Here is a 72,089-nt window from a genome sequence, read left to right as displayed (position 1 = left end):
GAAATGTACTTTAGTATTAAATTAATTTTGTTAATTCTAAAAAATGATTTAAAACTTTAAAAATTAATATAAAATAAATCGTAGCTCGGATTGTCGGTGTACAAAAAGGGGGGGTACACTTTTTGTACCCCTATGACTGTGCACGGGCAGTCTGAGCCACTGGCGCCGCCACGCCGAGCCCGACAAAAGGAGGTGGAACCAAGGTAGGACCGAAGCCAAAGAGGAACAGGACGACGCCAAGACCACAAAGAGCAGGGGGAGCAAAGCAGACCCCCCCCGGCAAGATCCTTGCCGGGGGACGGCGCTAGTTAGCCCGGCAAGATCCTTGCCGTGGCCGCTCACCCCACACTAACGGAGCGGGGTCTCCTTTGAGTCCACTGCCCCCATGGGGCAAGGATTCGGGAGACATCCCCGTGGTGGCATGCAGATCTTTGTGAAGACATTCAAAACCAGATACCCACTTAAGAAGATGATGACCCTTGGCGGGATCCCAGCCAAGGAGGACCACAAGGCCCCCGGCAAGAGCCTTGCCGGGGATGACAGCTAGCGCCACAGCAAGACCCTTGCCGGGGCCCTGGCAAGGCCCTTGCCAAGGACACCCGCGGGGCCACTGCCGGGCCTGCACCCGTCATGCCTCCACCACCGTTCGCATGCAGCTGCTGACCCAACCAGCTGGGCAGGCACCTGCGTGGCGGCATGCGGATCCTCGTGGAGACCCACCGCTGCGCCACCTCAGCTGCCTGCCTGCCTACATGGTATCGCAGGCACCACTGGCCAGGGCGCGTGTCGACGCGGGAGGGAGCGGCGACGGACGAGACAGGGCTCTCCCCCGCCCCCAATAAAGCAAGGACACCTAAGCAAAGCGCATTAAAGGCACCTTGTCATGTAATGCGAGGGATAACCTCGCATCACTGTATCCTTTCCACCTCCTGTGTGCCACTGTGGCAACCCCTTTCCCTATAAAAGGAGGCCCCAGGCGACCAGGGAGAGGATTCGGCTTTTTGGAGCTCCTCACGCCCCATAGCTAGCTCAAGAACACAGACATATAATCCACCAAAGCAGGAGTAGGGTATTACGCATTTTCGCGACCCGAACCTGGATAAAGGAATCGTGTACTGCCTGCTCGATCCGCTCTTCTCACGACCCCCGCGCCCCGCAACCGCAGTAAGGGATTCCCGTGATCCCATAGGTGTTGTTTCCCACCGACATCTTTGGCGCGCCAGGTAGGGGCCGAACAGTTGTGAGAATCGGCTTTAGCAGTTAGTTCGACGCTTCTTCATCTTCATGGCGCCCAAGAAGAAGACGACGGTGGCGGTTGGCCCGTCGGACGCCGGGCATCCCGTCCCGACGCGGGCGAGCAGCGGACCGGTCGCCGAAAGGACCCGGGGCGCTGTTCGCGAACACCAACACCGTCCCAGCAGCCGGAGTTTGGGAGGCGGCGATGTTCGTGCGCCCGATGACGGGCCGCACGCTGCCAAATCCAAAGACGGAGCCGGGCCCTTCGCAGGTGGCGCGGGGCCTTCCAAGGTCGCTGCTGCCCCTCCCGCTGGCGGCGCGAGGGCCTCCAAGACTCCCACTCCGGCGCCGACGCCGTGCTCCTCTCAAGCGGCGCGCGACGAGCGGCGTGATCACCCCGAAGACCCCGGGCGTCGCTGCGGGAAAAGCCCCGAGCGCCACTCCCGGGATGTAGAAGACCTGCCCGCTCGCTGAGGCGCTGGTGAAGATGGCTTGCGACCGCGCGATCGTGATAGAGCTCCTTCTGACGTGGTCAAAAGTCGAAGCGCGTCACGATCTGTGCAGGTTTCGCTGCCACCAACGCCAGCGGAAGCTTTGGCGTGCGCGCAGTTGCTCCTCGATTTTCCTCCCACTACGGGGAAACTCGACGAATGGAGAGCCACCATCCGAAGCCTTGTTGCGGTGGCCAACAAAGATAAGCCGACCCTGGCGGAGCCCCCGGGTCGATGTTCCGACGGAGTCCCACGTACCAGTGGCAGGAAGGCCGGCGGCGCCGCGACCACGGTGCACTCGCCTCCTCCTCGTCCGGTGCCGCGGACACCAGCCTGTCGTGACGTTGCGGTCCGACCCGCGGACCCACCAGGACCAACGCCAGGTCCTTCGGGATCGGGAACATGAAGACGCTCGGACCACTATCGAGCGCCGGCACGGAGCGCGCCACTAGTCAGATAGGCGAGCAGGGCCTGCTGTGGACCACCCGACACCGGAGAGCCCTGGAGGCCTGCCTTACGAGGTAGGCTGTCCGGCTTTTACCCGTGAGCTGCGGTAGTTCCAGTGGCCCACTCACCGCACTTTCAAACCTGACGTGGGCGAGAAGTACGGCGGCAAGGCCCACCCATCCGAGTTCCTCAGCATCTACAACATCGCGATGCAGGCTGCCGGAGCTCGTGACGATAAGGTGCTTGCGAATGACTTCCCGTTGGCTCTTAAACCCAACGCCATGTCATGGTTGATGCACTTGCCGGTGGACTCCATTTCCTCCTGGTCGGATTTGTACCATGAGTTCGTGGGCGCCTTCACTGGCGGTCACCAAGCTCATGGCCAAGCGAGTGATCTCCACGTCATTCCCCAGAAGGGAGGCGAGAGTCTCCGCAAGTACATACAGAGGTTCAGCCGGGTACAGTACAATATCCCAGATGTTCACCCCGCTGCCATCATCAGTGCGTTCCATCAGAATGTTCGGAACCGCAAGATGCGCGAAGAGCTGGCGATGAACAAGGTGAAAGATGCCGTGGAGCTCTATGTTCTCGCCGACAAATGTGCCCGGGCTGAAGAGGGGAGGAAGTACCCCGGCCAAGATGCCGGCGTGGAAACCGACTCCTCTGAAGAGGACACCGCCGCCCCGGCGAAGAAAGGTCGGCACCGCAATAGGAAGCGCAAAGGGAAAGTTGTGCTTGCCGTTGAGGGGTCTGACGACACCGGCTCCACCAAGAAGACCAAGGCAGGTGACCCCGGCAAGGAAATTGCCGGATGTGTCGCCTGCCAGGCCTTGGCAGTTGCCGAGAAGCCAGGCAACTCCGACAAGCGATACTACAAGATCCATCGCACCAAAGGCCATGCTCTCCAAGACTGCCGGCAGGTTGAGCTCCTCGCTGAGAAGCAGAGGGCTGAATACAAGAGGCGGGACAAGGAGAAGGGCCAAGACGGTGCCGAGGGATCCGACAAGAAACGTGACAGCCAGGCGGGCCGTCGCGGCAAGGATAAACAACAAGAGAGACCCGCTCGGGGCCGTGACAAAAAGCCAGAAGATGACGATCATGAAGAGGACGACGAGTCCGGCGACCAAGGTTTTAGAAAGCTACAGAGGCCATGTGCGTTGACGGCGACGCTTCGCTGCATGCCTCTCGGCGCCGGCTTAAACAATGGGCGCGAGATATTACAGCAGCAGAGCCGTCGTTTGATGCCCAGAGGCTGCTGAAGTGGTCCGGCATTCCTATCATTTTTGACTCTGAGGATCACCCTGATCGCACTACTGCGGTCGGGTGCTTGCCGTTGTTGGTTTCACCGACAATACGCAACCTCAAGGTGACAAAAATGTTAGTTGATGGCGGGGCCGGTCTGAACTTGATCTCGCCTGCCGTGATCGAGAAGCTACAGATCCCTGATGGAGACCTCGAAGAAACGGGCACGTTTCAAGGGGTCAGCCCGGGGAGAAGCCAACCCAAGGGAAAGGTCATGTTGCCCGTAACTTTCGGAAGCGACCTGAATTTCAGGACAGAGAGGATTGTGTTTGATGTTGCCAAGATCCCCTTGCCCTACAACGGGATCCTTGGCCGCCCAGCGCTGGCCAAGTTCATGGCGGCGTCACACTACGCCTACAATACCCTGAAGATGCAAGGGCCCGTGACGATCATCACCATCCCTTTCGACAAGAAAGATGCACTGATCTGCGCTGATCAATTGTACCAGCAAGCAGTCGCAGCAGCCGCCGCTGCCAAGGCGTTTGCTCCTGCTGCCGGGACCCCGGGAGGGAAAAGGAAGAAGGAGGCCGGCGAGACCTCGAACACGCACTCCGGCAAGCGCACCTCTTCGGAGTGTAGCGCTGTCGTCGAGGACGTGCCAGGGAGCTCCGCCGGCGGAAGCAAGAAGACCAGGGCCATGCCGCCGGGAACCAAGAAGGTTTCCGTCAAGGAGGACGGCACGGGAGGAGCTTTCATCATAAGCTCCACCCTTGATGACAAATAGGAAGACGCGCTCGTCACCTTCCTGCGGGTGAATGTCGATGTGTTTGCATGGCAAGCTTCCGACATCCCCGGCGTTCCCAGGGAGGTGATTGAGCACCACCTTGCTGTCTGTCCTCATGCGCGGCCCGTCAAGCAGAAGGTCAGGAAGCAAGATTTGGAACGACAAGAGTTCATCACGGAAGAGATCCGGAAACTGGAAGCGGAGGGTCTGGTGAGAGGAGTGCTCCATCCAACATGGTTGGACAATCCGGTCGTGGTGCGCAAGGCAAATGGGAAATGGAGGCTGTGTATTGATTACACAGATATCAATAAGGCTTGTCCTAAAGACCCCTTCCCGTTACCGCGCATCGACCAGATTGTTGACTCCACAGCTGGATGTGATCTGTTGTCATTCCTCGATGCCTACTCCGGCTACCACCAGCTCTTCATGACAAAAGAAGACGAAGAGAAAACAGCATTCATCACCCCATGTGGTACATATTGTTTCATGCGGATGCCTTTCGGGTTGAAGAGTGCTGGTTCGACATTCGCGAGGGCGGTCCAGATTGGTTTTGAGCCCTAGCTCCATAGAAATATGGAGGCTTATATGGACGACATAGTGATCAAAACCAAGGACAGGGCCACCCTCATATCAGATTTGCGGGAGACATTTGCAAATCTGCGCAAGATCAACCTCAAGCTGAACCCTGAGAAGTGCGTCTTTGGCGTCCCGTCCGGCAAGCTTCTCGGGTCCTTTGTGTCGCAGCGGGGGATAGAGGCCAACCCGGACAAGATCAAAGCTATAAAGCAGATTGAAGCACCCAAGCGAGTCAAGGATGTGCGCCGGCTTGCTGGTTGCGTCGCTGCCCTGGGCAGGTTCATATCCAAGTCCGCCGAGCGCGCCCTTCCCTTTTTCAAGATCCTGAAAAAGGCGGGCCCGGTGGAGTGGACACCAGAAGCCGAAGCGGCACTTCAAGATTTGAAGAAGTACCTCTCCTCCGCACCAACGCTAGTTGCGCCCAGGCCCTAGGAGCCATTGCTGCTATACTTAGCGGCAACGAACCAGGTGGTCAGTGCCGCACTAGTGGCGCAGAGGGAGGTCGACGACGAGGTGATGGCAGCAACAGAGCCCGATGCCGCCGGTATGGAGGCAACACAGTTGGTCGAGGTGCCGCCAAAGAAGAAAGTGATGCAGCGCCCAGTCTACTTCGTTAGCTCCCTCTTGCAGGGGGCTAGGTCAAGGTACTCCGGTGTGCAGAAACTGCTCTTCGGCCTCCTCATGGCCTCGAGGAAGCTGCGTCACTACTTCCAGGCACACGAGATCACTGTCGTCACTCGCCTCCCTCTGCAGCGGATATTGCACAACCCAGATGCGACGGGGAGGATTGTGGAATGGGCACTGGAGATGTCCAGCTTTGGCCTCAAGTTTGAAAGTACTTCGACGATCCAGAGTCGAGTCCTGGCGGAGTTCATTGCAGAGTGGACCGCCACGCCTGACGAAGAAGCCCAAGAGACTGCTCTCCCCGGCAAGGAGGCAAGTTGCGATTGGATTATGTACTTTGATGGGGCTTTCTCCCTCCAGGGTGCCGGGGCTGGCGTACTGCTCGTCGCCCCCACCGGAGAGCACCTCAAGTACGTGATCCAGATGCACTTCCCCAGGGAGGTGTCAACAAATAACACGGCGGAGTACGAAGGGCTGCTTGCCGGTCTTAGGATCGCGGCGGACCTCGGAATCAAAAAGCTCATCGTCAGGGGCGACTCGCAGCTTGTCGTCAAGCAAGTCAATAAGGATTACCAGAGCCCGTTGATGAAGGCCTACGTCGATGAAGTGAGAAAGCTGGGAGAGCGTTTCAATGGTATACAAGCTGAATACGTTCCCCGAACGGAGAACGATATCGCCGATTACCTGTCAAAGCACGCCGCCCTCAAGTTACCTGTGGAACCAGGTACCTTTGTGCTTCAGCTAACTCAGCCATCCGTTGATCCATCAACAGAGCAGAACAAAAGAAGGAAGTCAGGACCCGGCAAGTACTTTCCCGCTGAGCTCCCCGGAGCCGCCGGCAAGGATGTTGCCGAGGACACTGAACCCGCCACGGGACGGCTAGCTCCGGCAGCACGACAAGCTCTTGCCGTCGAGACAGCCGCCCCTATGGCGGAGGAAATGCCTTTAGTCCTCGCTGTCGAGCCTCAGGCTCCAGCGTGGGCACAGCATACCGTCCGATTCCTCCAGACAGGGGAGCTTCCTGAGGAGCAGGAAGAAGCGGAAAAAGTAGCCCGTCGCTCTGCCATGTACCAGTTCGTCGATGACGTCCTGTACAGGAAGAGACCGAATGGTGTGAAATTGAAGTGCATCCCCCGAGAGGAAGGACTGGAGCTATTGGCAGAGATACACGGAGGCATATGTGGATCCCACATTGGGTCAAGAGCCCTTGCCGGCAAGGCATTCCGGCAGGGTTTCTTCTGGCCCACCGCCCTCCAGGATGCAATGACACTCGTCACCAGGTGTGAGGCGTGTCAATTCCACTCAAGAAATCTTCATCAACCAGCTCAAGCCCTTCAAACCATTCCTCTCTCCTGGCCCTTCTCAGTCTGGGGGCTCAACATACTGGGCCCCTTCCTCCGCGCTGTCAGGGGCTTTGAGTACTTGTACGTAGCCATCGACAAGTTCACAAAGTGGCCAGAAGTGGAGGCAGTGAGGAAGGTCACAACTCAGTCAGCCGTCAAGTTCTTCAAGGGGCTAGTGTGCCATTACGGTGTACCCAACCGGATCATCACCGACAATGGTACGCAGTTCACAAGCCGCACCTTCATGCAATACACTCAGGACCTCGGCAGCAAGGTCTGTTTCGCTTCCGTGGCTCACCCACGGAGCAACGGACAAGCCGAGAGGGCAAATGCTGAAGTATTGCGAGGCTTAAGGACCAAGACCTTTGACCGGCTGCACAAGAGCGGGAGGCGCTGGATTGATGAATTGCCGACGGTTCTTTGGTCAATCAGGACGACACCAAATCGAGCCACCGGCCAAACACCCTTTGCCCTGGTATATGGGGCAGAAGCAGTTATCCCCACTGAACTCATATACGGGTCACCTCGAGTGCTCGCTTATGATGAGCTTGAGCAAGAGCAACTGCGGCAAGACGATGCATTACTCCTTGAGGAAGATCGTCTTCGGGCGGCTGTGAGAGCAGCACGCTACCAGCAAGCCTTGCGCCGCTACTATAGCCGCAAGGTTCATGCCCGGAGCCTTGAGGAAGGCGACCTTGTTATTCAGCGCGTTTAATCGGCCAAGAATTCCAACAAGTTGACGCCAAAGTGGGAAGGCCCTTACCGGGTAATACGAGTCACCAGGCCCGGCGCAGTCCGCCTGGAGACCGAGGATGCCGTTCCGGTGAGTAACTCCTGGAACATTGAGCATCTTCGCAAGTTTTACCCGTAAGGCGCGGCTTGTTGGGCCTCCCAGCAAGCCACCTTTTGTACAAGCATTGCCGATGATGCATGTAACCCTTCGTACAAAGCCAGGCGCAGACCCTGAGCATAAATAAATGAAGCGCTGGCGCCCTAAGTTATAGCATGCATGCTAGGTCAAGTCTCGTCCTCGGTTAGGGTTGATAGTGCTTAGCAGCGGCTAACCCCTAGCTTAGAGGTCGAGTGTACGTCTCTTTGCCGTTCTTTTGTCTCCTTTGGTTCGCAGGGCTCCGATATCCTTGTCGGATCACTTGAGGATGAAAAAAAGAGAAGAGGGACGGACCAGCATCTAGACCCCGGCAAGCCAGTGTTGCCGGGGGCTGCAAGTACAAAGATTCACCCACGGCAAACCAGAGTTGCCGGGGGCTGCTGTTTCAGATAAGTTCTTCATCCCTTATCATGCATTCCTTTACGAACTGCGGTATGTGAAACCTCGTTTCTTCTTAAAGCTACCGTGCTCCCTTAACTCTAGGCCCTAGGGTTCGTTCCCAGGGCCAGGTTTGGTCATAGTCACGACAGCGAAAGGACGAAACGAGGAGCCTAAACCCACCTCCTCCCTGCCTCCGCCAAAAGCATGAGAAAGGTCGAGCGGCGTGGGAAGACGGCAAGGCCTGCTGCCGGGCAAGGAAATGTTTATCTTAAAGATATCAAGGATTTACTCCTTGACGTGGGTTCTACCCGCAAAACAAATGGCCCGGCAAGCATCCCTTTTTCATTAAAAACATTCCACCCAGGTACAGTTCATGGAGAATGAAAAACATGAATAATGGGATTACAAGCTTTAAATTCAGCTAAGGCCCGAAGGCTTACAAACTAAAAAGAGATAAGGTGCCCGTAATCCCTTCCTTGTCCCTCTCTTCAGGAGGCAGGTCAAGGAGGCGAAAAGAGCAAAAGGGGCGCCTAGACGAGCTACGGGTGGCAGAAGACACCAAGAGAACATCTCGGTGGTCGTCCAAAGGCTGGATGGTGATGGCGGCGCCGGAGGCAGAGCTCGAAGACGAGGCGGCAGGACGTCAGCACGCGTCGAAGGCATCGTGCCCACGTACTCCGAGTTGACAGCCTTGCCGCCCGCCCTCTTCCTCTTCCGCAGCCTCCCAACGCCAGCCGCCCAAGGAGACGACCCCGAGAAGTTCAAGGAGCCGGCGACACGGATGATGGGGTCGCCGGTGCCGCACGGAGCGGCGCCCGACACCTGGTCGGACCCGTCATCCTGTCGCCTGCTACCCTCGTTGTCGCTGTCGTTGTCCTCCTAGTCACTCTCGCTCGAGGAGGAGTCTTCGCTATCAGAAGAGCTCTCCACGCAGCACCTTGCCCGAGTCCCAAAGCACCCGAAGACCTTGACGGAGAGGAGGCCGCCCTCCATCAGCTTGAAATGGAGGGTGAGCCCCGCCGTCAGGTGGTGGATGCGGGCGAACATCTTCCACCCTCGACCGAGATACATCATATTAGGGGCTGGGAAGTCGACGCGGACTCGCGTACCGCTGATCCCATAGCCCCTCATGTGCAGCCTCAGTGTCTCAGGCGGGTCCAGCTCCATCTCGCTCGCAAATGGGGTTGGGAGACGAAGGCGACGGCGAGGCGGCCGGCGCAGCCTGACGAAGAACTCGCAAGGATCATCCCCGGCGTGGCCCTCCATGGGAGGAGGAGCTGCTGGCGGAGGCGAGACCGACGCGTCGCCCCGTCCTCCTCTACCACGAGCGCCTCGGCCTCGCCCACGGCCCCGCCCGCGGCCTCGCCCCCTTCCCCTTCCCCTCACGGTTGGCTCCGCCACCGCAGGGGCAGGAGAAGGAGGAACACGTTGTCGAGCGGTGACCCTCGTCGCCACCGTCGAAGGACCAGGGTTCCCTCTCTCCATGGCAAATGAGAGGTAGGGGAGCAGAAGCTAAAGAAGAAGTGAGATGGAGGAATGCAGGGCACCGACCCCCCCCCCCCGCTCTTTATAAAGAGGCGGGGTGGGGGCTCGACCGCCCCGTTCCGCCAATAAAGACGTGGATGGCACAAGGGACCGGGACCGATCCGCCGCCCCAGCCCGCGACGGCCCGGTTTCCCGCCTCCACCAACTGCCACCCCAGGCGCATGAGCGCCGCGTGGCGAACGTGCAGGACCGAGGCGACGGGTGAGGTGACTTCTCCCTGCCCCGTTATAAAGGAAGTGGGCACCTTAAAAGACCACGCCTCGGCCCCATCCAGTAAATGGGCCGCGCCTCCATGCCTCCCTCCGTTTATGGGGAGGACGTGAGCCGCCCCCTTTTACTACGACGTGACACATGCGCACAGAGATCAGCCTTACGCATGCCGCCCACGTCATGCCCGCCTCCCCACGCCGCGCCACGCGCGGGAAGCGTGGGAGGTGCCGCGCGCGAAGAAACCTACCGCGGCAAAAACCGCCCTGCCTGCCCGCGCACCGTTCTTGGGCCTGGCCCAACAACGCATAGCGCTTATGTGTGGCCCAGGCCCAGGGGCTCCTGTCGGTGTACAAAAAGGGGGGGTACACTTTTTGTACCCCTATGACTGTGCACGGGCAGTCTGAGCCACTGGCGCCGCCACGCCGAGCCCGGCAAAAGGAGGTGGAACCAAGGTAGGACCGAAGCCAAAGAGGAACAGGACGACGCCTAGACCACAGAGAGCAGGGGGAGCAAAGCAGACCCCCCCCGGCAAGATCCTTGCCGGGGGACGGCGCTAGTCAGCCCGGCAAGATCCTTGCCGTGGCCACTCACCCCACACTAACGGAGCGGGGTCTCCTTTGAGTCCACTGCCCCCATGGGGCAAGGATTCGGGAGACATCCCCGTGGTGGCATGCAGATCTTTGTGAAGACATTCAAAACCAGATACCCACTTAAGAAGATGATGACCCTTGGCGGGATCCCAGCCAAGGAGGACCACAAGGCCCCCGGCAAGAGCCTTGCCGGGGATGACAGCTAGCGCCACGGCAAGACCCTTGCCGGGGCCCCGGCAAGGCCCTTGCCAAGGACACCCGCGGGGCCACTGCCGGGCCCGCACCCGTGCGCCTCCACCACCGTTCGCATGCAGCTGCCGACCCAACCAGCTGGGCAGGCACCTGCGTGGCGGCATGCGGATCCTCGTGGAGACCCACCGCTGTGCCACCTCAGCTGCCTGCCTGCCTACATGGCATCGCAGGCACCACTGGCCAGGGCGCGTGTCGATGTGGGAGGGAGCGGCGACGGACGAGACAGGGCTCTCCCCCGCCCCCGATAAAGCAAGGACACCTAAGCAAAGCACATTAAAGGCACCTTGTCATGTAATGCGAGGGATAACCTCGCATCACTGTATCCTTCCCACCTCCTGTGTGCCACTGTGGCAACCCCTTTCCCTATAAAAGGAGGCCCCAGGGGACCAGGGAGAGGATTCGGCTTTTTGGAGCTCCTCACGCCCCATAGCTAGCTCAAGAACACAGACATATAATCCACCAAAGCAGGAGTAGGGTATTACGCATCTTCGTGGCCCGAATCTGGATAAAGGAATCGTGTACTGCCTGCTCGATCTGCTCTTCTCACGACCCCCGCGCCCCGCAACCGCAGTAAGGGATTCCCGTGATCCCATAGGTGTCGTTTCCCACCGACACGGATGGAAAAACTTTGTACATGAAAGTTGCTAAGAACGATGAGTCGAATCCGGATACGCAGCCCATTCGTCTGCCACACATCCGTAGCATAGCAAACTCGCAACCTTTCCCCTCCGGTCCGTCTGTCCGAAAACGCGAAACGCCGGGAATACTTTACCGGATGTTTCCCCCCTCCGCCGGTATCACCTAATACCGCGTTAGGTCACCTCTAGCACCGCGTATTGCCATGTTATGCTTTGTGATGCTTTGATTGCTCTGTTATTTATTGTGTTCCCCTTCCGTTACTTCTTTCCGGTAGACCTCGAGACTGTCGGCGACCCCCAGTTCGACTACGGTGTTGACGACCCCTACTTACCAGAGCAACCAGGCAAGTGTTGGGGAACGTAGTAATTTCAAAAAAATTCCTACGCACACGCAAGATCATGGTGATGCATAGCAACGAGAGGGGAGAGTGTTGTCTATGTACCCTCGTAGACCGAAGCGGAAGCGTTGACGCAACGTAGAGGAAGTAGTCGTACGTCTTCCTGATCCGACCCATCCAAGCACCGAAACTACGGCACCTCCGAGTTCTAGCACACGTTCAGCTCGATGACGATCCCCGGACTCTGATCCAGCCAAGTGTCGGGGATGAGTTCCGTCAGCACGACGGTGTGGTGACGATCTTGATGTTCTACCGTCGCAGAGCTTCGCCTAAGCACCGCTACAATATTATCGAGGATTATCATGGAGGGGGGCACCGCACACGGCTAAGAGAACGATCACGAAGATCAACTTGTGTGTCTATGGGGTGCCCCCTGCCCCCGTATATAAAGGAGTGGAGGAGGGGAGGGCCGGCCCTCTCTATGGCGTGCCCTAGGGGAGTCCTACTCCCACCGGCAGTAGGATTCCCCCTTTCCTAGTCCAACTAGGAGTCCTTCCAAGTAGTAGGAGTAGGAGATAAGGAAGGGGAAGAGGGAAGAGAAGGAAGGAGGGGGCGCCGCCCCTCTCCCTAGTCCAATTCGGACTAGTCAATGGGGGGGCGCACGGCCTGCCTCTCCCTCTGCCCTAAAGCCCAATAAGGCCCATATACTTCTTCCCCCGTATTCCCGTAACTCCCCGGTACTGCGAAAAATACCCGAACCACTCGGAACCTTTCCGATGTCCGAATATAGTTGTCCAATATATCGATCTTTACCTCTCGACCATTTCGAGACTCCTCGTCATGTCCCCGGTCTCATCCGGGTCTCTGAACTCCTTCGGTACATCAAAACTCATAAACTCATAATATAACTGTCATCGAAACCTTAAGCGTGCGGACCCTACGGGTTCGAGAACAATGTAGACATGACCGAGACACGTCTCCGGTCAATAACCAATAGCGGAACCTGGATGCTCATATTGGCTCCTACATATTCTACGAAGATCTTTATCGGTCAGACCGCATAACAACATACGTTGTTCCCTTTGTCATCGGTATGTTACTTGCCCGAGATTCGATCGTCGGTATCTCAATACCTAGTTCAATCTCGTTACCGGAAAGTCTCTTTACTTGTTCCGTAATACATCATCTCACAACTAACTCATTAGTTGCAATGCTTGCAAGGCTTATGTGATGTGCATTACCGAGAGGGCCCAGAGATACCTCTCCGACAATCGGAGTGACAAATCCTAATCTCGAAATACGGCAACCCAACATGTACCTTTGGAGACACCTGTAGAGCACCTTTATAATCACCCAGTTACGTTGTGACGTTTGGTAGCACATAAAGTGTTCCTCTAGTAAACGGGAGTTGCATAATCTCATAGTCATAGGAACATGTATAAGTCATGAAGAAAGCAATAGCAACATACTAAACAATCGGGTGCTAAGCTAGTGGAATGGGTCATGTCAATCACATCATTCTCCTAATGATGTGATCCCGTTAATCAAATGACAACTCATGTCTATGGCTAGGAAACATAACCATCTTTGATCAACGAGCTAGTCAAGTTGTCATCATATTGAGCTAGCCAAACGTTCATGACGTCTGCATCTGCTCCTGCAATAGGTCTGTCACCTAGCGGTGCATTAAGGACATAATTCTTCTGTGCAGCAATGAGGATAAACCTCAGATCACGGATTGAATCCGCATCATTGCTACTAACATCTTTCAACTTATTTTTCTCTAGGAACATATCAAAAATAAAACAGGGGAGCTAAACGCGAGCTATTGATCTACAACATAGATATGCTAATACTACCAGGACTAAGTTCATGATAAATTTAAGTTCAATTAATCATATTACTTAAGAACTCCCACTTAGATAGACATCCCTCTAATCCTCTAAGTGATCACGTGATCCAAATCAACTAAACCATGTCCGATCATCACGTGAGATGGAGTAGTTTCAATGGTGAACATCATTATGTTGATCATATCTACTATATGATTCACGCTCGACCTTTCGGTCTCCGTGTTCCGAGGCCATATCTGTTATATGCTAGGCTCGTCAAGTTAAACCTGAGTATTCCGCGTGTGCAACTGTTTTGCACCCGTTGTATTTGAACGTAGAGCCTATCACACCCGATCATCACGTGGTGTCTCAGCACGAAGAACTTTTGCAACGGTGCATACTCAGGGAGAACACTTTTACTATGATAATTTAGTGAGGGATCATCTTATAATGCTACCGTCAATCAAAGCAAGATAAGATGCATAAAAGATAAACATCACATGCAATCAATATAAGTGATATGATATGGCCATCATTATCTTGTGCTTGTGATCTCCATCTTTGAAGCACCGTCATGATCACCATCGTCACCGGCGCGACACCTTGATCACCATCATAGCATCGTTGTCGTCTCGCCAATCTTATGCTTCTACGACTATCGCTACCGCTTAGTGATAAAGTAAAGCATTACAGGGCGATTGCATTGCATACAATAAAGCGACAACATATGGCTCCTGTCATTTGCCGATAGTTCGGTTACAAAACATGATCATCTCATACAATTAAATTTAGCATCATGTCTTGACCATATCACATCACAACATGCCTTGCAAAAACAAGTTAGATGTCCTCTACTTTGTTGTTGCAAATTTTACGTGGCTGCTACGGCCTTAACAAGAACCAATCTTACCTACACATCAAAACCACAACGATAGTTTGTCAAGTTGGTGCTGTTTTAACCTTCGCAAGGACCGGGCGTAGCCACACTCGGTTCAACTAAAGTTGGAGAAACTGACACCCGCCAGCCACCTGTGTGCAAAGCATGTCGGTAGAACCAGTCTCGCGTAAGCGTACGCGTAATGTCGGTCCGGGCCGCTTCATCCAACAATACCGCCGAACCAAAGTATGACATGCTGGTAAGCAGTATGACTTATATCGCCCACAACTCACTTGTGTTCTACTCGTGCATATAACATCAATGCATAAAACCTAGGCTCTGATACCACTGTTGGGGAACATAGTAATTTCAAAAAAATTCCTACGCACACGCAAGATCATGGTGATGCATAGCAACGAGAGGGGAGAGTGTTGTCTACGTACCCTCGTAGACCGAAGCGGAAGCGTTGACACAACATAGAGGAAGTAGTCGTACGTCTTCCCGATCCGACCGATCCAAGCACCGAAACTACGGCACCACCGAGTTCTAGCACACATTCAGCTCGATGACGATCCCCGGACTCCGATCCAGCAAAGTGTCGACGGTGTGGTGACGATCTTGATGTTCTCACTACAAGAAATCTGTTAATCCATGACGGATTTCTGTTGACGTTTCCAAAAACTATCATGGACGACCTACTAGAGCCCCACAAGCCCATGCAAGCCCGCTAAAGCCCGGGTAACTATTGCCCGTATAAAAGCCTAACCCTAGAACCCTCCTCCTCAGCCCACTGCTCTCTGCCCCTCCTCCGCATCCCCTCTTGATTCCCCCATCATCTCCTAGCCGCCACCCACCACCCACCATCCACCACCTCTTTTCCTACCTCCTCCCACAGATCGCCGCTGGCCCTCCCCTCACCTCCTCTCACCTCGTAGCGCTGGCAGCTGCCAGATCCGTCGCACTCCCACCCATCAATCACTCTGGAAATCCATCTCTCTCTCTCGTGCGACACCTCACGCCATGGCCAGCGCCCGAAGATCCCGTCGACGTCCGCCACCGTGCAGCGCGCTCACGAGCTGGTCTATGAGACTATGACCCCTCCAACCTCCGGTCCGGCTGGATCCACCGCTCCTGGTCTTCGGTGCTTGCCCGCGAACCCAATCTCGTGGCTAGGGTTTCGGCTGCGGCTTCGCATCCATCGTCGGCGCGTCTCCAGCAGCTCCTCTCTGATGCACACGGCGCCGCTTCGCGCCCTCTCCGCCTCGTGGATGGTGGCTTGGTGCGCTCCCCCCATTGGCTGGACTGTGGCGACCACGGTGCTTGAGGCAGATCGGTGTGATTACCAAGCTCAAGGACCAGGGCGGCTGCGCTGCATGTGCACGGCGGTAGATACGCAGGGTGAGTATGGCTGATGTTGTTTACGGACACTAGATCTGAAATTAGATCATGCTGCATCTGATTTTTGCATCAATGGTTACTGCTAGCTTAACACAATACGTTCCCCCGTTTCCATGGTAACATGCATTGGTAATTGATGTGCCCAGAACTTCTTATAAGTGGACAGTATTTCACACATCTTTTCCTGTCATCTGATTTTAGCTATTAGACTAATGAAACATCCCATCATATTTCAGGTAGCTGCCGGCCTGTATTCAGAAAGAAGGCTGCTCCATGCCTCCTACGAATTTATAGTAAGTACCCAGATGTTGTGAATATCGATGGCCTGGCCTGTAGTCAGAAAACGTAATTAGCTGCTTGTTACTTTCTGTGATTTTTTTATCATAAACGTCTGAATCTCCCGATTTGCAGTATGCAAATGTGATGTGAATTATGAAGCATCTACCTGGGATTTCTTATTCACTTATTACCTGACTTCTTAATATAGGTGTACAAATAATCCTTCTGTTTAACTGATGCTTAGTTTTTTCGCTTATTACAACAGAGGTGATGGATTTTGTACTATTGTATTTTCGGAAATGCGCGTACACAGTATTGCAATCTGAAGGAGTGATGGAAATGCGTGTACACAGTATTGTACCAAGTCACTAATAGATGGAACATTATTTTCGCTTCATATTTAAGAGTGTTTGATCTGCTATATAGTGCATTTGTTCAGTCTCAAAATTTCAGTGTTACTACTAGCATTTTCTCTATTTCTTGGTATTATTCACACCATGTCATTGGTGAAAGCCTACTAGAAATAATAATTAATCAAGGTTGTGCCAAGTTAAACTAAAATGTTATGTATACAACCAGAACTACAGAAAAAAAGATCTAGTTATATTCCCTTGAATTATTTATTTATTGCATTTTCATGTGAGGGCTCTTTACAGAAAGAAACTGAGATTCATTTAGAAAATCATGTTAATATTTATTGCATATCATTAACTAATGGTTACGTAGGGTTGGCTCATTGTCATGTACCCTTTTTTAAAATACTTACCCTTGTACTCATTTTATTGCAAAGACAATAGTCAGGAAGTGGCATGTATAAAATTTGAACATCTGCTCTATCTCAATTCTTTATTGTCGTGTGCCCTTTTTTAAAATACTTACCCTTGTACTCATTTTATTGTAAAGACAATAATCAGGAAGTGGCATGTATAAAATTTGAACATCTGCTCTATCTCAATTCTTCATCTCATTTCATATTGAATTGTAGGCAGAGATAATTATGTACCTTGTATGCAATGAAGGCTAATCACAGCCCCCCCCCAAAAAGAAAGGCAATCAATAAATGTGAGAATGCATGCTTTTTTTCCAACATATGTTACTGTTCTTCACAATTCCCAGTGTAGTTAATCTAGATGTGAAGGTTGTGGTATGAAAGCATCAGAATAAATTTTAACCATTGGGTTCATCTTGCTTAACTGAAGTATTCTGATGCTCGCGAATATTTGGTCTTTGTAAAGAAGTCTACTCTTAGCATAATAAGATCACCAAGTGGATCATTTAATTGACTAAAATGGTCTTTTCTTCGAGTTGTTTTATTTTATATGACATGTAGAAAGCAAGTTTATTGACAGAATTACCTTTAATGGATGGAAAGTATGCCTCCAGTATTACTATTTTCATGTTTTGTTAACTATGAACTACATTATATTGTATGGGAGCTGGCTGTTATAACTTATTGTAATTTTGTATCTGTTTTTGATTCTATGCAGGTTTGGAAGTTAGTTCGTGTTACTAGAGATTGAAGGTTTTTTAGCAGGAATTACTTGGGTCAGAATAGCTGTCTGGAACTGGTGGTGGTGTAGTGTTCTGGTGGGTTAGTGTTGGAGATTAAAATTAGCTAGCAGTGGATTTTCAATGAAGTCATGTTACTCGATTTTTTACAAAAAAAGATGCTTATAGCTTTTTCTAGATATGCTTGTGATATTTCATATTAAGGTTTGCGGATTTACTCCTACGCGACCGACCGCTAGAGCGCTCAATCCTAATCTTCTCTCCCCCCCTGATTCCAACGGTGGGGGCCCGGGCGCATGGCACTTAGCCCCCTCAATTAACCAAAACAGGAAAGAATAGGGCCTGTCTGAAATCGGCCGCTGAAACGCGCGCGCGTCAGATAGCAACTCTCTAAGGTTTGTTTGTATTTGAAGCCAGACTGATAGTTGGAAATCTGTATTGTCTTGTGAACAAATGTTATTTTTCTGAATGAAAATAATTTGGTGGTCTTTTGTAAATTGTGATGAATTGAGAAAGCAGGCTGGACTAAAAAAGAGGCTAATGTGTTCGAATGGAATGGAATTGGGCTTGTTAATGCATGGCCATGTTTGCCTCCATGTCAGATCCACGTAGGCTACTTGTTGCTTTTAGATATGTAATTCGATGACGGTTTTTTTCCGTCACACCCTAGTTTGGGCTTGGCGGGCCTGTGGCAGATCCATGACAGCCAAGAACCGTCATGGAAGGTACGATGTTAAATTATGACGCGATATACATGACGGATTTTAGATCCGTCATGGAGGGACACGCATGACAGTTTTTGGCTGATCCGTGACGGACAAGGGTCGTCATGTATTAACAAGTTTCTTGTAGTGTCTACTGTCGCAGAGCTTCGCCTAAGCACCGCTACAATATTATCGAGGATTATCGTGGAGGGGGGCACCGCACACGGCTAAGAGAACGATCACGAAGATCAACTTGTGTGTCTATGGGGTGCCCCCTGCCCCCGTATATAAAGGAGTGGAGGAGGGGAGGGCCGGCCCTCTCTATGGCGTGCCCTAGGGGAGTCCTACTCCCACCGGGAGTAGGATTCCCCCTTTCCTAGTCCAACTAGGAGTCCTTCCAAGTAGTAGGAGTAGGAGATAAGGAAGGGGAAGAGGGAAGAGAAGGAAGGAGGGGGCGCCGCCTCTCCCCCTAGTCCAATTCGGACTAATCAATGGGGGGGCGCGCGGCCTGCCTCTTCCTCTCCCCTAAAGCCCAATAAGGCCCATATACTTCTTCCCCCGTATTCCCGTAACTCCCCGGTACTCCGAAAAATACCCGAACCACTCGGAACCTTTCCGATGTCCGAATATAGTCGTCCAATATATCGATCTTTACGTCTCGACCATTTCGAGACTCCTCGTCATGTCCCCGATCTCATCCGGGACTCCGAACTCCTTCGGTACATCAAAACTCATAAAATCATAATATAACTGTCATCGAAACCTTAAGCGTGCGGACCCTACGGGTTCGAGAACAATGTAGACATGACCGAGACACGTCTCCGGTCAATAACCAATAGTGGAACCTGGATGCTCATATTGGCTCCTACATATTCTACGAAGATCTTTATCGGTCAGACCACATAACAACATACGTTGTTCCCTTTGTCATCGGTATGTTACTTGCCCGAGATTCGATCGTCGGTATCTCAATACCTAGTTCAATCTCATTACCGGCAAGTCTCTTTACTCGTTCTGTAATACATCATCTCACAACTAACTCATTAGTTGCAATGCTTGCAAGGCTTATGTGATGTGCATTACCGAGAGGGCCCAGAGATACCTCTCCGACAATCGGAGTGACAAATCCTAATCTCGAAATATGCCAACCCAACATGTACCTTTGGAGACACCTGTAGAGAACCTTTATAATCACTCAGTTACGTTGTGACGTTTGCTAGCACACAAAATGTTCCTTTGGTAAATGGGAGTTGCATAATCTCATAGTCATAGGAACATGTATAAGTCATGAAGAAAGCAATAGCAACATACTAAACGATCGGGTGCTAAGCTAATGGAATGGGTCATGTCAATCACATCATTCTCCTAATGATGTGATCCCGTTAATCAAATGACAACTCATGTCTATGGCTAGGAAACATAACCATCTTTGATCGACGAGCTAGTCAAGTAGAGGCATACTAGTGACACTCTGTTTGTCTATGTATTCACACATGTATCATGTTTCCGGTTAATACAATTCTAGCATGAATAATAAACATTTATCATGAAATAAGGAAATAAATAATAACTTTATTATTGCCTCTAGGGCATATTTCCTTCAGCAAGCCCCCCCTTTGATCACCAGATATCGCCTATTCTCTCTCTACTGCTTGCATTAGAGTAGTGTAGCATGTTACTACTTTCGGTTAATCCTATTCTGCTGCATAGCCTATCATTGTTGCTACAATTGTTGATACCTTTACCTACTATCCTAATGCTTAGTATAAGATGCTAGTGATCCATCAGTGGCCCTACATTCTTGTATATCTGCCATGCTATACTATCGGGCCGTGATCACTCGGGAGGTGGTCACGGGTATATACTATATACTTTATACATGATAGATGTGGTGACTAAAGTCGGGTCAGCTCGAGGAGTACCCGCAAGTGATTCACGGATTGGGGGCTGAAAGGACATACTTTCCCGACGGCCCTCTGTGTTGATCTTTGTGGCGGAGCGACAGGGCAGGTTGAGACCACCTAGGAGAGAGGTGGGCCTGGCCCTGGTCGGCGTTCGCGGTTATTTCATAATAACACGCTTAACGAGATCTTGGTATTTGATCTGAGTTGGGTCGTTGACCTTATACGCACTAACCGCCACGTGGGACAAGATATGGGCAACTGGCGTCGTGGTATCAGCCGAAGCATTTCGTGACGTCAGCGACTGAGCGGCGCCCGCCGGATTGGAATGTAAGCCTGCTCTTGTATTAAGGGGGCTAGTTCTGCTTCCGGCCGCATTCGCAACATGCAGGTGTGCTAAGGGCGATGGACCCAGACCCCTGTGCGCTTAGGTTTAGACCGGTGTGCTGACCTCTCTGTTGTGCCTAGGTGGGGCTGCGACGTGTTGATCTTCCGAGGCCGGGCATGACCCAGGAAAGTGTGTCCGGCCAAATGGGATCAAGCGTGTCGGGTAATGTGGTGCACCCCTGCAGGGAAGTTAATCTATTTGAATAGCCGTGATCTTCGATAACAGGACGACTTGGAGTTATACCTTGACCTTATGACAACTAGAACCGGATACTTAATAAAACACACCCTTCCAAGTGCCAGATACAACCCGGTGGTCACTCTCTCACAGGGCGACGAGGGGAGGATCGCTGGGTAGGATTATGCTATGTGATGCTACTTGGTGAACTTACCGTCTACTCTCTTCTACATGCTGCAAGATGGAGGCTGCCAGAAGCGTAGTCTTCGACAGGATTAGCTATCCCCCTCTTATTCTGGCATTCTGCAATTCAGTCCACCGATATGGCCCTTTACTCATATACCCATGCATATGTAGTGTAGCTCCTTGCTTGCGAGTACTTTGGATGAGTACTCACGATTGCTTTTCTTCCTCTTTTCCCCCTTTTCTTTTTACCTGGTTGTCGCAACCAGAGGTTGGAGCCCCGAAGCTAGATGCCACCATCGACGATGTCCCCTACTACACCGAGGGTGCCTACTACTACGTGTAGGCTGCTGACGACGACCAGGAGTAGTTTAGGAGGATCCCAGGCAGGAGGCCTGCGCCTCTTTCGATATGTATCCCGGTTTGTGCTAGCCTTCTTAAGGCAAACTTGTTTAACTTATGTCTGTACTCAGATATTGTTGCTTCTGCTGACTCGTTTATGATCGAGCACTTGTATTCGAGCCCTCGAGGCCCCTGGCTTGTATTATGACGCTTGTATGACTTATTTATGTTTTAGAGTTGTGTTGTGATATCTTCCCGTGAGTCCCTGATCTTGATCGTACACAATTGCGTGCATGATTAGTGTACGATTGAATTGGGGGCGTCACAGGGGGGGCAATTCAAGAAGTTTACCTCACACTCTTCTTCAAGAGTATTGCCTTTATTCTACATTTTGTTAAGAGTAAATGTAGATGTGAAAATATAGGAACAAATGGCGATTATTTAACTTAAGATGCAGAGTACAAATGTAAATACAGCATACAGGCACAAGGCACTGACAAGAGCAATGCGGAGCTAAACTTCTTCAGTAACATTGGTTTTATTCAATATTTTGGCAAGAGTAAATGTAGATCTGATGTGTAGAAAAATGGAGGACAAGGGAAAATAAGCTGCAAAGTGTACCCTTGTGTGCTATCACTGGATTCTGATGAGAGAGCCCATGTGTGCTATAATATGGTGAGTAGATTAATATAATCTGGCACAACTACACAAAAAATAGGCTCCCTATTGGGGGCCCAGATGTAAGGATAGTTGGCAGATGATAGGTTCATAATATACCGTATAGAAACTTTATTGCCAAACCATGATAACGAGAGCGCAGAGCCAGTAGGCAGATCATAGTGTAGATAATAGGGGTACACCATAACCACCATAAATAAATCGGGAAAGCGGAACTGGCTGGAAAACATAGGGTTTTGCCGCTACTAATATGCAGCCTATCGATCACCTACATGCCAGCTCTATTCATCTGAAGGCGCACAACTGTTACTATCAGTTTAGTATATCAAAGACCGCACGACTCCCACCATTTCCAGGGTATTATGGCAGACCAACTCGAAGTGCGAAATCGTTTAGCAGAACCGGCCCAATAGAGGTGTCGACTGCAGATGTCCCTGCTCCCCTTCCTGACAAGGAACATACTGTGCTTCCCATACAGAACACCGCACCGGCCTCCGGTCGAACCACCGGCCCCCACCGCCTGTGTTCCTCTGCCACCCCCGCCCCCACCCGCGTCGAGTTTTGTTCGTTCGACGAGGCCCCACCACCGCCCCCCACAACCACCGTCCCCACCCAAGCCCCTTCCTTCACACCGGGGAACTCCTGTGAGCTCTCAAAAATCGACTGACCCAATTTTGAAATTTAGTCTACTGTCATTTAACTAGTGTGGAATATAAAAGGGGAAAACCATAAGCATTGTGAGTATAGTGTTGAGCATGCCATGGCGGATCTGAAGGTGCAGACCGGACAAAGGCAACTTCGCAACCAATGTTTGCTTTCAACTAACAAGTAGATGGACAAGAAATCAAAGTAAAGCAGTGGCAATCTATTTTCTTGCTGCAATAAATAAGTTGAGCAGATACGAAAGAGTACCGCCTCTGGTGCGGCGCCGTGTATGCATCTGCTGAGAATTTGACGGTGTTGCGGTAGCGATGGCTGTCAGTGGCGTGGAAGCAGATCTAGGAGGGTAGACGGTGGCGGCGGGGCGCGGTGGATGAGACGGTCATGGGAGCAGCGCCGGCAAGGTGGACGACGGCAGGGATGAAGCGAGAGGACGGGATGCAAGGATCCCAGCCCGAAGCCGTGGATGAGAGAGGTCGATCTCTTGTAATGGCCGACGGTGTCGGGGTATCAGCTCCGGCATGGTGAAGGAGGACGGCGGTGGATGGGGTGGCGGACGGAGGAGGCTGGGGTGGAGAGGGTGTTTTGGCGCCCACGGAGTGCGAATAGGGGAATGGAGGGAGAGAGGAAGGGGGGAACCATGTCTTCAGGGCGCGCTTGTCTCAAATGCGAGGAAATTTACAAACTTAGCCCCTGTTTAAAATTTCCTACATCACAGCAATATTAGTCGATTGGGGATAGGACGGTAATCTCGCATACACCGAATATTTGCCGACGACAGTTTGTTTTTGGCGCCCACCGTGTATGAATCTGGGAGGGAGTCGATTTCGGCCGAGGAGACACTGTGTTTTGGCGCCCACTGTGTATGAATCTGGGTGAGAGGCGGTTATGTCATGTTTGAGTGAAATTACAAACCTACCCCTATCAAAACCTATAGAAATCGAGCCGATAGGCTTTGCGTGGCAGGGATAGGCAGTAATTTCCATCTCGCAGATTTTGGTTTCGGGCGGTTACTGCGACTTTCCCCGCTTCGTTCAATTTTTTGCAGAGCAAGAGTGCACGTTTACCGTGCCAACTCAATTCGAATCCAGTTTGTATTCTATTTTTGTTCGGGCATGATCCATTACACAACAATTGATCAAGTTGATCTTTTATTCCAATCGAAAATGGATTACAAATGTTTACAAATGGCATGACCTCGGTGTTGGGGAACGTAGTAATTTCAAAAAAATTCCTACGCACACGCAAGATCATGGTGATGCATAGAAACGAGAGGGGAGAGTGTTGTCCACGTACCCTCGTAGACTGAAAGCGGAAGCGTTAGCACAACGCGGTTGATGTAGTCGTACGTCTTCATGATACGACCGATCAAGTACCGAACGCACGGCACCTCCGAGTTCAGCACACATTCAGCCCGATGACGTCCCTCGAACTCCGATCCAGCCGAGTGTTGAGGGAGAGTTTCGTTAGCACGAAGGCGTGGTGATGATGATGATGTTCTACCGACGCAGGGCTTCGCCTAAGCACCGCTACAGTATTATCGAGGTGGACTATGGTGGAGGGGGCACCGCACACGACTAAAAGATCAACTTGATCAATTGTTGTGTCTCTGGGGTGCCCCCCTGCCCCCGTATATAAAGGAGCAAGGGGGTGCGGCCGGCCTAGAGAGGGGCGCGCCAGGAGGAGTCCTACTCCTACCGGGAGTAGGACTCCCCCCTTTTTCCTTGTTGGACTAGGAGAGAGAGGGGAAAGAGGTGGAGGAGAAGAAGGAAGGGGGGCGCCGCCCCCCTCTCCTTGTCCTACTCGGACTAGGGGGGAGGGGGCACGGCCCTTGCCCTACCCGCCTCTCCTCTCTTCCACCAAGGCCCACTAAGGCCCATTAAGTCCCCGGGGGGTTCCGGTAACCCCTCCGGTACTCCGGTAAAATCACAATTTCACCCGGACCACTTCCGATATCCAAACATAGGCTTCCAATATATCAATCTTCATGTCTCGACCATTTCGAGACTCCTCGTCATGTCCGTGATCACATCCAGGACTACGAACAACCTTCGGTACATCAAAAGATATAAACTCATAGTATAACTGTCATCGAAACGTTAAGCGTGCGGACCCTACGGGTTCGAGAACTATGTAGACATGACCGAGACACGTCTCTGATCAATAACCAATAGCGGAACCTGGGTGCTCATATTGGCTCCCACATATTCTACGAAGATCTTTATCGGTTAGACCGCATAACAACATACGTTGTTCCCTTTGTCATCGGTATGTTACTTGCCCGAGATTCGGTCGTCGGTATCTCAATACTTAGTTCAATCTCGTTACCGGCAAGTCTCTTTACTCGTTCCGTAATACATCATCTCGCAACTAACTCATTAGTTGCAATGCTTGCAAGGCTTAAGTCATGTGCATTACCGAGAGGGCCCAAAGATACCTCTCCGACAATCGGAGTGACAAATCCTAATCTCGAAATACGCTAACCCAACAAGTACCTTCGGAGACACCTGTAGAGCACCTTTATAATCACCCAGTTACGTTGTGACATTTGGTAGCACACAAAGTGTTCCTCCAGTAAACGGGAGTTGCATAATCTCATAGTCATAGGAACATGTATAAGTCATGAAGAAAGCAATAGCAACATACTAAACGATCGGGTGCTAAGCTAACGGAATGGGTCATGTCAATCACATCATTCTCCTAATGATGTGATCCCATTAATCAAATGACAACTCATGTCAATGGCTAGGAAACATAACCATCTTCGATCAACGAGCTAGTCAAGTAGAGCCATACTAGTGACACTCTGTTTGTCTATGTATTATGTTTCCGGTTAATACAATTCTAGCATGTATAATAAATATTTATCATGATATAAGGAAATAAATAATAACTTTATTATTGCCTCTAGGGCATATTTCCTTCACTCAGATTCATAAGGTTGAATCCATCTTAATTTGGATTTTCAAACATTTGAAACCACTTTATGTTGAAATCCAATGTATGCATTCCTCGCTAACTGTCTCCAATTAATGTGTGTTTCATGCGGGTTTTTATTTTTTTACTTCTCAAACATGTATAATGTGTTTCACACACGCAACATATAGTGTAATCCCATTTAGACATTAATTGCATATAAACCATGCATTGTCTCTAATTAAAGAATCTATGGATCACTAATATTGATAAACTATATAACATTACACGTGTCCCCAAATTCAAATAAATATGCATGTTTGATACACCAATTTGCGTTATGATATTATCGATGTCGTGATCTCCAGTTTAAATATTTGAATCCCCTTTAATCCAGATATTCGTCTCATATAGCTATCACTCATGCTTATATAGGAGTATCTCTCTAGACCTATACGCGTTCATCGTCTCTCGGGTATCTCTCGTGCTACCTGTATGTCGACAATGATCTTTTATCTTCGTAACACACTGACGGTACTCTCTCCCTCGACCTCCATCACTCTATCTCTCTCTAAGTATATCTCGCTCCCTGCTATGTGTCTCTAACTATGATTCTCCATGTGAAGTCTCTTTCTCTCACACAAACACAAACTTCGTCTTCCGGGGTCTCATTTCTCTCTACTATTCCCCTGTGTGCCACTCACACACACCCTCTCACACAGAGATGTCTTTCGCTCCTTAGGTATGAGAAGCTACGACTCTTCCTCTTAAATATCTCTTTCTCATACACAAACACAAACTCTGTCTCCTAGGGTCTCATATCTCTCCACCATTCTCTTGTATGTCGCTCACACACACACTCTCTCCCTAGAGATATCTTGCATTCCCTCATATGTCTCTCTAGTTATCACTCTCGTTGTAAAATATCTTTCTCTCTCGCAGACACAAAACTCCGTCTCTCGGGATCTCATTTCTCTCTGATATTTGTTTGTATGTGAGTCACATGCACCCTTTCTTCATCTCTCTCACACCCACACACATAACTTAGCCTTCTTATCCACTCAACTCCTATCTCTGACGCACACTAGCTAGCATCTTTATCTTTCTATTTATCTGTTTCTCCATCAACCTTCTTTCTCGCCTTCACTCTTGCTTTCTATCACGCACACTATGTATGTTCCTCTCTACATGCAGTCAAGTGCCCTATTTTTATCTTTCTCTCTCACACACATAACTTCACCCTCTGAACCACCCGGCGGTCATCTCCAACACTCAAACTAGCCGATGTCCCTCTAACTAGCATTTCCACCTCTGTATCTATCTGTAGTTTCTCCGTCAACATTTCTTTCTCGCACGCACTCTTGCTTCCTATCACCCACACTATATATGTCTTTCCATACATGCATTTATAGGTTGATCTCTTTTGCACAATCGTAGTGTCTCACTCCCTCTGCTCGCCATAGATGCATGCTCCAGCCCACGCCACTATCTCTTAAAGACAAAAACACATGCTCAATTGTCGGGCCTTCTTCCCTGTACTCTCACATGCATGCATATTGTCATACCGATCCGTCTCTCCCATGTCGTTGATCTTATGACTTATGTCTTCTTTCTTTTATCTCGATCATGCGCGCGCACACACACACACACATCCACGTATACATGTATACCTCTCGCACATGCACGTTCAAGGTCTCTATGTCTCCATACGTAGTTAATTACCCTCAACCCTAATGCCACATCAAATCGTCCTCTTCTTGTGTGCACATAACTTCCGTTTGGATGGGTAAAACACACACTCACACTTAACAATCTCCTAGCTACCCCCCTCTCACTCTTCCCCTATATCCCCAAAACTAATAAGACCATCCCTTCGTTTAATTCCCGCCTACATGCACCATCGATATATAGTAGTCTTCCCCGGTGTCTCTTGAACAAACACGTTCTCTCGATGTCGACTCCTCTCACGCGCACACACCTTCTCTTCCCTCTCTACGGGCCTTTACTCTCTCGCATCCCATCGTTGGTGGCCTCTACCATACACATCATATCTCTATGATGAAGCTACGCACACTTAAATTACATCGGCCACCGAGGACCGCGTGTCACACACACACACGCACGCACCCACCCACCCACCCACCCCCACCCCCCCAGAGACACACGCACACATTAAGACTCCATCTCACACCCACATGCTCTAGGCGGAGCATTTGTTCCTACCATCCTTCGTCCAACCTTACCCGTATGATAAACAATCACCTTAATTTACTTGTATAACATGGACAAATTCTACTTTACTTTAGTAGTTAGCAAACTTATCATCTCTACTCTTATAAAAAATCGAGTTGATGATGATGGTGTGCCTGCCATCTGCTACCTCTTGAGCTTGCGTTGGTTTTTCCCTTGAAGAGGAAAGGGTGATGCAACAAAGTAGCGTAAGTATTTCCCTCAGTTTTTGTGAACCAAGGTATCAATCTAGTAGGAGATTACACACAAGTCGCCTCGTACCTACACAAACAAATAAGAACCTTGCAACCAACGCGATAAAATGGTTGTCAATCCCTTCACGGCCACTTGCAAAAGTGAGATTTGATAACGATAATAAGATAAATATTTTTGGTATTTTTATGATATAGATTGAAAGTAAAGATTGCAAAGTAAAAATAGATTGGAAACTTATATGATGGAAAATAGACCCGGGGGCCATAGGTTTCACTAGTGGCTTCTCTCAAGATAGCATAAGTATTACGGTGGGTGAACAAATTACTGTCAAGCAATTGATAAAAAAGTGCATAATTATGAGGATATCTAGGCATGATCATGTATATAGGCATCACGTCCGCGACAAGTAGACCGAAACGGTTCTGCATCTACTACTATTACTCCACACATCGACCGCTATCAAGCATGCATCTAGAGTATTAAGTTCATAAGAACAGAGTAACGCATTAGGCAAGATGACATGATATAGAGGGATAAACTCAAGCAATATGATATAAACCTCATATTTTTATCCTCGATGGCAACAATACAATATGTGACTTGCTGCCCCTGCTGTCACTGGGAAAGGACACCGCAAGATTGAACCAAAAGCTAAGCACTTCTCCCATTGCAAGAAAAAACAATCTAGTAGGCCAAACCAAACTGATAATTCGAAGAGACTTGCAAAGATAACAAATTATACATAAAAGAATTCAAAGGAGATTCAAATATTGTTCATAGATAATCTTGATCATAAAGCCATGTGAATTTTTCTTTGTACATTAAAAATAGATCCAATGTGTACTTAAAACATGCCCGCTCTATGCTAAAAAATGCTTAGGATGTATTTAATAATATGCACGATATGTTAAAAAATTGTTTTCATACATTTAAAATGTTCAATCTATGTTCAATAGATGTTCAGTGTGTATTTAAAAACCAATAACAATATTAAGAAAGTTCACTATATATTAAAAGATCTTCAATGTATTTTAATAAATATGCAATGTGTGTTTGAAATGAAAACAATTCAGTGCATATTGGAAAACAATTTATATTACAGGTTAAAAAATAAATTAAATGTAAAAAAGGGAAGGAAACCTGAAAAGACGAACCCGAAAGAATATAAAAATCAGAATAACAATCAAGTAATAAAAAAGAAATAGTTAAGTGAAAATGGAAAAGAGAAAACCCCAGAAAACTGAAAAACCATAGAAAACTGAAACAAAAGCCCCCCAAAAAATTATTCTTTTAGGTTCCCAAAAAATTAGTAAACCTGATCATGATGTTTCGGTTATGGAGGTCATATGTATTGCATTCTGCGTCAAAACAAAGAGCGATCGCACAGGGCTCCTTACTGGGGGCAAGCATAGACTACAACAGCTAGTGCTCTTGTTTTTATGTTGTTTTTAGGATTTATTTCTAGGAAAAAAACATTTTATTATGTTTTAACAAATGCTTAACAAATCAAAATTTCGTGAATAATTGAGATTTTTCTTTCTGAAAACATACGAACATCTTCCAAAACTTCTGCTAAAGTTTTTAAAAATTATGAACAACTTTGAAATTTTGAACATTTTTTAAAAACTATATTTGTCTTAAAAAAATTTAAACGCAAAAGGTTTCTCATATATTTTTAAAAATACTACCTCCATAACTAAATTTAAGACATTTTTTCTTTGAAAGTTTGCGCCCAAAACATCTTAGATTTAGTTATAGAGGTAGTAGTTTTCTTTTGGGAAAATGAACTTGTTTTTACAAAAGTTGAACACAAAATAGGATAATAAAATATCTTTAAAAATATGTAAAGAAATAAATAAAAATGGACCGGAACCTCGTAGAAGATACACAAAACCTATAAAAAACCATACATAAACGGTTTGGAAAACCCGAATGTTTAGTATGTAACCTAGCTCATTTGAGCGCTCTCTTCATTTTTTTTTCTATGCAAAATACAAGTTCAGTAGGAGTTCTACTCTATAGTAATAGGGTTACAATCCAAAGGCAAGATTCCCTCTATACATGGGGTCCTCGATGCAACCGCACTACATGGCACATTCAGTACAACTATACCTTACTAGGCAATCTGCAACGCTATTTTGATCTCACTATTAAAGACTTAATCTCATATTATCCATAAGCAGGACGATCCAAGCTATTACCGAAAAGAATGGATAGGGCCATCGCAGATTCCAACTGCAGGATGATAGGCTCGTCAAAATGTTGTATGGCCAGCGGCACACCAATCATTATCACATGTATCTCTGCTTTGATAGCTTCGTTGCAATTGAATAGATACCAATATGCAGTGAAAAACCACTGAGCCATTCTGCTTCTGAAGCACCATTCCAGTCGCTGCCAAGCTATCAACTTCTAGAAATGTACCGTTTAACAGAGAGAGCGACCATGTTGGCCGGCGGAGCTGACCAACTATGGGCGGCTTTGGTCTTCTTTTATTTTCCAACGTCCCATGAGCATTGCAATGGTATCTTGCCCTTGATTACTTCTTTTATTGAGAATCTTCTTTAAGCACAGATGGAATCAAAGTAGCTTTGTAGGAAGTTAGCAGAAGTTTCAACTGGCACACCTTCCTCGCCATGAGTCGTGTGCGTGTGCACTTGCCAAATCTTCTAAACTAGCATGATCACCATATTTACCTGTAGGCTGTAGCAACCAGTCCTCTTTGGGGTTTTTTAACAGCTCTCGTGACGGCAACAACCACACTAAACTCATCTCCCCTCATAACCTCCTTCATGGCTGCATGTTACCAATGTATGGAAAGACCCTTCATCTTCCACCCTGCATATAAGGCATGTAGCGCACGTAGACAAGTGGCGGCTAGGAAATAGGATTTGCCAATGCTATATGCGCCAAATAGAAAATTGCATGACACTCGTTGCTTCATATAGGAGGGTGATGACACAGGGCGCCATATATGGGCCTCGACCCAATTAGCCATGTCGTTGTTTTTCTATACCGAGTGGAGCGAAGCAACCTTTAACAATTTGTTTTCTTTTTTGTATGGTTTTCTTGTTTTACTTTTATATTTAGTTCATCTTTTATTTTGAAATATAAAAACATGAACATGTTTTTTATAAGAAGTTGAATACATTTAAAAATTCCTAATTTATTTTTGAATTCTGAACATGATTTTTTTAAAAACTGTTGTAACATTTTAATATTTTAAAGAACTTTTTAAATTTTCTGAAATTTACTAGAAACATGAATATTTTTTCAGGAACCTAATTTGTAAAAGAAAAGGGGAAAATACAAAAATTTAGAAAAATATGAAAAGATAAAAACGAGAAAAGAAAAAAATGAAAAAAGAAGAAGAATTAACTAATCAGAAAGCCTTAAGAAATACAGAAAAAAAAGCATCCATCACCTTGTTTATGTTGGTAGCTCATAAAAAACCTACTACTTGTGCAGATGCATTTTTGTGATTTTTTTTTTGAGGATCACCAAGCTTTATTAATCGAAAACCACAGATTGTGGGATACAAGTAAGATCATGGGGTTGGCCAAACCAAACGTGGCGCCCCGGACCTAAAGACAACGAGTGCTTGGCTAACTTATGGGCTTCTATGTTTGCCCTATGACTTTCGAAAGAAAAGATACATTGAAACAACCTTGAATAAGAAAGAATCTCGCTAATGATAGCTCCGTTTGCACCTCTTGATCCATTGTGTATCTCCTGGACGACTTGCTTGGCGTCTGACGCTACAATCATATTTTGTAGTTGAAGGTCCTGTGCCAAGGCCAAAGCTTCCCTGCACGCTATGGTCTCCAAAATGGAGGGGTCGTCAACCCCCTGCACCACCAAGGCCAAACTTCCCAGAAAGTTGCCTAAGCTATCCCTGCAAACCGCCACTGCCGATCCCCCTCTTCCTTTCAGAACTGCCGCATCGACATGAATTTTTGCAAAACCAGCAGGCGGTGCTTTGGGCTGAAGAGGGCGGGAGGCTATTGGTCCACCCCGCTGGGCGTATGTAGGTTTATTATCACTGATCAACTTCAGTTCGGCGATGTAGCTGTCAATGAAGGCATGTGTGGACCGAGGGCTCTGGAAAACTCCCTCATGAATAGCTTTGCGTCTAGCAGACCAAAGCGCCCAAAGTGTGACTGACATCAGCACAAACTGGTCATGTGGCAATTCTTCCATCAGATTGAACAACCACACCTTTGCACTAGGCTCAGTATTCGTTGTCATTTTATGTATCAGCTCCTCATCTGCAAGAGACCATGTACACCTCGACATGGTGCAGTCCAGGAGAGAATGTCTCCACGAATCCGGCATCCCGCAAAGACCACATGACGATGTGGTTGACATATGTCTGTGGGCTCTCACATCTTCTGTCGGCAGTGAATGCTTAGACAAACGCCATAGGAACATTCTCACCTTCCCCGGTACAGCCGTTTTCCACAGAAACTTCCATGACTTCTGCTCGGCACTAGTGCTCGAAGGGCCAGCCTCCTCATGCAACCATGCTTCGCGTCGTAGCTTGGTAGCGATCAACATATTGTATGCTGTTTTGACTGAAAAATTTCCATGCCGCTCGAAATGCCAACTCCAGAAATCTGCCATGTTGCGTGTACACAGGGGGATAGATAGTATGATCTCTGCGTCCATGGGCATGAATACCTGCTGAACAAGCTGCCGGTTCCATGTTGCCGTGGTAGGATCTATGAGGTCAGCCACCATCTCCGGCGGATCAGCGACCCGGCATCCGTACGGTCTCAGCATCTCGTCTCGGGGAATCCAATTATCCTCCCATATACGTGTAGACTGACCATTACCAATACGCTTGACTATTCCCTGCTTCAAAATATCACGGCCATCCACAATAGCTCTCCATGTTTGACTCGGGTGGCCTCCCAAGTTTGCCTCCAAAATATTGGTGTTGGGATAATAGACGCTTTTTAGGAGCCTGGCACTTAGCGAGTCAGGATTCTGAAGAAGACGCCATGCCTGTTTCGCTAACATGGCCAAATTAAACAGCTCGAAATCCTTAAAACCAAGGCCACCCATAGATTTCGGCTGTGTCATTGATTCCCACGAGACCCAGTGTGGTTTGCGTTTCCCTTCCTTGCTCCCCCACCAAAATTTTCGAATAAGCATGTTCAAATGTTGGCAGAGCCCTCGGGGTAGCTTAAAGCAAGACATGGAGAAGACTGATACCGCCTGTGCTACTGATTTAACAAGAACCTCCTTTCCCGCATAGGATAGCGTCATCTCAATCCAACCTTGCACCTTACTCCACAGACGATCTTTCAAGTACTTGAACGCCCCATTTTTTGAGCTCCCAACATCTGAAGGCATTCCCAGATATTTCTCATTTAGAGTCTCATTGGGTACATTGAGCACACTCTTGATGTCATGACGAACACTATCTGGCACTCCCTTGCTGAAATAGATCGATGATTTTGCATAGTTCACACGCTGCCCTGTTGCCTAACAGTAGATGTCCAGTACCTGGTTGACCTCATTAGCACCCACACTGTTTGCCTTAAAGAACAGCAGGCTGTCATCAGCAAATAAAGAGATGGCTTACTCGTGGCGCCGTAGGTGCAACTTGTAAACCTTCAAGGTTGGATGACTCACTTTTTGATTTTAGCAGGCACGAAAGGCCCTCTGCTGCCAGTAAGAACAAGTATGGAGATATTGGGTCTCCCTGTCTGATTCCTCGCGATGGTTTGAATTTCTCTAACCTCTTTCCGTTGAACATGGCTGAGAAGTTAACTGTCGTCACCAAGTTCATGACTATGTTGACCCAGTTTTCACTGAATCCCAACTTTATCATAACTGCCCGGAGGTATGGCCACTCCACTCTGTCATAGGCTTTCATCATGTCAAGCTTCAGTGCACACGCCTGGTGCTTTTTTGCTTTGTTCCTTTTCATAAAATGTAGGCATTCGTAGGCAGTGATTATGTTGTCTGTGATAAATCTGCCAGGAACAAAAGCGGATTGTTCCTCTGATATGATATCAGGTAACACTAGTTTCAATCTGTTAGATATCACCTTTGATGCTACCTTGTATAAGACATTGCATAAACTTATTGGTCTGAACTGAGACAATAAGGTGGGATTTTTTACCTTGGGGATCAATACCAACACCATTTCATTTATGCTCTCTGCCGACTCCTTGCCTTCCACTATCAAAAGCACCACTTTGGTTACTTCTTCGCCACATATGCCCTAGTTTCGTTGGAAGAAATGAGCGGGAAAGCCATCCGGGCCTGGGGCTTTTAGTGGAAACATTTGAAATAGTGCCTTCTTAACTTCATCTTGGCTATAAGGCGCGTTCAGGATCTCGTTCATGTTCGGGGTCACTCTGGTAGGTACAGTCTCAATAACTTGTTCCATGTTCACTCCCTCGGACGTGTACAAGTTCTTATAAAACTCAGTAGTTAACGCCTCCATCTCAGCCACATCGCCCGTCATTTGTCCATCGGGACGCTGCAATTCCTTTATCTGGTTCTTCCTTCGCCTCCGGCTTGCACGTAAGTGGAAGAAATACGTATTTTTGTCTCCATGCGCAAGCCACTCCAATCTGGCCCTCTGCCTCCACATTATCTCTTCTCTATGGAACAACTCAACAAGGTGATCTACTATTTTATGCTCTGCGTGTGTCGGGCCAGCTCGGTTTGGTGCAGTTCGCATGTCTTGCAATGCCTTTTTTAGTGCTGCTATCTCCCGCTTGATGCTGCCAAAGTGTGAGCGCTCCCATCGAGATAGATCACCTGACAGCGATAGCAGTTTGTCGCGAACTTCCTCCACCGAGCCTCCTTGTCGTTTCTGCCAGCCCTGTGTAACTACGTGTTCGAGATCCGGGTCGCGTTCCCAACATAACTCATATTTAAAACTGCGTGGGACCCGCCTGCATGCATGCCCATCACGTAGGAGGAGAAGCAATGCGGCATGATCTGAACTTGCCGCTGTTTTGTGCTCAAGCCTTGCATCTGGGAAGGCCACCATCCAGGCTGGACTCGCCACACATCTATCAAGCCGAACACGTGTGTAGGTGCCACCAGCAACTTTCTTTTCAAAAGTCCACCATTGTCCCTCATATCCAATATCAGACAGCCCACAAGTATCAAGGGCATCCCGAAATCCGTCCATCTGCGCCTGACTCCTGTTCCCCACTCCATCATGCTCATGATCATGTAATACTTCGTTGAAATCTCCAATAACTGCCCATGGAGTGTCATTGGCTCCAACGATGTTTCGAAACATATCCCAGGTCAGATGCCTCTCATTTACTTGCGCTTCCCCGTAGACAAAAGTGAAGCGAGCAGGAAATTCCACAAGTTCATTAGCAAGCACATCAATATGATACTTCGAGTAACCTAAAACTTCAATCTTTATTTCATCATTCCAAAATATTCCAAGGCCTCCACTCCTACCAGAGCTGCTAACAGCGAAACTTTTATTGTAACCTAAAGTACCAGCTAAATTTTCAACCCTACTACCCTCTATCTGTGTTTCAAGGATGCATAAAATAGAGGGGGCAAATTGCCCCGTGAGATCACGAAGCTCTCGAACTGCCGCCGGCTTGCCAACCCCACGGCAGTTCCACACGAGTAGACTCATTGCGCCTGGCGCGACCCCCCTGGGAGGCCCGCCACACGCGCATCATTGGTTTTGTTTGTTGTAGAGTTCTTCCCTTGGCCTTTCTCTGTCGCCGGTACTATCGCCTTGGATCTCTTTGCATCCTGTTTGGTTGATGGACTATGGGGCATGTCCGGCCCTGTGAGGAGTAGATTCTGATTAGCCCCATCCGCGAAAAGCAGGCTTGAATGTGGCAACACTTTCGCCTCCGCAGCTCCCCTCTTCCTGCGGTTGACATCAGGGTCATTCCCATCTGTATCCATCAGTTCTGTCTCTGACTCGGTTGCATCCATACGGTCATCAGGTGCGCCTCTCCCTGGGCCTCGACCCGTTCTGCCTCCACGTCCTCTTCCTCTTCCACCCTGAGTGCCTCCTCCTTCACCAGGGCCTCTCCCCGCCCCCTTGAACCATGATGCTTGCAGATCTTTAAAGACAAGCTTGCTCGGGTGATGAACCCCATCCCCACACTCCTTGAAAAGATGACCCAGATGACCACAAACTGCACACCAGTCGGGAAGCCTTTCAAACTTCACCCTGAAGATCTCCCTAGTCACCTCTTGCTTCCTCTTGACCACCAACGACACCGCGTTCTTGAGAGGCTTTGTAACATCTATCTTGACACGCACCCGACAGAAATTCCCCTCAAAATCAGGAGACTTTGGTTCTGCGTATATGAACTCGCCCACCGTTGCCGACAGAGCTTTAACCTTGGAAAAATAACCATCTGGTAGGTCGTGGATTTGCATCCAGATATCCAGCTTGTTGAGGCATATGGTTGATGGTCGTGTGAAGCCATCGTAAGGAGCAATCACGACAGCCTTGCCCTTGAAAGCCCATGGCCCCTCCTGCATGACTCGTTCCCAATCACCCAGGCACGAAAACTGCAGCGTATAAAGATTTTCTTCAAGTGGTCTGATCTTCACCTCCTGCGCCAGATCCCAGGCCACCCTCATGTTCCGGAAGAACTAATACTGACTGTATGCTTTGTTGGTGTAGACTCGTGCCATGGCCATCCATCTGGTAGCTTCAGCCGGCAACTCCTCTTCCTCAATGACCACATCTTCTAGGGTTTCCTCGTTGAGCCCTAGTTCCTTCATCATGGCTTCCAGATCGGTTTTGGACCCCGAGCTAGACTCGCCTGTTTCCATCAGATCTCTCGCCCGAGAGAAACTTTTCCGCGGGCGGTGGATCCCTAACCTCCAGCGTCTTCCCCCGTCACCCCCGAGGTCAACGACCCCAGTCGCCGGAGAGAGGGGACGAGAAGTCTCTACGGTGGGGGTTTCGCCGCCGCCCGAGAGGATAAAACCCTAACGTGAGGGGACGCCGTCGCCGGAGAGATGCATTTTTGTGATGGAAACATATTTTATTCCTCTCTTTTTTAACCGGAGAAAGGCAGAAGTAAGGCCGGCCCATAAGGTGCAACAGGCCTTGGCGGTTTCGTTAGCGTAAGGGAACACAATTCGGAGAGTATCGACCGATAAATATTCACACTCGCTCTCCGAGCACTGTGTTTCTTCCCCGGTTGGGAAAAAACAAGTCTTTTCCTGCGACTCGCCGCCCTGCGCCGCGCCGCCGCCGAGGGGACGCCAAGCCTCCGGCTGAAGGAACTCTGAGCCCGCAGGACGCGATTCGACCCCGCCTTCCCATCGGTAAGGGCCTATCTTTTCATCTTCTTTGTTGGTCGACGAGAAACCAGATCCCCTTCCGCCCCAGTAGTTTCACCCTAGACTAGATCCGAGCTGGTTGATTCCATCAGTTGAATGAGATAGATAATACCGATAGCAGTGGTTTTCTTGCTGTGATTTTCCCCATGTGTTGATTGCATCTCAGACCTCGATTTTTTTTTTCTAGGTATCTCAGACCTCGCTCGATTGGGCGCTGAAGATGCGTAGGAGCAGGGAGGAGGATATCATGCCGAGGGAGGTCAGTGAGAGGAGGAGGAGGAGGAGGAGGGAACACATGGCCACCGCAAGAGATGATTGCGGGGCATCGCTTCCGTACGAGATGATCATAGAGGTTCTGCAGTGGCTCCCAGTCAAATCCGTCTTCCGCTTCAAGGCAGTGTGCCGCTCCTGGGCTGCGCTGCTCTCCTCCAATGAATTCCGCCGACTCCACATGTCAGCAGCCAAGGCCGCAAAGCGGCGGACACCACCAGCCAAGCTGCTATACATCTCACCGACTGCCACATTCGACTCCACCACGGTCTACTCGTGCCCCTTCTCGCCATCATCATCATCGTGCCGCCCCAGAGATCACGGGGACCTACTGTTCACCATTGACGGTGCCCGTGGCAACTATGTGGAGGTTGTGACGCCCGCGCCGTGCAATGGCCTCACCCTTCTCTATGATGCTCTCGACACAGCCTACTACATCTGCAATGCGGCCACACGGGCAGCCACACGTCTGCCGCCTTCTACCAGCGTAGTATGCAGCTCCAGTGCTGGCCTGGGATTTGATGCCCTCACAGACGAGCACAAGGTGGTGAGGTTGATGAATGGGATGTTTTATCAAAAGGACTTGGACTCTGTGAGGTGTGAGGTGTACACGACTGGAGGCCCCTTCATGGATCGCTGCTGGAGGCCGGCTGCCAGAGGAGTACCCTCCAGCTTGCATAAATTTGCACGCGCCGCTGTTCGTAATGTGTCAGTCAACAAATTATCTCCCGTGTTTGCCAACGGTTGCTTGCACTGGTTGATGAGACCTTCCTCTTTCATCACGACTCCAAGTGTTGTCATCGTGTCCTTTTCGGTTGCAGATGAGACCTTCACATGTCTCCGGTCACCACCCTTCTGGGTACCAGGAACGCCGCCGACCTCCAGGTGTTCCTCATCAGGAGAGCAACTAGTGGAGATCGATGACCAATTATGTTTGGTTCGCAACAGAATTCCTCATGGTAGTAACACTTTGGAGATCTGGAAGCTGCTGGACTATAGCTCTGGTGACTGGTTACTGGATCATCGAATTAATTTGTCGGGGCACCTGGCAACAAATTTGCGCCAGTCACAAATTCTGAGAGTTATTGGATCTTTTTGCAGTTACAGGTCGCCAAGGAAGAAAATAATCATCACCACTAGCACACACAAGATTTTCGATAAGTATCAGAAAATGGTTCACACCTATGACCCCAGGTCTGAGGCTCTGGAAACCATTCTTTCGATCACAGAGACACACTCAACTCCACAATATGGGTGCCCTAGTTCAAGATTCAGTTTCGTTCAAGAGACCCTTGCTCCCGTGCATACAACAGATGAGGAGATAGCCTTGTCATCTGACCTGGCTAAGGCGACTAGAGAGGTCCTACTCCGCCTCCCAGCTAAATCAGCCATACAGTCCAAATTTGTCTGCAAACAGTGGTTCAGATTGATTGAGAGTAAAAACTTCATTCAGTCATACTTTCAGCATAAGAACATAGACAGAAGACCTAAAGTCATGCTTGTGGTCAAGAGCACTGGACGATTGGGCTTCAGTTTTGCTCCATTGAATAAATGCCTCCAAGAAGCTCCTAGTCACAGTACATTGCTTGATACAAAGGTGGTTTGCTCCAAGCCTTGTCATGGGCTTAACTTGGTAAGCACCGAGACGAAGGACTATCTCTGCAATCCATGTACAGGTTTCTACAGGGGCTACTCTAACCTGGGGCCAGATTTGCACCGACCCTCGAGAATGCCTAAAGCAGAAGATCATGCTTTTACAGTCGGCAATAAAAATGTTGGCTTGACTTTTGACCCTACGACTCGTCAACATGTTATCGTGGAAATATTCTATCATCGGAAGGACTTTAAATCTCGTCAGTATGACCTGACATGTGCGTTACACTGGTGTAACTCTTGGAGTGCTGCCCAAGAGAACTCGGTACCGCCTCTGCCTGTGAATGATATGCCACCAGCCTATGTTGAAGGAATTCTCTACTGGATGAATGAACCAAGGTTGGGACAGAGCTGTGAATGGGCCATTGTATCTTTCAACCTTGCTACAAATACTTTTGATGTTGTCTCATGCCCTTCGTGGTTTGCAAGATGGAATAGCAGAAACCGGTGTCATGCGTTTGTTGTTGAGCTCGAGGGAGTATTATGTGCTGTTCTAGCAGATCCAGCCGCAGACAAATTAGATGTATGGAAGCTAGAGCATGGCCAATGGGGCAGAGCATACACAATTCACCTGGAAGCATGTCCTGGCTATTCCCTCAAGACAAGCGTTGTTGTGCCATTAGCTGTTGACCCTGATCATGGGAGGATCCTGCTCAACACTGGTAGGAAAATAGGTCTATATGATCCAGTAGAGCAAACAATTCAAAATCTGTATTCACTTGATCAGGTGCCGGTTTCCAGAAGTAATCCACACCTGAAGTTTCTTGATATGCCTTCAACTTCATCCGGGAATAGTTCGACGATTCCTTTTGTTCCTATTTTATATGAGGAGAGCTTGGCAGGTTACTCCTTTGTGCGCAAAGCAAACTGTTTGTGGTGAGACATTTTCAAGGCATGTTTGGCGAACTGAAACACCCAAGGTTTGATAATGTAATAAACATTATGAGACCTTTTTCGCATATAACTGGTGAGTGGTGACTGTCTGATGTTCCTTTTGTTTTGAAGTCATATATCATTTCGCTTACAAATATAATGATGGATGTGTTGCTGATGTTTATATTATCTGCATGAATAAGAGGATGAGGATATCTGTTGCCGGCCTTGCGTTAGGAGTATATTTCTGACAATGTCTTGTGTTTGTTGTTTGCCGTGTCCAGTTGTCATTGCACTTACAAAATACTAGTGTTTATTTTGTTAACTGCATTGAGTATTGAGCCTGTGCTGGTCCTGAATATCATGTAAAGAGGCCAAAGGCCATCGTTTTTTATGTTAATCACCTCACCAGAGTGCCGTGCATTACAGAAAATTGTAGTAAGGTTGTTTCTGTCATCACAGTTTTTTTCTGTCGAAAAATACAGACAATTGGCACTACTATTATCTGTTTATATATCTGATGAAAATACAATGGGTGAAGATAATATATAGAAATAAATAAGTATATTAATAATGGTTATCACTTGCCAGTTTACTAAATTACCAAATACTGGAATAACGTTATGCCATCTCAAGCTGCAGATATTTATATTCGTGCTCATTTGTTGATCATTTTCCATGTGACTGCGATATTATTTAGTTTTTTTCGTAACTGACAGTTGATTGGTAGTCCTAACACCTGAACTTGCAATATTGATGTGATTTTGTTATTATGATGTGGAATTTGTCCTGATACTCCTCCCTGTTCCCAGCCTTGCCTGTTCCTGGGGCGATGTGTAATTTCCCCTGGCACCATTTGTTCACGTGATCTCCTTGCTGCTTTATGGCCTGAAGTTTGGTTTGGTTTCTGTTTCTGTGTTTGGTTATTGTCGCAAACCCTGCGTGCATGCGTGCGTGCGTGCGCGCGCGAGCGAGCGAGCGAGCGAGCCGTGACTCGATGGGGTGCGAGGCGGAGGCGGAGGAGCACGTCTCCGGTCTCCCCGATTTCGTTTCGGTGGTGGCGTGAGGGGACCCGCCGACTGGCCGAGCGGGGCAGCGGGCGACGGTGACGACCAAGGGAGAAGGGGGACGGCGCTGCGGCGGCGTGCTGGGCCTGAGCAAGCGACAGATGCGAGATGCAGGCTGGGGCCAGGAGAGCAGACTAGAGACGAGGGTTGGGGAGACCGGAACACCCGGCACACCCTTTTGCTACGCCAATGCCGCTCAAGGTCAGCCACTCCCTGCATCCCACTCCTCCTGATCTGTCTCTTTTCGTGACACATGTAGAGCAAGCCCAATCAGTCGTGGCTTAGGGGTAAGTTGCGTCTGATCCTCATCCTGCCTGCGCTCCATTCTGTGACTAGATTTATTCTACTAATATTTCTACTGGGATTTGTGGTTGTTTCAATCGATTAGGACAAAGCTAATCTGATTCTTTTCGAGAGTAAAGCTAATCTGATTCTGATGAGCTGAGGTTTCAGGTTTTGACTGGATGTATGAACATCCTCTACTGGTTCTGTAAAATAAATAACAAATTCAGTTTATCCATTATACACAAATTCTAATATAATGGGCGGCTATTTTCTATTAGTATACTTGAAATGATATTGAGGTATGCTCCCATGTTTTTATCCGTGTACTATGTAGATGTATACTAACAATTAAGCTTTGATCATGAATACATAAACCATAGAAGATTCTGACAAAGTGGTGTGTAATTCTCTGTTCCATAGAAGATTCATTGATCCCTGTACTTTTGACAAATTTATTTTCACGACGTCTTCCGTGTATTCCCTTTCTCATGATTTGTGATTCTCAATTCTGCCAGCTCTGTTGAGACATGGAACCGAAGTCGTGAGGCGGACATCATCATTTTGTCAGACTAAGTGTAGAGTTACAAGGTACTCTATTGGCAACCTCATACACCTGCATCAACTATCATTACAAGTAGAGCATTTCCGTGCTCTTAAGTCAATCTATTACGGAAAAATCAAAGGCTTTTGTCCCTGTTATTTTTTTTTGTTCTATTGTATGTGGGCATCTTATCTATCTGTAACATGTGATGTGTGCAACTATAGAAATGTTAGGCTATAATAGCAATTCTTTGCAACACATGGTCTTATACATTCTGGCTATACTTACTGCTAGAATGTATTTGGTGCATTGCTTTGGGTGTTGAACCGTGCATTGATTGCATATTACATTGATTTGGATTTTGATTGTACACTGAAATTTAGGTGTTTTTGGAGAGCTGACTGTACAATAAAATGATCTACCTTGCAGTATCATTTTTTCACAAAGGAAGAAATTCGGAGTAATTACGGCCTTGGCGCTCTTCATGTTGTGAGAGAACCTGTTCAGTAGGATGCCGACATGCATCAGGAAGCCAACAGACAGCCAGAGCTTGAAGGCGTGGAGCCTGAGCTGCAGTGACGACGACAACTTGGGTGTCAGGTGCAAAAACTGCAGTTCAAAGTGTTCAACCAAGTGTAAGTTTGCAGTAAGTCAATAATTGCAGTTCTACAATGACACATTCAGACTTGCATCCGAAGTTAGATAGGAACATGGAAAGAATCTCCGAAACTTATTTACAAGGGAGAGAAAACTTCACACCTATTTTATCTTCAGTGGTTGAACTCTCTTGTAGCTTTGGTTCAGATCCTAAAGCTATATGAAGCACCATAGATCGAGTTTGCAAGCAAAAGGATCACACAACCTGACAGTACTGGTAGCAGTCTTTTTCTTCCAAAGTTTAGCATTGATGTCTGTCAATTTTCAGGTAAGTTACATGTGTGCGAACGAGAGGTCGACCGACAAGTTGTTGATTTCTTAATCTCGGAAACTTGATCCTTATATAACTGACTATCAGTTAAATTTTTATTGGACTTTTGGTCTCTTTAAAATACCAGTACACGATATTCAGGTCCAAAGGTAACTAGCAACCTATTTGAGCAAGTTGCAAACACATCCGGGATCTGGAAGGTGAGCGATCTGAGCCGCCCTTCTCGGCTCGGTTTATCCTGATTCCGAACCCGGTCCTGTGACGCGATCCCTGTTCCTCCTACTGTATACTGTGCCTCGGCGCGCCTCGCTAGCTATTGCTGGATTGGCTCGAGTTTAGGACGACTAGGTCATGATCAGGGTGGCGCTTTCTGAATGAGAGCAGAGCCAGTGCGGCCTTCTACCAGTTTGGGATATGGAACAGGATCAGTCAATTGATGTCGTTTTGTTTCTGCGGTTCCACTTTAGTTACCAGGGACCGAGATTGTTGAATGTGTGGCTGAGTGTTTCGGTTCTGCGAGCAGTCATATGCTCGTTAGATTAGCTCAGCACAGGGAAATCCTATGGGAGGAATATATGCGACAGTTGACTTCAGGATATGTTGCTTGGTTGTTCACGACCTTCCTAGATGAGTATGAATTATATCTCACATACCATAATAAATCAATGATTATCCTATAAATTTGAGATGCGATTAGGTTAGATTGGATATGATCGTGATATGCCCTATATTGTTATGTTTGACGAATCGTAGTTCTAACATTGCGCTTACACCAGGTTTTCCGTCCACTGCATGGCTGGCTACGAGTGGCTGGCCGACGGGGTGCTCGGCGAGGTCGAAGCCGCTGCGTACTGGACTGCCGTCGCGCCAAACGTCGAGGAGTATGGCAGCGCCGTGGCCAGGTCCAACGCTTCCGGCGCCGAGAACGTGGCCAAGGGGATCATGTGGTGCGGGGTGATGACCGTGGACAGGCTCCGCTGGCGGAACGAGGTGCTCCGAAAGAGGATTCAAACCGGCGATAATGAGGCCGAGGTCTGCCCGGAGATGCTCAGGTGTATCAAAAGGTAGTGCTTTCTTTCTCAATTTTCACATCAAATGTGTTTCTAATTTGTGGTCAAGCAAACTTATTTAGTGGGATTTGTGATGCATAAATCAATAAATACAACAACAACAACAACAACAAAGCCTTTAGTCCCAAACAAGTTGGGGTAGGCTAGAGGTGAAACCCATAAGATCTCGCAACCAACTCATGGCTCTGGCACATGGATAGCAAGCTTCCACGCACCCCTGTCCATAGCTAGCTCTTTGGTGATACTCCAATCCTTCAGGTCTCTCTTAACGGACTCCTCCCATGTCAAATTCGGTCTATCCCGCCCTCTCTTGACATTCTCTGCACGCTTTAGCCGTCCGCTATGCACTGGAGCTTCTGGAGGCCTGCGCTGAATATGCCCAAACCATCTCAGACGATGTTGGACAAGCTTCTCCTTAATTGGTGCTACCCCAACTCTATCTCGTATATCATCATTCCGGACTCGATCCTTCCTCGTGTGGCCACACATCCATCTCAACATACGCATCTCCGCCACACCTAACTGTTGAACATGTCGCCTTTTAGTCGCCCAACACTCCGCGCCATACAACATTGCGGGTCGAACCGCCGTCCTGTAGAACTTGCCTTTTAGCTTTTGTGGCACTCTCTTGTCACAGAGAATGCCAGAAGCTTGGCGCCACTTCATCCATCCGGCTTTGATTCGATGGTTCACATCTTCATCAATACCCCCATCCTCCTGCAACATTGACCCCAAATACCGAAAGGTGTCCTTCCGAGGTACCACCTGGCCATCAAGGCTAACCTCCTCCTCCTCACACCTAGTAGTACTGAAACCGCACATCATGTACTCGGTTTTAGTTCTACTAAGCCTAAACCCTTTCGATTCCAAGGTTTGTCTCCATAACTCTTAACTTCCTATTTACCCCCGTCCGACTATCGTCAACTAGCACCACATCATCCGCAAAGAGCATACACCATGGGATATCTCCTTGTATATCCCTTGTGACCTCATCCATCACCAATGCAAAAAGATAAGGGCTCAAAGCTGACCCTTGATGCAGTCCTATCTTAATCGGGAAGTCATCGGTGTCGACATCACTTGTTCGAACACTTGTCACAACATTATCGTACATGTCCTTGACGAGGGTAATGTACTTTGCTGGGACTTTGTGTTTCTCCAAGGCCCACCACATGACATTCCGCGGTATCGTATCATAGGCCTTCTCCAAGTCAATGAACACCATATGCAAGTCCTTCTTTTGCTCCCTATATCTCTCCATAAGTTGTCGTACCAAGAAAATGGCTTCCATGGTCGACCTCCCAGGCATGAAACCAAACTGATTTTGGTCACGCTTGTCATTCTTCTTAAGCGGTGCTCAATGACTCTCTCCCATAGCTTCATTGTATGGCTCATCAGCTTAATTCCACGGTAATTAGTAGAACTCTGAACATCCCCCTTGTTCTTGAAGATTGGTACTAATATACTCCGTCTCCATTCTTCTGGCATCTTGTTTGCCCGAAAAATGAGGTTGAAAAGCTTGGTTAGCCATACTATTGCTATGTCCCTGAGACCTTTCCACACCTCAATGGGGATACAATCAGGGCCCATCGCCTTGCCTCCTTTCATCCTTTTTAAAGCCTCGTTCACCTTAGACTCCTGGATTCGCCGCACAAAACGCATGCTGGTCTCATCAAAGGAGTCGTCTAGTTCAATGGTAGAACTCTCATTCTCCCCATTGAACGGCTTGTCGAAGTACTCCCGCCATCTATGCTTAATCTCCTCGTCCTTCACCAAGAGTTGGCCTGCTCCGTCCTTGATGCATTTGACTTGGCCAATGTCCCTCGTCTTCCTCTCTAGGATCTTGGCCATCTTATAGATGTCCCTTTCACCTTCCTTCGTGCCTAACCGTTGGTAGAGGTCCTCATATGCCCGACCCCTTGCTTCACCAACAGCTCGCTTTGCGGCCTTCTTCGCCATCTTGTACTTCTCTATGTTGTCTGCACTCCTATCCAGGTATAGGCGTCTGAAGCAATCTTTCTTCTCTTTAATCGCCTTCTGGACGTCATCATTCCACCACCAGGTATCCTTATCTTCGCTTCTCCTTCCCCTGGACACTCCAAACTCCTCCGAGGCCACCTTACGAATGCAAGTCGCCATCTTCATCCACACATTGTTCGCATCCCCTCCTTCCTCCCAAGGGCCCTCCTTAATGACCCTCTCCTTGAACACCTGAGCTACCTCCCCCTTGAGCTTCCACCACTTCGTTCTAGCGACTTTGGCACGCTTATCCTGCTGGACACGAATCCGAAAGCGGAAGTCAGCAACCACCAGCTTATGCTGGTTACAACACTCTCCCCAGGTATCACCTTACAGTCTAGGCACGCACGCCTATCTTCTCTTCTCGAGAGGATGAAATCAATCTGGCTAGAGTGTTGGCCACTACTAAAAGTCACCAGATGTGATCCTCTCTTTCTAAAGAGGGTGTTAGCTACAATCATGTTGTAGGCTAGAGCAAAGCTTAAGACATCTTCTCCTTCTTGATTCCTGATGCCATGGCCAAAGCCCCCATGCCCCTTCAAAACCTGTGTTAGATGTACCCACGTGGCCATTGAGGTCTCCTCCTATGAAGAGCTTCTCACCAATCGGTACACTCCTAACCATGTCTTCCAGGCCTTCCCAGAACTCCCTCTTGGTGTTCTCATTGTGGCCTACTTGCGGGGCATACGCGCTGATAACATTGAGAACCAAGTCCTCAACTACCAGCTTGACCAAGATAATCCGGTCCCCACGTCTCTTGACGTCTACCACTCCATACTTGAGGCTCTTGTTGATCAAGATGCCTACACCATTTCTGTTTGCAGCCGTCCCCGTGTACCACAGCTTGAAGCCGGTATCCTCCACCTCCTTCGCCTTCTGTGCTTCAGGTTTTGGGCACATCACAGTTCATAGTTAGATTAGATTATTAGATTAAATCGTGATGCAATGTGCCATCATGGGTATTGCATTTGCGTTCGATGGTATTTGTGTTAAAAATCTTTATGGTTAGTATGGATAATCTCCCTGATTGCACTTGTTTTACTTGTTCTGCTGTTTGGCATCCCTGGTGCTATGTTAATCTTGTCTGGTTGGTCCTGCTATGTACGGTGATTGGTGAATTATAGCAATGACATGATGTCATAGGAGAAGAAATCCGTGAATGCAGACAGCTGCATTTTGATGAATTCTGCAACTGGACTAACTTAAGTGTGTGCACCTTAGGCTGATTGTGTTGTTTCATTTTGAGATTCCTCACCATGCTATGCTATCATGGTTTTAGGTTTCCTTGTGCTTAATTACACGCCGCTACTATTTAAGCTTTTATATACATAGCTAAAATATGTTGACTTCATAGCATAGATCAACACTTGTTGAAGAAACAGCAAACAGTAGGCCTGAAGCAACATACCAGTTTAGAGGATACTTCTTAATACTGAACGCAAATTGGCGTTTGTTTCTTAATCGCCACAAATACTTTATTCCACACACACACACACACACCACACACACACACACGAGAGAGAGAGAGGGAGAGGGAGAGGGAGAGGGAGAGGGAGAGGGCTGTAATTCACAGCAGTAACATTTTATAACACAACTGGTGAGTGCAAGTTTGCTTCCTCAACGAAAGCTACCTACAAATTCTCAATTTTCACGAGGTAAAACGATACGGACCAAATATATAATCATTGGTAGCCGGACTACTTACACTATACATTGTTCCAGTAGTTTTTTCATCAACCCTTACTTTGAAAGCTTAGGCTTGAAAATTGGGGCAAGAAAGTTTGAACATAACTGGAAATAGTATATGCCGCCACATAGTTAATACCTTCTGTTGTGGCACATCCTGTGTTCTTTCGGCTTATACTTGGGCTGATTGCTCTGCCAAATAGGAGTATTACGAAGCAAATATGAATTAAATGATGCATCGGCTTCCGTTTTCTGCCACACATGTTTTATTGTATAAACTGGAGCTTCACAACTAAAAATAAAGATAAATTATAGCTTAAGTACAACCAGGTTGCTGAGTTTATTCACATCAGCTAGCACTCTGCCTTTTATCAACCTTTGAATGGAACTAGGTATTACTCTTTGTGAATATGAAGTCAAAATTAATAATTAATAAAGGCAAAATATACCTTTTATGTCTATTCACAGTATTGTAATTAATAATCACCCGCGGTTGATTTCATGACCGGTGGACTTTCAGCAAATAAACAATCAGAAGGAATCAATAAGAATATAACCCGTTGAGTTCAACATCCTCCAGTAATATAATCATGCCTCGATTGGAATTAGTACTACAATATATAACATCTTCTTTTTGTAGTTTATTTATTTATATGTGTCTATATGGTTTTCCATGAAAATCCAAAAGGGCCTCGAAGTGTTGGAGCTTGGATCTGGGGGGTGCATTGGTGAGCCATCCCTTCTCCCTCACTGGCTTCTCTATTATTTTTGTGCATATCATGCCTTGATTTGTGCTCAGTTGGTGTGAAATGTGAAAGCAAGCTATGTGTGCGATCTATTGCCCGTTATCATGTGTCACAAACTACTATAAATGCATATTAATGCCTCTTTATTATATATGTCTACTGCCTTTTACATTCTCTAGGGCTAAGCCACTACTCATTCCAGTATACTGAATTGCTATTGTCTGCACTTCTATTGTGTTTTGTTATACCTTTTAGACATGCACCGTATGCCATAGATTGGTATGACATTGATATGTGCGAAGAGATGTGACGTATCTTGATGTTTTTACTGAACCATTATCATTCTGGGTGCATAACGATTGTATGGCACTGTCATTTCTTTTATATCATTGTTTGCATCACCAGGAGTTTACGCTAAAACAAGTCGGTTGCTGCAAGTCTTGCAAGAAATTTGGGTGACAAGGCGTCTGGACGGAACTATCTATCCATCTATCTATCTAATATAGTTTACTACTATACCATGTAAAATCAGTGTCTCCACTACCACTATGGCTTGGTGTGGTCATGCTATGATGTTAGTTGACACGAATGTTTAGTGATATGTTGATTCAGGAAATTCGCATTCGGTTCAGCATGTAGTGTTAGGCTCTATGCTCTTAGGAGATGATGTTCTGTGAATTTTTTTCCAACTGTTATTGCCACAAAATTGAAATTTGGTATTGACATTATGAAGATTACCTTAAGTGTGAAAGATACTGAGCATGGACCTGTGTTTTTATTTATAGCTCTAACTGCATGTACCATATGGATAAAAAATGTCTTAGCATTTCTAATGAAATTATAAGATTTCTTGATCTTCAATGATGATGTGTACATAAATATCACTAAACTCGATGCTGCCTTGTGATAATCTCATGGTGATGTTGAACTCCATAATGTCTTGCTTCTATCAAATGTGAATGTTTCTTCTTACTTTTATTTTGTTATATCTTGTTTGAGTAAGTATGTTAAACCTGGATTACTACTAACTTGAACATTATTTGCATAACCACAACGTCGGGAGAGGCACCCTCGCGCCAAGGCGCGTTACTGATCTAGTAATGATTATAAGGCGTTGCCATGGAGTAAGCTAAAGTCTTGCATTATTTGGTTATAAAATTGTACCCATCATCTCCTAGGTGAACACATTTCCATATTATTCTATAAGCATGTCATGGAAATATTTGCGCAAGATAGTATTTCTTTACAGTAATAATTGTGCTTTTAGTGATATCTTTCAACGCAAGGTCTTGACTATGCAAGCAGCATCCCGCTTCATCCCATGAAACTATCAATTAGCGCATCACTACTATAAAATTAACATATATCTATACTGTGCTATTATCCACAAGCCCACCCCACTTGCATCACTAAGTGACATGGCATGTGGCACAAGAAATTTTCCATGCAGATCTCTAGCTATGAACATAGATGCCACCATCCCAACATAAAACCTAGGCTCTTATCTTTCCTTTCCTCCTCATTGTGGTTTCATGAGCCCAGTTTCCCTGGACAACATAAATTGGTTTTTTTTTGCAGGGAACAACAACAACACCACTATAAACTCTGGTTAGAGTATTCCAAAAGGAGTTGGTGACAATAGAATTCACAAATGTGATCAAACACGGTAAGCAAGGATCACAAAGCAGAAACCCAAACTAAAATAAAAAATGGTAATGGCACGACAATGCACTAACACATATCTAGTCTAGAAGGTAGAAACTGGATGAAAAGCTAAGAATAAGGATATCATAATTGATTATCCAAGAGATAGTTTTCAATGGTCCATGTGAGAGTGTAACTGATTTGGAATACTGGACAATCACGCAAATATTGAATTCATTCAAAATATGATACTAAAATATTGTGCATTGATTAAATAGTTATCAGCTAGCCTATTGGTGTGAGAAGAAGTGGCATGCGTTTCACTCAAGCAACATCATTCAATTGAAACCAATTTATAGTTGAAACATCAAACCAATGATCTACATATTCTTCTATTTTCTCTCTTCAATATTATTTCCTTGTTACGATGATTCTCCAGTTCACTCTGTAATTCTTTAAACTTTTCAAATGTTTCAGCATCAAATAGATATATCCCTACCTACTCAAATCATTTGTGACGGTCAGAAAATAACGATATCCGCCGTGTGCCTCAACACTCATTGGACCGCATACATCGGTATGTATTATTTCCAATAAGTCATTATCTCGCTCAATTTTTCCGGAGAACGGAGTTTTAGTCATCTTACCCATGATGCATGGTTCGCAAGTATCAAATGATTCATAATCAAGTGATTCCAAAAGTCTCATCCGCATGGAGTTTCTTCATGCGCTTTATACCAATATGACCTAAACGGCAGTGCCACAAGTATGTTGCACTATCATTATCAACTTTGCATCTTTTGGCATCAATATTATAAATATGTGTATCACTACGATCGAGATTCAACAAGAATAGACCATTCATCAAAGGTGCATGACCATAAAAGATGTTACTCATATAAATAGAACAACCATTATTCTCTGACTTTAATGAATAACCGTCTCACATTAAACAAGATCCATATATAATGTTCATGCACAGCGCTGGCACCAAGTAACAATTATTAAGGTCCAAAACTAATCCCGAAGGTAGATGTAGAGGTAGCATGCCGACGGCGATCACATCGACCTTGGAACCATTCCCAACGCGCATCGTCACCTCGTCCTTAGCCAATCTTCGTTTATTCCGCAACTCCTGTTTCAAGTTACAAATATGTGCAACCGAACCAGTATCAAATACCCAGACGCTAGTACGAGCATTAGTAAGGAACACATCAATAACATGTATATCAAATATACCTTTGTTCACTTTGCCATCCTTCTTATCCGCCAAGTATTTGGGGCAGTTTTGCTTCTAGTGATCATTTTTTTTGCAGTAGAAGCACTCAGTTTCAGGTTTGGGTCCCGCTTTGGGCTTCTTCACGGGAGTGGCAACTTGCTTGCCATTGTTCTTAAAGTTCTCTTTCTTTCTCTTGCCCCTTTTCTTGAAACTAGTGGTCTTGTTAACCATCAACACTTGATGCTCCTTCTTGATTTCTACCTCCGCCGATTTCAGCATCGCGAAGAGCTCAGAAATCGTTTTCGTCATCCCTTGCATATTATAGTTCATCACAAAGCCTTCGTAGCTTGGTGGCAGTGACTGAAGAACCTGACAATAACACTCTCAACTGGAAGATTAATTCTCAACTCAGTTAAGTGGTTATGATACCCAGACATTTTGAGTATGTGTTCACTGACATAAATGCTCTCCTCCATCTTGCAGCTATAAAACTTGTTGGAGACTTCATATCTCTCAACCCGGGCATTAGCTTGAAATATCAACTTTAGCTCTTGGATATCATATGCTCCGTGGCGTTCAAAACGTCGTTGAAGTCCCAGCTCTAAGACGTAAAGCATGGCACACTGAACTATTGAGTAGTCATCAGATCGAGCCTACCAGACGTTCATAACATCTGCAGTAGCTCCTGTAGCAAGTCTGTCACCTAAGGTGCATCAAGAACATAATTCTTCTGTACATCAATGAGGATAATCCTCAAGTTACGGACCTAGTCCGTGTAGTTGCTACCATCATCTTTCAACTTAGCTTTCTCTAGGAACGCATTAAAATTCAAGGGAATGGTAGCACGGGCCATTGATCTACAACATAGATATGCAAAAACTATTAAGACTAAATTCATGATAAATTAAGTTCAATTAATCAAATTACTAATGAACTCCCACTTAAATTAACATCCCTCAAGTTATCTAAGTGATACATGATCCAAATCAACTAACCCATGTCCGACCATCACGTGAGATGGGGTAGTTTTCAATGGTGAACATCTCTATGTTGATCATATCTACTATATGACCCACGTTCGACCTTTCGGTCTTCACTGTTCTGAGACCATGTCTGTACATGCTAGGTTCATCAAGTTTAACCCAAGTATTCTGCTTGTATAAAACTGGCTTACATCCATTGTATGTGAATGTAGAGTCTATCACATCCGATCATCACGAGGTGCTTCGAAATGACGAACTTTAGCAACGGTGCATATTCGGGGAGAACACTTTTATCTTGAAATCAAGTGAAGGGATCATCTTATAATGCTACCGTTGTTCTAAGCAAAATAAGATGCATAAAGGATAAACATCACATGCAATCAAAATATGTGACATGATATGGTCATCATCATCTTGTGCTTTTGATCTCCATATCCAAAGCATCGTTATGATCTCCATCTTCACCAGCTCAACACCTTGATCTCCATCGTTGCGTCGGGGTCGTGGCTAGGAGGCGAGCGGATGGAGGATTTTATATGGGGTCAGGTGGGCCAGCGCGGGCCGGTCCGACGTGTCGGGCGTGTCCAGACGTGCCCGGGCGCGCCCATATCCGCCCCATATTTGGGCTGGATATGAGGGGTGCCGGTCAGGCCGGACGTTTGATGGTCGTTTGAAGGGACCGTCTGGGTCAAAAAATCATGGTCGGACAGTGACCGGGCGGCCCGCCCGAGCGTATGAGGTGTCCGGCTATAGAAGCTCTTAATAGAGGGGAAAACAATACTGCTGCAGCAAATGTAAAACAAGCTGATGACTGGCAGTAAGAAGTAAAAAATAGGACGCGGTTGTTCTAATTCCATGCTCATATGAGCTTGGGTGAACAGTAAGTTCGCTTGCAAAATTTCATCACCATATGATATCCGTGGAAATCGTGGCAAAAAACAAAATTGATGCTCCAAAATGTTATTTTCGAACGCATTTTGGAGCATTGATTATGTTTTTTTTTGCTACGATTTCTGTCAATGTCGTATGGTGATGAAATTTTGCAAGCCAACAAAACTTTTGTCAATGCTTCACACAAAAAGATCAAAATGTTTTGGAATATTTTTCCTTTTTTATTTTACTGTTCACCCGAGCTCATATGAGCTCGGGCTTAGAACGACACTTTAGGTAAAAAATGCTCCATCTCATGGATGTACTTCCTCCGTTCCTAATATAAGTATTTTTAAAGATCTCAATGCAGACTACATATGAATGTATATAGACATATTTTAGAGCATAGATTCAATCGTTTAACTTCGTATGTAGTCCGTAGTGAAAACTCTAAAAAGACTTATATATTTATGAAGGGGAAGTACAAAACTAACTGCTCACTGTAGCTCTGCTCTTAATAACTAATTTGATGGATACTGAAAATGAATGTTAAGAATTTTTTTCACATAATACTGATAACTGACAGAAGATAGGGCGTGCCCCCATGCTAGCACAAACACAAGCACCTGCTGCCGCAATGGACACAGAAGATATACATTGCTGAATCGAAAGCGCTTACCAGAAGCCAGCAAAAATATTCAAGCCTCGATCCTCACAAACCTACTTTCCCATGACTAATCAGAAGCTCGCTCATTGTAAAAGAACGCCAAAAATTGATACAAAAATGAACAAAAATCACATGTGCCAAGTTCAGGGGATTCGATTGAGCGAACTACGTGGATGCACTGCCTCGCAAAACCTATTCCTATGGAATGGGATTTGGTTAGGAGGAGGGAGAAAGACAGAGACGCGCGGAGAGGTGGCTGCAGTCTGGTGCGGCGACGCAAAACTCCGACGACGGAGAACACAATGTGCTGACCATTGGGGAAGAGACATAAGCTCGTTGTACCTGTCTTTGCAGTGACGGCCAGCCGTGACGCGCCCCATGGCGTAGCGCACGCTGGCCTCCTTTCCAACCCCTCCCTCGCTCCATGGTCGGCAGCTCGCCTTCCTCCCAAGAATTACTAAACAGTAAGACTTAGCTACCTAAGAGCCACCACAACGTTTTGACGTCATCAACCGTCGGATCAGGCACTGGAACGACCCAGATCGTTCGGTCATCTCACCCAGCACCGAAAGGTCAACTAGCGCACGTATTCGGGCTGCTGCTCCGCAGGCCGAGCTAGGAACCCCCTCGTTCGTCGGGCTGATCGCTGGTCAGAGGCCCATATAGGCCCAACAACGTGATTATTCTTCCACCGTTCCGTGTGCGTCCTCCGTCCATCCCGATCTTCCTCCAATCGCTAGATTTTTTTTCTCTTTGCCCATCTTTCTCAGTACCTGGCCATCAATTATTTTTTCCCAGTACCCACGATGTGCGAAGATGCGGTCGTTCGTTTTAGCGCCGGCGGCACGAGCTGTCGCGGTAGTACCTTCCGATTCTGCACCTTTTGTCTGTATCCAGATCTAGGTTCGCCCAGGTATGTTCATCAGTTCATACGTCTAGGAAGTTGATTTCTTCATCATCCACTGTTTGTTGTGGGCTTTCGCATCCACCATCAATATCATATAGATAAATCCATAAAGGTTAACGTCTCTCCATGGAGAAACAATTTCCGCCATCATACTACGTCCTACCATTTCTTGATGCGTTACTATATCCTCCCATTGCCCATAGATTATGGTATGATGTGCAGGATATTTTTCTTTCTCCCTTCTTCGTCGTCTCAGACCTCCAGCCGTTCGTCACAAGTGCTTTTTTTTCTTTTCTTTTCTTACTACCTGTAAAATCATAGTACAAGGCTCCACTTGAATCCAGCGACAGGAACATTTCTCGTCAGGTACCATAGTCTTCTTCCTCTTTCGTTGCATGTACCCCCATTTTTGGCTCGCCCTCTAACAATCCGTATAAATTTAGAAGTTCATTTCTAAATTGAGATCAGTTATTGTTCATGTTTGTGTTTTCTCAATGTTTCCGTTTATAACTTTATATAGGAATAATAGCAGAACCATTTTGATCTCGATGCCGCATGGACATGCATATTTAGACACATATTTGGTGCTCCTGTTTAGCATAAGTAGAAGAGCACCAGCTCCATTGATGATTAATTTAGGAGGAGACTCACTTGTTGTGACTACTACTAGGTTCTAATTCTCTCCTCTCCTCCTGATTTTCATGGCTGTGGGGCCCCCTCCCTCCCTTAGAGCATCTTCACTCGTGCCCCCAACAGGCCCCAGGGCGAGTTTCTTCGCGCCAGCGCCGAAAAAAATCCCAGTCGCACTCCCAGAACGCCGAAATCCACCAGCCCAGCCCATTTCTTGGCCCGGCGATCCCAGGCCGAACCCAGCGCATTGGGGGGCGCTTGGGGGCTCCGGCGGAAGGAAAAACCACGCCTGGGCCACCACTGTCAGGCGGAAAAGCATTTTCCACTTCCAGATTCGCACCCCCCTGCGTGCACGCCCTTCCGCCGCCGTGCCGATCCCGGCGCCACCTACCCACCCTCCGCCGCTAGATAGGTCATTCCCTCGCCGGAAAAGAGAGGGTTCCGCCATGGCAGCCTCCACCCCACTCCTGGGCGAGGTTTCCGGCGCTCTGGCCATGCAGGGCGGGAATACCGGCGGCTGCGCGTGTACCACGCCCGCAAGGTGTTCAGTGTTTTGTCTCCTCAACTCGGCGATGGACTCGGCCGACGAGGAGGCGTTCGCGGCGCTGCTGGAGGATGTAGCCGATGCCGATGCCGACGCCCAGGACAAAGAGCATCTCATGGTCCTCACCGCTCTGGCCGGCCTGTTCGCGAGCAAAGCAAAGCCGCGGCGAGGTGGCTCGGCGCCGGGCCGGCTGAAGGCAAAGCAGAGGCATTGACTGGAAGGCTATTGCTTGCTCTACTCCGACTACTTCGCCAACGCTCCACTGCACGGCGAGAATGGATTTCGGCGCCGTTATCGGATGAGCCAAAAGCTCATCCTTAGAATTGTGAATTCCATCCGTGAGTTCGACAGCTACTTCAAATACAAGAAGGATTGCACCGGCACACTTGGATTCATCTCACTCCAGAAGTGCAAGACAACTATGAGGATGCTTGCGTACGGAGCTCCCGGTGATTCACTGGAAGACAATGGACGCATGGCCGAGTCCACGGCCATTGAGTGTTTGTACAAGTTCTGCAGGGTAGTGATGGCAGTGTTTGGACCTCAATACTTGCGATCACCCAATGCTGAAGACACTGATCGGATCCTAGAACAAAATGCAGCAAGAGGATTTCCTGGGATGCTTGGAAGCATCGACTGCATGCATTGGAAATGGAAAAACTGTCCATTTGCTTGATAGGGGATGTACAAAGGCGCCAAAGACGGTTGTAGTGTGGTATTTGAGGCAGTGGCCACACACGACCTCTGGATTTGACACTCCTTCTTTGATATGCCAGAAACTCACAGTGACATCAACGTACTGCAGTGCTCCCCTATCTTTGCCAAGCTTGTTGAAAGTCATGCTCCTCCGGTGAACTTCGAGGTCAATGGGCGGTACTGCAACAAGGGATACTACCTAGCAGATGACATCTATCCGAAATGGTCCACATTTGTGAAGACTATCTTGAGCCCTGTTCCAGGAGGCAAGAACACCCACTTTGCCAAGTGTCAGGAGGCTTGCAGGAAGGATGTCGAGCGGGCATTTGGTGTGCTCCAATCTCGAGTTGCTCTTGTCCGGTACCCCGCTCAGACCTGGTCGAAAGATCAAATGTGGGAGGTCATGACTTGCTGTGTCATCTTGCACAACATGATCATTGAGAGCGAGCAGGAAGAGCTAGTGTTTGACACTGAACCATATTATAGGCAGGGTCCTCTTGCCCAAGTTGATCACCAGCTACCGGCAACCTGGCCTGCCTTCCTCAATATGCGTCAGGAGATCCGAGACCCACTGGTGCATCAACAACTGTAGCAGGATATGGTGGAGCACCTATGGAGGCTCAAGAGCAACGCCTAGCTCGACGTGTGATGAAATATGATTTTTATTTGTTGAACTATATGAATTGTATTGATTTGTTGAACTATTTAATTTTGTATCGATTTTCTGTGATGAACTATGTGGTAAAAAATAGCTTCTGTTGAATTTGTGTCGAAACACGCCGGATATGGCCCGAAATTGGTCAATTTGCGCCAATAGTGGACCAATTTGCGCCAAAAGTGGGCCAAAATCAGCGCCTGAGGGCGACCTTGGGGGTGGCGGCTGGGAACCCGAATGCCCCCACGCCGATTTTTTCGTCGGCGCGCCCCCAGCCGGCGCTATTTCAAGCCCCTTGGGGGGGGGGGGGGGAAACGGCTGGAGATGCTCTTATTCGCCTCCCTTGCGCAAACTGACGCAGGGCCATCCACCTAGTAGAAAAAAAAATTGATGAACATCCGTGAACAGTCGGGTTCCAGAACATGATAAAAAGAAAAGACCGCGACCAGAACCCACATAACCAATAAGCCGTCCACAACCTACAACCAACAGGGGGAGGGGGCACCAAGATTAGCAACGAGATCTAACGACTTAGAATTCGACCTGTCATGAATTGAAAATTAGACGCCTATTTTTTAGCAAAACTAGAAAATAATTACAATCAACACCGAAAAATCTCCTAAGCTTGACACCAAAATGTGTCATCTGCTTTCGACACCAATCACAAAATGACATATCATCTCTTCGCCCGAACTCAATCACTTATATGTAGGTTTTCGGACCTCCAAAGCAGCTTACCAGAGACGAAGACATTGCCGTTGAAAGAATCTAGCTGGGGCAGCACACTGGACACACCATCAAACTCCAAATCATTGTCGTTGAAAATATCTACGAAACCCCACTTACAAATTCATTTATCTAGCTTGATGCAATTCTGAACATGATAAAAATATTTTCTGGATATGAGTACACTCCCATTCAAATTATCTTAATTATTTCATAAATGTAAGAGTACACAAGCATTCCGATAGTGACATTTATCATTTATCTTTCTGGATGCTGCTGATTGTGTTACATGATACTCCCTCCTTCCAAAAATACTTGTTGGAGCTAAAGTCTCGAAACAGGTTTTCGCCCCGCTTTATAAATAAAGCCATAACCAAACAGATACACGGTCGAATGATACAAAGTGGTGAGGTGACCCTCTTACAAAGCCGATCCTAAGACAACCGGCAACGAAACCAAAAGAAACTACAGGAAGAACTGAACACAACACCACACTACACCCTAGCACACCTAAGCTCGATGACAACGCCCTCGCGAGGGAACACGGCGCCAAGCGTCGCCACTGCTGCGTCCACAAGGACCACAACGAACAGAGTTTTCATCCGAAGCCCTGACACGGACAGAAGAACCACGACAACGTCTTCACGAAGATAGCGGCGCCCGCAAGCGTCGCTGTCATCGGCACCGAGGCGCAGAGCTTTCGCTCAGCAACTCACCCATGTCACCACGAGGTGTCTAGGACTAGCACAGTGAGGTCAGATCCCCAGATCCAGATCGGAGCGCCACCACTGAGAAGACAGAGATGGCGCCCGAGCCACCCGCCTCACCTGTCCTGTCGCCCACACGACCAACACAGGGAGTCACCACCGCCACGCGGTTGCCCGCCAGAGAGCCAACCACGTGGACCGCCACCCCGGCATCCATGTCCAAGCCATCAACAGTCGTCCACATCACGGTGTACCCACCACGGTAGGAGGGGTAAAAGGGGTCTCCTTTCACCCCTAGCCCGACATCAGCCACTAGGTCTGGATCAACACCACCACGGTAGGGGCGTCAACACCTCTGCCTCCAGCCAGCCCCGATGCACTGGGGGAGGCACAACTCCGGCCGCGGCGAACATGTGCACATGACGCCATCTCCGCGATCTCCAACTCTGATCTGCCCGACGAACACACGATGACCCGACCACCGCCAACACCTGTCGTACCCACAAGGAGAAGCATCATGACTCCTGCAGGCACCCCCCAGACTGAGCCCACCATCGTCTACTCGGAGCGGAGCCCCAACCCGTCTCGGGCCCAAAACTGGTCAGCCCGAGCACAAGCTCTAGTCATGATCGTCACGTCGCGCAAGAATCTAGCGCCGCCGGCCCAAACCAGGAAGAAGAGAGGCGCCGCCACCACCCGCACCCCGCCGTCGTCTGCCAGCTACCACCGCCAATCTACAACAACTGACCCGCCGACCGGTGCCACCACCTTGCGACAACCGAACCAACCCGGGACAAGGGGAGATCCCTGCCACGACCGGCCCTCCGCCCACCGGAGCCACAAGGAGCACCCATGGTCGTCCAGAGCGCAGACAACCATGAGCGGCACCCCGCACCATGCCCAAGGGTTGGACCAGACCACAGGGACCGAGCCCACGCGCCACCGGCCTCCTAGACATGCCCGCAGCTCACGCCCTTCGGCCAGATGAAGCAGCCTGCGCCGCTCACACCCACGGGAGGGGAAGGAAACAAGGTATGGAGGGGACGGGAGGCGACGCGGCTAGGGTTCGCCTCCCCGCTCGTGGGAGCGGGTCTGGCGGCTCTCTTCTCTGTTTGCGGTTGCTCCTTCAATCTGTTGGAACTAAAGTATGTCTAGATATATCCAAATTTTCGACAAGTATTTTCAGACATAGGTACTAGTTTTTTTAAGCTGTGTTGCATGATAGATTATTCAAAGAAATGTATGCATCTATTTCTGTAATCCCTTTAGTGTTAGATGTAGTTATTCATTTTTTTGGTTCGTTGTGTTTAGGTGGCCATATTCATTTGTGGATTTGAAGGGCTACTTCTGAGACCCATGGGCTGCAAGTACAATTTGGGAAACAACATGCAGAGGAGATCCTATTTGCTGAAACAACAGCATCATGATGCTGAAGTGAAGCTGAGTCATACGATGATTTATGCTAGGAGAAGTAGCAAGCTTTCTAGAATAAAATGGTCGGGTTTAGGTTATGCTAAGGGCTAACCCTTGTGCTTGACTCGGTAGATTTAGTGTTTTTTTTTCAGTTCTAAAAAAACTCTGGTAGAGTTGCTTGAATATGATGTATGTTTCCCTACTTTTAGATGTTATAAGAATATCATTACAATGATAATGGTGTGTACATGTATGTTCATGCAAGAACATTGTTCTGCCTTCCTTCTCTAGTCATTAAATTTCTTGTATGACACTCCTTTTCAGGCTTCTTCAAGGCATATGTGGAATAAACAGTGCCACAAACATGTGGAATAATCACGCAAATATGATACTAGTACTACTTTTTACTACAAGTTCTGACTCCATTCCATTCCAAGCCTGACAATATAATGCTAGTACTATTTCGATGCTGATCAAATGAGTAGCCACAGCTGCACTGCAACATCCATATGAATTCTGATGCTGGCTAGTGTGTTTAAGACGTGAAGATAGAAATGTTATGCATTATGGTCTCGAGCAATACAGCCTGAAGGTGCCATGCCTTGAACTTATAGAGGAGGTGATTTGCCAAGGTTGTAAATAACATCCCCAACAGAGCAAAATATATTAGACAAAAGGAACATTCATTTCATAAATTCAAGTGAGCACCACCATCGAAGCTCAACAGCATATAACATAACATTTGACAGACAAAAGGACTATTGGCAATAACCAGGGAAAACTATTGGTAATAAGCAAACATGAAGATAGAAATGTACCAAACTAGTACAGTTTCCAGTTTGCGGCGTTATGGTCTCAAGCGATATAGCTTGAAGGTGTGACTTGAAGAACTCACTTCTTTTTTCATCTCAACGGTAATTTGCAAGCTTCTGAATAACATCCCGAAGATATAGATAAAAGAAGGGAATTTCATTTCACAAATTCAAGTAGAAATGCCACTGCTTGTCAATGGTGATCTTACAACGTTACAAATCGTGCAAAGTAGAGCCCCAACATCTAAATTCAACAGCATATAACACTTGACAGACGAAGACTAGTGCGCCGGAAAGACAGCTTGACAGACCAAAAGACTACGGGTAGTGAGCAGGAAAAACAGCTGCCCGCAGTACATCCACATGCACGGGTTGCGGCATCTGCACAACCCACTGACGCTGCATTCTGAAACCATACACGAGAAGGTCGATGGTGGGTTGTACATCTTCCACTTGGAAGATATCATCTGCTGTAGCAAACTGCCAGTATAGCCATGGCTCTTGGCGGACACCACCCACGAACACCATCGGATACAAAGCGTCCGTCAGAGTCACTGGCTGGTTCAGGACGCAGCTGCCACCCACCAACGAGGGCAGCGGCAAGAAGTAGTTCACCGCATTGCAATTGCAGAAGCAAAAGGGGCAGTAGATTTGATGGCAACCGCGGCAGTACCTCGTTGCAGGGTCTCGACAGTGGCATAGAGCATGGGGAAGCTCGTTCGGCAAGACTCGCAAGCCAGGAACGTTGCCATGACCATCTCCGCCGCCGCCCGGTCCACCTCCTCCGTCGCCGCCTCCTCCTCCCGGTCCACCTCCACCGCCACCGCCTAATCCTCCTCCCGGCCCACCTCCGCCGCCACCGCCTCCTCCCGGAGCCCCTCCACCTCCCGGGCCACCCCCGCCGCCGCCCCGACCAAGGCCACCACCCCCACCGGCTGCGGGGACAGGGCCAATGTCCACAGCCAGTGGGTTCCGCGCTGGTTCCCCAGCAGCAGTGCTCTGCCCCACTTGAGTCATGGCGTATGCCTTGAGCATCGCCGCCACGGGCGTGGCCTCCTGGCGGTGGTCGGTGTCGACCACCCGTAGCGGCTGCGCCACGGGCGTGGCCTCGTCGAGCGCCGGGAGCGGCGCCGCCATGTGCTTGACCTCCTTGCTGCTGTCGAGAGCCGGGAGCGGCGCCGCCATGTGCTTGACCTCCTTGCTGCTGTCGAGAGCCGGGAGCGGCGCCGCAATGTGCTTGACCTCCTTGCTGCTGTCGAGAGCCGGGAGCGGCGCCGCAATGTGCTTGGCCTCCTTGCCGGTGTCGAGAGCCGGGAGCGGCGCCACCATGTGCTTGGCCTCCTTGCCGGTGTCGAGAGCCGGGAGCGGCGACGCCATGGACTCCTTGTCATGGCTCGTGGCTAGCACCGGGAGGGGCGCCTCATTGGCCTTGCCCTGCGTGCTCTCGAGCTCGGGCCACTTGTACTGGTCGAGGTTGAACTTCACTTCAATTTCACCAATGAGGATGGTTCCAACGCTGAAGTACAGATTAATAAATCAACACACCCTCGAAGGATCAACCACAAATTCAGATTTCGGTAGACGGTATGCCATTCGGCGCACATACCTCGAACAGGCGTCCTCATCCGACCTGTCGGAAGCCGAGCCATTGTAGTCCTCGCTGGCCTCGACCGAGAACGCCTCGCCCCCCTTGCCCCTGCAAACAGCACACAGTCAACAGATTATTTCCGCAGGCGCAAACAACAGATAGAAGAGAGCGCACTTCTAATTCCCGCCCTACCTCTCTATTCTCTCGCGGACGGCGAGCTCCTTAGGATGTGGAGATAGAACGAGGTCCACCATCTCCTCGGTCATGCTGCGAAGGAAACGGATGAACTTATGATTTGGGGACGATGATAGGATTTGACAGGCTGACAGATCGAAACTCTTACCAGGCCAGTGGCTGGAATTTGTTTCCAGTGCCGAGTCCTCTCTGGCTCTCCTTCCTCCTCGAGAAGGAGGGGGTCCGTGCCGATGGGGGGCGCTTGGGCGGGGCGACCATGCCTTTGTCGCCCGCATTGCCGCGGTGGCTTCATCAAACAGAAGAGGTGCGTCAGGTTGATGCCCCGAGAACAAACGGAATCAACAGCGGAGTTGGGAACATTATTGACCTGGTGTGCTGGGGAGCAGATATTCGAGCGGCCGGGAGCCTCCTTGGCGCGGCTCTCGCGGCACGTCGGAGTGGCGCCCGCCGGCGGAAGTCCTTATACATGCCCACCATCATCTTCCAGTAAGAGATCTCCTCCTCCTGTTCCTCCTCCTCCTCATCTCTGCGAGGTCTGAACAAATTGCGCGCGGTCACAACAGCAACCATCCTCAAAATTAAAACAGACCGCAGAAAATAGGCTAGGACGAAATCAGTAGTCAAGCGCCACACATTGCGGTCAGGAGTCTAAGACAGCAAGCAGGGTCGGAACTGAAACGCGACAAAGGTTGCTCGAATTCGAAACCGAACCTGCTCTCCATCCCCCTGCAGGAGGAGGAGGATCCAGGCGCTTTGCTCTTGGCCAGCTCGATCGGCAGCGACCGCGGGTTCCTTCCCACCACCAAGGAGGACGGGGGTGCGGGGAGCGAGGAGTGGCCCGTGGTGGTACGTCGGAGGCAGGGGACGGCCATGGCGTGCTCCGGTGACGTCGGAGGCGGTGGCTGCGCTCGAACGGAGGAGGAGGGTGGTCGTGGTCGCGGGAGGAGGGCGGTGGCGACCGGAGACGGCGACGACGGAGGGGGTGGAGGCGGTGGGAGGAGGCGAGGAGGGGAGGGGTGCTCGTGGGAGGAGGGCGGCGGTGTCCATTGGCAGGAGGAAAGGGAGCTGTGGAAGCGTGGTGTGTGTGTGTGTGTTCCCCGTTCTGCGCACAGGTTATACGGGCGGACGCGGCAAATGGCAATGAGGGGCAGGATCGTCATTTCATCCTTCCACATGGTCTCGCCGGGGTAACCGCCTCTCCAAGAAATCCCCGCGGCCGCGATGCTCCGGACCGGAACCCTAGAATCTGGGTTGATCGTGCGCCGAATGGATCGGGCCGTCCAGTCGCACGGGCGGAAGCCGACAGGCCCGCTGCTTCGTAGGCCGGCCCCTCCAAGCGCCTGGATAGATCTTGCTCGTCGTTTTTGGGTTTTTCCGTTTTCCACCATTATATATTTCGACTAAAATATCTATATTTAGTACATATTTCAATTTTACTTATATTTCTATGAAAACTTTCACATGTACTCGAAAATGTAAAGGTTCGTTGTGAATTAAAGAAAAAATTTGTTGCAATTTTTTTAGAGGTATGTTCACTGTGAATTTGATAAACGTTCAATGTAGCTTTTAAAATGTTAATTGCATATTTAGATAATTTGGTCGTGTATAGAAAGAAAATGCTCATCATGTATATAAAATATGTTCATCATGTGTTGAAAGATGTCCATCGCGTGTCTAATAAATATTAATCGCTTATCTATAAATGCATGTTGCTTATTTGAAAAATGGTCATTGTGTATCCAAAAGATGAAAACTTTCACATGTACTCGAAAATGTAAAGGTTCGTTGTGAATTAAAGAAAAAATTTGTTGCAATTTTTTTAGAGGTATGTTCACTGTGAATTTGATAAACGTTCAATGTAGCTTTTAAAATGTTAATTGCATATTTAGATAATTTGGTCGTGTATAGAAAGAAAATGCTCATCATGTATATAAAATATGTTCATCATGTGTTGAAAGATGTCCATCGCGTGTCTAATAAATATTAATCGCTTATCTATAAATGCATGTTGCTTATTTGAAAAATGGTCATTGTGTATCCAAAAGATGATCGTCTTGTATTGAAAAATGTTCCTTGCTTATTTCAGAAAATATTCATCGTGAACTTAAAATCATTTCCCGGGTACCTATAAGTTGTTCATGTAGAAAACCAAAAGACAAAGAAAAACTCAATGGGAACTACAAAAAGGAAAGTCGGGTTTTCGAGGGAAGGTGGATTTCTACTCTTTCCCATGTTTGTGTCGCGCATGTTTGGGCTTGTCGAAGCCCACAAACAAATGGCAAAGAGCTCATGTACCCGAGCCAACGACTTTCGCACACGTCAACCCCTGACTTCGTTACTTAAGAGCTCTGAATCATTCAGGACACCGAAAGGGCCGGCACCGTCCACATGGCACAATCTAGTTTGGTCGGGCATGCCGAAGGGATTGGACCTACTAGGATTTTGATAAACCGCAGGTGCATGGAAAACTGTACATCTTTTTCATAAGTGAGAGTGTCAAACCCAACAAGAAGCATAAGGATTTGTCCAATGAAAATTACTAAGGAATCGCTTTAAAGTTGCAAAGATGGTTCGTCTTTTGTTTGATATCTCTTGGGATTCTAGTGGATGAATTAAAGAAGCAACGAAGCCTAGCTATATATATGGATATAAAGAAAGCACTTCTGCGGACAGGCAACCCGGAAGTCCATAGGTGTCTTTCTTAGCTTTGTGTTATTGAGTCTAGTTGTATTCATGTTGCATTGGCACTTTATTTTTATTTTCCATAAATGTCACTAGATTTGGTTTCGGACTTTCGGTGGCCTGATTGTTTTTATACCCCCTTTACTTTTATTCCAAATTTGTTATGTTCCAAACGTGAGGAGGAAGCTTTTTTTTTTTTTCAAAGTTCTGCTGCTAGGAGGAAAGACACACGAATGGCATGACTGCTCCTAGTCACGTACCCCGGCTCGTACAGTACAACACTCGTCCATGCAAGGGCAGTATCTTCAGAGCGAAAGACGGTGTACCGTACTCATACTCGATGTCAACCCGACTAACAAAAAATCAAGATTTTCATAATATTATCCACAGGGGCATATTTTAGACACAACTTTTCCGTAGTCGGCTTCTCTGACATGGCAAGGTATTCTGCATGGGTTGGAGCTGCTTAAATCCAGAGTTATTTGAAGAGTGTGTGATGGGGCTAATATACATATTTGGAGAGATAATTGGCTTCCTAGAGCTTCTGGACTTAAAATCACTGCAAAGAAAAATAGAACTAGAGTTAAATGAGTTGAGGAATTGTTCATGAGTGGAGAAAGGAGATGGGTTGAGGAGCTGGTTAGGCATTTATTTTACCCTTATGATGCGGATGAGATTTTGAGGTTGCGGATCCAATCAAATGGGGAGGCAGATTTTGTTGCTTGGTGATACGTCTTCAACGTATCTATAATTTTTGATTGCTCCATGCTATATTATCTTCTGTTTTGGACATTATTGGGCTTTATTATTCACTTTTATATTATTTTTGGGACTAACCTATTAACCAGAGGCCCAACCCAAAATTGTTGTTTTTTTGTCTATTTTAGAGTTTCGCAGAAAAAGAATATCAAACGGAGTCCAAACAGAATGAAACCTTCGGAAACGTGATTTTCGGAACGAACATGATCCAGGAGACTTGGACCCTACATCAAGCAACCAACAGGGAAGCCACGAGGTAGGGGGCGCGCCTACTGTCGTGGTTCTAACTCTGACAGTGATGTAGGGGGTGTGTATGGAGAGGCTAGATCTCAGCTATGGAGAGGTTGTAAACACACCAGGATATACGAGTTCAGACCCTTCGCGGAGGGAGTAACAACCCTACGTCTCGGTGCACGGAGGCGGTCGATTGGATTAAAGGTGTGTGAATAACAGGGGTGCGAACCCTTGCTACTGAGGAGGGGGTGGCTTATATAGAGTTCGCCAGACCCCTCCGGCCCTCAGTAATGCGGGGTTAAAATACATTAAGGCTGGGCGTTACTGGTAACGTCCCTAATAAAGTGCTATGATGACCATAAAGACTACTTAATAGCCGACCGTTTGCCTGTGGAGTGACTTTAGATCTCCTGGCAGTCGAGTGGTTGGCTTCGTGGTCGAGTGGTAGCTTCTTGGTCGAGTGTCTTGAACCCGTCGAGTGGGTACCTTCAAGTCGATTGAAAGATGACTTCTTCTAAGGACGTCCTTGGGCAGGGCTCTTAGGACAGGTCCGTGCCCCTACCCTAGGTACATAGCTTCATCATTAGCCCCCGAATGGATCGAGGTTAGAGTGGGGAAAGAGTTGGGGATCTTTCCGACTGGTTCTTTGGGCTACATGAGTGCCTCGTTTTGGATCAATCGTCACGGATGACGTCATCAACCTCTTTCAGTCGCCTTGATCCATTCCAGGCCTTTCGTCGAGTGAATTACCTTGCTTGTGAAGCTCCGAATGATGGTGTGAAAGGGATCTTCTGTCTGACGAATTGTTCTGCAACCCGCGGATTTCGCGGGATTTGAATTTCGGGAAGTGCGCGGGACGGGAGCGGCCGCAGTAATCGGATGTGATAAGGCGGAAGCTCCTTGATTTCCGTGCCACCTTTTTCGCCACGTACTGCGCGCACGTCTGCTGCGGGATTTGACGGGATAGCCTGGGCCTACCAGTCAGCCACTCGGAAGCGGCCTCTTATAAGCCGCCGGCTCGGGGTTTCCAAACAGTGTGCTCTCTCTTTTCTTTCTCCCTTCGCAAGGTCCTCCGCCACCTCCGCTCTCACCCTAGCGCCGCAGGCCCATTCGAGATTTGCCGGCGACGATGGTGAAGGACAAGACGTCCGCTCTGGAGCACGTGAAGAAGGCGGTGGCGCAGGGGAAAGGGAAGAAGTCCGCTCGGGGCGGATCTTCCTCAAGGACTGCTCTGCCTAGAGGCTGGATCCAGGGCGACTGGATGCCGACGGTGATTCGGCAGGAAGATCTTGATGATATGGTTGAGGGAGGAGTCATTCCTCACAAAGCTGCGCGTCTCCCGGGGAGAGAAGTCGAGCCCCAACCTCTTGATGGTGAGTGTGTCCTCCTCGCCACCCATATCGATCGCGGGTTTTCTCTACCTCCTCATCCTTTTTTCCGGAGATTTCTGAACTTCTTCGGAGCACAGCTCCACCACTTCACTCCCAATTCTATCGTGTATCTTGCCGCTTTCATTTCCTTGTGTGAGGGTTTCTTGGGTTGCCGCCCCCATTGGGGACTCTTTAAGCACATCTTCACTTGCCGTTCCCAATCGGTCAAGAAGGCCAAGTCGAGTGACGAAAGGACGCAGGTGATCCAGCTGTGCGGGGGCCTGGCGATCCAGACGAGGGGAAAAAGTTCTTTTCCATCTATCACTTTCCCAAAGTCGGTCCGTGGTTGGAAAGCGACCTGGTTTTACTGTAAAGACCAGGCGACCCCAGGACAGTCGACTGGGCTTCCCCCTTTCTCTCTTGACCGAGCTCAAAAACCTGCTTCTCTGAAAGTGACGCCGGAAGAAAAGGCCCAAGTCAAAGTGCTGGTTGGTCGAGTGGTTCAGCTTGTCCGCGAGGGCGTGACTGGCATGGACTTGCTGGAGGTCTTCCTTCGGAGGCGCATCCAACCGCTCCAGGCTCGTGACCACCCGATGTGGCTGTACTCGGGTCTCGAAGACACCACTCGGATCCACCCAGAGGAGGTCACTGATGAGATGTTGGAGGGGTGGCTGTCGAGCATCACAGGAAACAAAGACAACCCCCGAGGAGCCAGGAGGGTTCCTCCACTCGACAACACATACGAAGTGGACCAGGTCTGACTTTATGCTCCTGACTGAGATCTTGTTTTCTTCATCGGTCTTCTTTGAATTGGTCGATTGACTTTTGTCTTGTCTGTTGTTTTCCAGGCAACTACTGAGATGTACTCGACACCCAACGGGGCACAGGAGCCAACTGAGGAAGGGGAGGCGAGCGGAGGTGAGAGTGGAGACGAACAAGGTGAGTGGGAATCCGATGGCGAAGGAGAGGGAGACGACGACGTCGACTCCAGTGAAGAGGAGGAGGTTGAACCCCCCGCTCGGAGAGGCGATCCAAGCTTACACACGATCCGGCGCGGGAACGTGGTAAGGGGACTGCTCCTGTTGGGCAGTCGTCGAAACACCCTCGGACCTCTTCTCCTACGCCGACCGAAAAGGCTCCCAAGCACCCACGCGCGACGCCGTCCAAGCCGCCCAAGGCTCTGCCCAAGATGAGATGACTGTCCCCACCATTTCTGGGTAATAATAAAACTTATTTTCCTTTGTCGACCGTGGACAGATCCTTGGTCGATTCATTGAGCCAACTGACTGACTTTCGAGATTTGCAGTGCTGCTACTTCTGAGCTCTTCGCCAAGGATGACGATCAGGAGATGGAGGATGCTGTTACCTCCAACCCTGGTACGATTACTGATGTTCTGCCTTGAATCGACTGATGATTTCTCATAACTCCGGTCGACTGAATTTTTCTCGTAGCTCCTTCTCATGTCATTAACCTCCCTGACGACGACGACGAAGTGCCACCAAGAGTGAGGCGGAACAGGAGAGCGTCGGCTGGCGAGACCCCACAATCCACTCCGGCGACTGAGGCCGTAGCTCGAGACGGTGGTGAAACCACTCGGGCTTCTGTGACTTTCGCCATTCCTCTGACGAGTGTGCGGCCCTCGACGTCGACTGCGGATCTGCCTTCGCTCTTCGCCACACACCACGTCCCTGAGGACCAAGTGGATGCAGCTAAGGAAGCTGTACGCCAGGCAGGGATCATGATGGAGCAGGTCAAGGTGGTTCGAGAAGCCAGCCAAGCAGCTTATGACGCGAGTTCAGCTCTTCAGAGTAACGTCCAGGTCAGTCGATTCACTGCTTGTTCTGTTAGGGTATGCTGTCTGAAGAATCTCTTTTCTGAAGATCTTTAAATCTGTACACCCACTGGGTGTGTCTGTTAAGTCTTGGACGAGTGGGGGCACGCTTAGTGCACCCACTGGGTGTAGTCCCCGAGACTACGGTGGACTGCTGGCAGTCCACTGTAGTCTTTATATTGTGTTGCATTAGTTGTACTTCTTCACTCGGTCTGGTCAGGCCATGTCGAGTGAAACTGTATCCGGTCGACTGCGGGCAGTCGATTTTTTTTTGCAAAACCAGTGGGGGCACGCTGAGTGAACCCACTGGGTGTAGTCCCCAAGACTACTGTTGAATGTTTTTGATTCAGCTGTAGTCTTAGAAGCGCCATCATTGTCTCTTGGTTACTCAGAAGCAACTTATCTTGGACCTCTGTCGATTGATTTTTGCAGAAATCCTGTGGACTTGTGGCTCTCTATACTGAGTTGGAGAACAAACAGATCCAACTCAACCTTGACTTGAAGCTTGCTCAACAGAACCTGCAGAAGGCGCAAGAAGAAGCAAAAGGTTTCTCATTCTTGACAAGTGACTTTTCTTTCTTGCCTGTTCTTGATGTTGAGCTCACTCGACGTTCTGTAGATAAACTAGAGGAAGCTCTGAAGAAGAAGGATCGAGATCTTGCCGAAGCACAGAAGGAGGCCTTGAGCAAAACGAAGCTTGCAGAAGAGAAACTGGCTTCGGTCGGAACTCTTGAGCAGGAGAACTCCAGACTGAAAGCTGCTCTCGAGATAGCTAATCAAGAGGCCAGCCGACTGAAGAACGACAAGATGGTTCTGCACGACAAGGCGGGTGAGCTGGCGGGGAAGGTGAACAATCTGGAGGCTTATCTTGGTGAACTCGCCAAGAAGCTGTTCGTCATGCTCGAAGGTAGTTACTCCGACCCGACTGTCTTCCAGTTACCAAGCCCGTGTAGGGTCACTGTCTTATTCTTGAATCGTGTTCGCAGAATTCTGCCAGAGCTTCGAAGAGGAAACCAGTCGAGTGGAGCCAGGCTTGTATCCCGCTAATTCTCTCGTGAAGGACGAGGCTGCTATGAACGTGCTCCGACTAGAGTCTCGTGTTACCAGCGTTGTTGACTATCTTGCTCGGCTGAAGGTTGCGATGTCGCGGATCGACACGTCACTCTGGCCCGGGACGACGCTTCAGAACGACCTCGAGTCCCTGATGGCTCGACTTAATGAAGTCCCAGGTCGAGTGGCGGAATGGAAGAAATCTTCTGCTAGATGTGGTAATGATGTCGCTCTGTCTCTGGTCCGCGTCCATTGCAAGGAGGCGCGAGAAGAAAAGCTGGCCGCCATTCAAGTTGCCAATACCAGGAAGCACAGCTTTCAAGACTTCATGGAGACTTTCATCGCTGCTGCTACTCGTATTGCAGACGGGATCGACTTGGACGAGTTCGTCGCCCCTTCCAGCCCTCCGCTTGAGGAATGAAAAACTTTTATGCTTCACTTTAAATTTGCCTCGGAATGCCGAGTGGATTTGTAACCATTAAACTCTGCCGAGCCGAGGGCTCGAGTACTTTGATCTGAGGTCTGGGACCTTTAGGCCTTATCTGAACTTGATTTCTCGTTGAATATCTTCATGGTTTGATCCGTCGAGTGGAACTTGATCTTCACTCAGAATAACCTTGTATTTGTGGCGTAACTCCGAAGGAGAAGGTAGTAGTCGACTTGCGCCTCGTCGTCCTTGCGGATTGGGTTGTGTCCTGTACTTAGGCGAGGTAACGGAGAGGAGAACGCTTTGCCAGTTGGAAAAAGATACACCATGCGAGTGGGAGGTGTTTCATCTCCAGAGGTCGTACGTGGATTTCTGCATACACTTGTAGCGAATCACGACTGGCTGCAGGAAGGGCATCACTCGGTGGGTGAGTGTGTGTCGTACCAGCTCGGGGCTCAAGGCGTAAGGAGGCAATATTTACTAAGCCAGTCTTGCTAGGCGCTGCCGATGCGGGCATGGCCCCTCGTCCTGCAGTCTAGACATGCCCGTTTCCCACAGATCGTAGCGCGCAGTGCACGAAACTAGGCCATCGCAATGCGTTGTAGGGATATTTTCATATAATATTTACGCGGGAAGGATACTGTGGTCTGATATTGGACCAGAGCTCCAGAGACGACGGCCGAGTGGCACAGGTTTGCCTAGCGCCCACTCTGGTGTTTCACGGCGGAGAAACTTAATTTAGACTTAGATCTCGCTCACATATTAGGTGAGCATCTTGTTGGGGGTGACTCCTGTACAGGTCACAGATGGCCATCCCCCATCTGGTGCTTCAGCGGTGCGACTCACGGTCTTGCCCCTTCATCCCACTCGTACCGGACATCTTCTATATTTCGCGAAGCTCTCTCACTTAGGTCGCGAGAGAGACAGGCTGCACTGACTAGATAGCCTCGCTTCAATATGGCTTCATGAAGTGGCGGAGGTTTTTTGCGTAGACCACTAGAACGGTAGTAGCTCGCATGTTTCGCTACCAGATAAGTATCTCTATGCGGCCGAGTAGATTGGACGCCAGAGAAGACTACTAATATGTCCTCGTGGCAGGGTCGTGTGATCTCTCACTCGGTAGCGCAATTCTGTCTCAGATACACCTCCGTCAC

The 72,089-nt window shown here is 48.4% G+C and overlaps 2 protein-coding genes across 6 annotated transcripts; one reads left to right on the top strand and one right to left on the bottom strand.

The window, feature by feature from the left end:
• The first annotated feature begins 36,994 nt into the window (after nucleotides 1-36,994).
• On the top strand, nucleotides 36,995-49,084 carry LOC125507505. Of its 5 annotated transcripts, none has more exons than XM_048672066.1 (7): nucleotides 36,995-37,172; nucleotides 37,375-41,251; nucleotides 41,851-41,923; nucleotides 42,306-42,511; nucleotides 43,581-43,868; nucleotides 48,268-48,307; nucleotides 48,731-49,084. In XM_048672066.1, exon 2 carries the CDS (start codon nucleotides 37,408-37,410, stop codon nucleotides 39,988-39,990), a length of 2,583 nt encoding a protein of 860 aa, XP_048528023.1. In that variant the 5' UTR covers nucleotides 36,995-37,172; nucleotides 37,375-37,407; the 3' UTR covers nucleotides 39,991-41,251; nucleotides 41,851-41,923; nucleotides 42,306-42,511; nucleotides 43,581-43,868; nucleotides 48,268-48,307; nucleotides 48,731-49,084. The 5 variants fall into 5 exon arrangements, with proteins under 5 accessions (XP_048528023.1, XP_048528025.1, XP_048528026.1 ...); XM_048672068.1 differs by having other exon boundaries at nucleotides 47,173-48,307; XM_048672069.1 differs by having other exon boundaries at nucleotides 37,384-41,251; nucleotides 47,173-49,084.
• Nucleotides 49,085-61,116: 12,032 nt separating this feature from the next.
• On the bottom strand, nucleotides 61,117-63,756 carry LOC125506678. Its single transcript, XM_048671433.1, has 6 exons — nucleotides 63,293-63,756; nucleotides 62,949-63,116; nucleotides 62,730-62,867; nucleotides 62,579-62,653; nucleotides 62,405-62,494; nucleotides 61,117-62,314 (listed from the first exon to the last, which is right to left on the bottom strand). The coding sequence occupies exons 1-6, from the start codon at nucleotides 63,754-63,756 to the stop codon at nucleotides 61,117-61,119; spliced, it is 2,133 nt and encodes a 710-aa protein (XP_048527390.1).
• Nucleotides 63,757-72,089: the final 8,333 nt, after the last annotated feature.

This window comes from Triticum urartu, chromosome 5 (assembly GCF_003073215.2).
Source record: "Triticum urartu cultivar G1812 chromosome 5, Tu2.1, whole genome shotgun sequence".
Lineage (NCBI taxonomy): Eukaryota > Viridiplantae > Streptophyta > Magnoliopsida > Poales > Poaceae > Triticum > Triticum urartu.
The sequence above is the reverse complement of the archived record's forward strand: the minus strand, read 5'-3'. Positions and strand labels throughout refer to the sequence as shown.

Bases quoted from the DNA above. Each gene is read 5' to 3' on its own strand.
- LOC125507505 (XM_048672069.1), top strand. From the start codon at position 37,408: ATGCGTAGGAGCAGGGAGGAGGATATCATGCCGAGGGAGGTCAGTGAG.
- LOC125506678 (XM_048671433.1), bottom strand. From the start codon at position 63,756: ATGTGGAAGGATGAAATGACGATCCTGCCCCTCATTGCCATTTGCCGC. The intron at 62,868-62,948 runs GTCAATAATGTT...TGTTTGATGAAG, and splicing joins TCTGCTCCCCAGCACACCAG to CCACCGCGGCAATGCGGGCG. The intron at 62,315-62,404 runs GTATGTGCGCCG...TCTGTACTTCAG, and splicing joins GATGAGGACGCCTGTTCGAG to CGTTGGAACCATCCTCATTG.